This window comes from Emys orbicularis, chromosome 12, assembly GCF_028017835.1.
Source record: "Emys orbicularis isolate rEmyOrb1 chromosome 12, rEmyOrb1.hap1, whole genome shotgun sequence".
NCBI classification, from domain to species: domain Eukaryota; kingdom Metazoa; phylum Chordata; order Testudines; family Emydidae; genus Emys; species Emys orbicularis.
The window spans coordinates 3,634,374-3,704,840 of record NC_088694.1 but is presented as its reverse complement, the minus strand read 5'-3'; the positions used below and the strand labels follow the sequence as shown (position 1 = coordinate 3,704,840).

The window sequence follows — 70,467 nt, the reverse complement described above, 5'->3', positions numbered from 1 at the left end:
CATGGTGGTAATTCACAGGGGTGATGTCAAGGTACAAAAAACGTAGTGTAATTTTCCTTTTCCTTTTCTGTGATTACCAATAGCTGAGGTTAGTGCAATGTGAAGGACTGTAACAGTAGATCTATATTTTATTGGTGAACCTCTCCTTTTGGCATTTCATTCAGCACAAACAGTGCAACAGAACTGGTCAGTTCCACTCTCCGGTTCTAGTCTAGCCTTGCAAAATTCTGCTTGGGCTGAGCAGAATAAGCGTCTGACAGGAGTAAAACAGGGTCCTTGTCACAAACACCATGGTACAGGCAGGTGAGCAGACTTTGTGGCTGTGCAGGTCTCATACACTTTCATAACAATCTTGGGTGTTTGAGTCCCTTTCCAGTTCCCCTGCACTATCGCAGCATTTGCAGAACAGGGTGTCTTTGGTCTTGCTGATAGGTTCCTCTGTCATCTAAGGGTGTATACTCTCCGCTCCATACGCAGGACTTAGCCACGCTGCTTACTGTTACAGGGAGGATGGCAGCACATGCTTAAGTATCCACTCCAAGGGCTTGTCTACAAGCCAAAGTTGCACCGCTTTAATGACACCTCTCTAGTTAAATCAGCACAACCCCCTAGTGAGGATGCAGTTATATCGGTATAAAAGAGCTTACAGTGGTATAGCTTACTCTCGCGACGCTGCTGGTAGAGCAGTCTCTTCCGAGAGTAAGGATGGCTCAGAGATTAGGGTGCTGGCCTAGCACTTGGGAGACCTTGGTTCAAATACTGGCTCTGCCATAGACTCTGTGACCTTGGGCAGGTACCTTAGTGTCTTTGGCCCTCAATTTCCATCTGTACAAAGGGGACCATAGCCCTCCCTTACAATACAGGGGTGATGTGAGGCTCAATCTCCTGTGGAGCATGAGGTGCTCAGATATCCCAGTGAGGGGGGCTACATAAGTACCTAAGATAAAACAGGCTGTTTGGGAATAAAAGGCATGGATAAAACTATCCCATATTAGGGGCTGTACTGCTTTAACTATGGGGGTAAAAAACTCACACCCCTAACCAAAATAGGCCAGGCCAAAGACTTGCCTCAGCAAAGCACAGGTAACTATGTACTTAAGTCCCAGTGATTTCAATGAAATTTAATCAGGGGATGCTGTTCTTCCCCCCCCCTTCCAATGCATGCAGTAGGGTGGAATTCCTCTGGCCCATACAGAGGTGGCTGGCTCCCAGGAGTGACCTAGTCGTGAACAACAGCCTGTAAATAACTAGCACCACTCTATTTGCATAAGAGACCGATGAGGCTGACAGCATGACGTTGACTCACTCAAACACTTGATTACATTTCTTTGACAGCTGGGAAACACGCCAGGTTTCCTTTCTCCTGCTGAAGTCTTGCTGGCCTTGATTACAAACCAGGAGCAATCCCCAGCTACTACACTAGTCTACAAATAACAGGCCCCAGGGCCCATGGGCTGCCAGCTAAGATGTATGTTCAGTTTCCTAGCAGCTTGCAGCATATGCTGCCATCAGCAGGATGGTGTTGATGGGGGAGGAGGACTGCAAAGTCCCCCTCGCCCTCCCATCCTCCTCCTCCTCCAGCTTTGGCAGGTGGAACCTTGCCCTGGCAAGTCTGTTCTCCTTCGCTATTCAGTATTCAGCACTTAGGAGCTGCTGGGTTCTCTTTACTGTCTTGCAACATTGTGCTCTCGTATCAAACACAGAAACAGCCTGCGTAAGAGCTGAGGAAATGCTGCGTTCCTCATCCCTGGGTCTCCGCAAACAAAGTCCCTCCATCTGGGAGGGGTGGCAGGAAAAACTACATCAACACAGCTTCGGAGGCTGCCTGTTTTCTAGCTGCTCAGTGTGAGAAATGGAAACAGAAACTTAGAACTTCCTGGAGTGTTTCTTTTGCTTCGTGTTTCATAACAACCAAATTCTGACTCCCAGTGACTCAAGGTCTTTTTTCAGAATCTCTCTCCCCACCCCCTTCTTTATGAAATCACCCGTCAGGATGTAGCTACTCCCCTGCCTGTTCTCTGTTTTCAAGAACTGAACTGTTGAGCATCAAGCTAGGAACTGTGCAGCATTTCCGTATACCTTTGCAGCCATGGTGGAGTGGTCCTTTAGTGTTTTCTCTCTTGGTTCCTATGGCCACAGTCCTGTTGAGCACACAGCTGGCCAAACAGCAAGACACCTCAGCCATTCGCTTGCTTTCCCTTTGTGCCTCTCTGTTTGGGTTTCGGGCGGTGTTTATAGCCAGCTTTTGAAGCAAACATGAAGACAACGTTGTCAATGCCAAAGATTTGAAATAATGAGTCAAGCCTCCCCACCCCTGAGTTATGGGACTAGCTTTAAAAAACCATGTGATTTCTTAATAAATGCTGGGGGTAGGGTGACCAGACGTCCTGATTTTATAGGGACAGTCCTGATTTTGGGGGCTTTTTCTTATATAGGCACCTTTTTCCCCCCTATCCCCTGTCCTGATTGTTTACACTTGCTATCTGGTCACCCTAGGTGTGGGGGAAATTTTTCTTCTGTTTTCTTGGGCCTATACAGGTCACTTTTCCAAGCTTTTCTCCTGCACAAGGAGGCCTAGAAACTTTTGTTTTTTAAAGAAAGCTGAGATTCTTCCCTAATCCCATGACTCCAGGAGCTGGGGTTTTAAGAAAAAACACCCAAGATTGTGCGCTTCATGATAAAATCATGAGAGCTCTCAACACTGCTGAGGCCTTGCACGGTTTGCAGCCATAATCCCCCCAGGGGGAGCGCCACTGGAGGCAGCATGAATGGAAGCTATCGCATGTGCAGGACTGGGATGACGTTGCTGCTGGTGGAACTGCCCCAGCTACAACAAGCAGAACGCTGTCGGGGAATCTCATTTTGACATGGCTGGCTCCTGGACTGGTTCCATGGGGCAGGGGGTGCTGGCGGCTGGACTGTCTCCCCAGCCCAGGAAGGATGCATGCCGCACCCAGAGTCTGTTCGGGCCCTTTCTTTGTTCTTCAAACCCAAAGCAACAGCACAAGCTATTCCACTGACCCAAGCAGGCTGCAGGAACCTGGAGGCCTTTCCCCTTGCATCTCTCCCCACCTCCAGGACCTGCCATAGGAAACAACCTCCTTCCTGCAGCCTTTAAGGGAGCACTTCCAGCTCTTTATAGGACTCACCTGACCCCTTCCCATCTGGGATTAATAATCTTTTCTCCCAGCCCCAAACAGCTGTCCTTACATGGCCTCTGGCTGTGAACAACCAAGGGGCCGTCCACCCTGCTACAGGGGGCCTTAACACTGTTCCTGAATTAAGCACCATTCTGGACCATTTATAAGATCCTGTCCACAGGGGCCACCCTTGGTGGAAAGGGTTCCCATGACATAGCTCTGCTGGTTGGCTGGGCCTTATACATGAGAACTATGTCCCTCATTCTGGACTATTTTGTTTTTGAGTGGGACCACAGTTGGGCCTGAACGTCCCTGCATGATACATAATCACGTGTCTGTGACTGGCTAGTTACACAAACTCCTCAGCCATAGTTCAGCTGATAGTGGGGTGTGTATTTTGCACTTAGTTCGTTCTGATTATTCCCCTCCTCCAGGCAGTTACAGACAGGAAAGTTACTGCAAGGATGATACAGTGGGATTGTGTATTTGGACCAGACTCCAAAGAGAAACTGCTGAGCTCCAGTTCATTTGCAAATTTGACACCATCAGATCAGGATTAAACAAAGACTGTGAATGGCTATCCAACTACAGAAGCAGTTTCTCCTCCCTTGGTGTTCACACCTCAACTGCTAGCAGAGCACCTCACCCTCCCTGATTGAACTAACCTCATTATCTCCATACTGATTTATACCTGCCTCTGGAGATTTCCATTACTTGCATCTGAAGAAGTGAGGTTCTTACCCACGAAAGCTTATGCTCCCAATACTTCTGTTAGTCTTAAAGGTGCCACAGGACCCTCTGTTGCTTTTTACAGATTCAGACTAACACGGCTACCCCTCTGATACTTTGCTCACTTTATAAGTCCAGACAGGAATTTTCTGTGTGTCATTGCTTCTCATTCTCCAGGGACCAGAGAGCCCAGCCACCCTCTTTCTGCCTCTTGCATCATCTCTCTTAATGAAGTTGCACAATAGGAACTTCTCAGCTGTTTTTTGTTAATGATGTGCAGGGCAGGACAGAATCCAGCTCTCTCTGTCATAGCTGTGTTGGTGCTGCAGGGCTAACAGGAGTAAACAATTAAAGTGAGCAGCCAGGACCTGAAGGTGCACAGGAAGCAGCTATCATTGGGGTCACGGCAGTTGGCATTTTCTTCAGTAACTTTTCTGATCATTATGATTTGTATTGAGGTGGCAGCTAAAGGGTGCTCTGACCAGGTCCCCTTTGCACTAAATTCTGTACACAACACCCAGGTCCCAACACTGGGAAGGAGGAAAACATCAAACTCTAAAGGCACCCTGTGCCCAAACCTGCTAGGGACCGGGCACCACCTGAAGTGGGAATTGAGGATATTTAGCTCCTCTCAGGATCCGGCCCAAAATTGTTTTGTGATTAAAAGTTTTATAGATCCTGCTATGAACAGGCATGTTGACACTGAGGCTTGTGCTCAATTCAAAGAAATAACTTTGGCTTGGATTTGAACTTTCCTCTGCAACCTTGTGCAATAGTACTGGTGGCACTAAGAAATGGAAAACGAAACTGATTTATCCACAGAAGGGAAACTGATTGGACCTTGTCTACATGCAAAAACTACCACTTTACCTGCACTGGCATAATTAAACTGCTACAACCCACTTAGTGTGGATGCAATTACACCAGTAAAAGGTGCTTTGAATTGGGTCCCTGAAATTATCTTAGAAGGAGAACCAATTGTCTTGAAGAGAGGCTGTAGGACTAGACAGGAGGGTGTTAAACTAGTAACAAAAGGAGAGGGTGAAAAGAGGGAACAAAAAAGCATTCTTTACAACAAAATCAAGATGTTACAAACAAAATTAATTAAGACACCAAAATAGGTGAAGAGAAGAAATTCTTAAGTTGCCTATACACCAATGCTAGGCAGACAGAAATTCCGGGGGCCAGGGCCATCATCCCGGGGGGGGGGGGGGGCGTGGCCCAGGGCGGAAGTGACAAATCTGTCACTTCCGGCACCACCCATGCCAGCCCACGGGGCCCCCCAAAGCGCAGTTCCCAGAGCGGTGCCTGGAGAGGTTCCCAGAGCGGCCCTTTTAAATCACCTGGGCCCCTGGGCAATTGCCCCATTTAACCCCACTGTCGGCCGGCCTGATGCTAGGAGCCTGGGTAATAAACAAGAGGAATTGGAATTGCATATTTATGAGCATAAATTTGATCTAGTTGGTATTACTGAAACCTGCTAGGAAGGTTCATCTTCAAAAGGGGAGTGGGAGTGGCATTCTATGTCAAAATGGCATTAGCTTTTCTGAGTCACTTATAACTTGGAAGCAAATGATCTTGAATGCTTATGGATCAATGTCCCAATAGATAAACCACAAGATGGGGTATTAGTTGGCATCCACTACAGACCACCAAATCACATTAGAGAACAGGATGACTGGCTCCTTATGAGCCTATCTATAATGTGTAGGGGGGGGGAAGCTGCATTATTTTGGGGGGCTTCAATCTGAGTGACACATGCTACTGGTCTCATGCTGCCAGAACAAAACATCCTCGGATTTTCTCAATATTATAGATTTTATATATTAGATGTCTCTTGACAGATAAAAAGGAACTGATCATACAACTACATATTAATGGTAGCTTAGGTACACGTGAACATGACTTGATCACATGTGTTCTGTGCAAACAGAATAAAGTCCAAACCAGTAATATTTATACTTGGTGCTTCAAAAGGGTCAATTTAAAAAAGCTGAAAACAATTATGAGCCAAAGCAGTTGAGAAAAAGAATTTAAACTGAAAACTGTGATTGATAATTGGGAACCATTTCAGAACATTTTACTAGATGCTCAAAAAGCCACAACTGAGAAAGAAGAAAGCCATACTGGTTTAAAAAAAAAACACCTGACTTAGAAGGGCAGTGGAAGCAGATATATATATACACCTCTACCCCGATATAACGTGACCTGATATAACACGAATTCGAATATAACGCAGTAAAGCAGTGCTCCGGGGGGGCGGGGCTGCGCACTCCGGTGGATCAAAGCAAGTTCGATATAACGCGGTGTCACCTATAACATGGTAAGATTTTTTGGCTCCCGAGGACAGTGTTATATCGGGGTAGAGGTGTGGGTGTGTGTATGTGTATGTATGTATATGTATATGTATATATATATATATATATATGTATATATATATATATATGTATATATATAAAAACAACTGGAAGAAAGGGGAAGGTGAAAGCAATTAATTTAAATCAGAAGCTCTGAATTGTAAAAAATTGATAAGGGAAGCAAAAGGACAGAAGGAGAACTCAATCATCAGCAGAGTTACAGACAATACAAAAGTTTTTAAAGTATATTTGGAACAAAAGGAATCATAACAATGGTATTGGTCCACTATTAGATGGAAATGGTAGAATGTTCAGTACTAATGCAGAAAAAGCAGAAGTGATTAATAAATATTTCTGTTCTGTGCTTGGGAAAAAAGCTAGATGATGTAGTCATAATTGATGAAAATGAACTACTTTCCATTCCAACAGGAACTCAGGTGGATGTTAAACAGCAACTACTAGACATTTAAAATCAGCAGGTCTGGATAACTTACATCCAAGAAAGTTAAACGAGCTGGCTGAGGAGCTCTTTGGACCATGAATGTTAATTTTCAAGAAGTCTTGGAACACTGGGGAAGTTTCACAAGACTGGAAGAAAGGTATGTTGTGCCGGTATTTAAAAAGGGGTACAGGGGACAACTCAGGCAATTATAGGCCTGTTAGTCTGACATTGATCCCGGACAAAGTAATGGAACGGCTGATATGGGACTTGATTGATAAAAATTAATTATAAGTAATATAACTAATGCCATTCAACATGGCTTATGGAAAATAGACCTAGTCAGCTAACGTGATTTTTGTTATGAGATTACAAGGTAAGGTAATAGCGTTGATGTAATATATTTAGACTGCTGTAAGGCATTTGACTTGTTGTGTGTCACCATTTTGATTAAGAAATTAAAATGATACAAACTCAAATGACACCCAATGGCATACTAGGGTACAATCCAGACCAATGAGTAGTTGTGTCACCCCTGCCCTGTACCTGGGGTGCCCTTTGCAATGCCTTTGATGCTGTAGCCTCCAGCCCGGACTGCTCACAAACTGTCTCCAGCATGTAAATCACTCCCAGCTATGTCTGTGTGTACTGTAACCAGGCAGCCACACCCTGACTCCTACCAGCTGTAAAGATTACCACGGGGTGACCCCTCCTCTCTGTCCCTGTCTGTCTCTGGCATCTCACCCAAGTCAAAGAAAAACAGCCATTGGATTTGGTGAGGGGGAGAGCGTGGCCCTGACCTGAGAGTTTGGTCACTAAGCTGCTGGAGCATGTGGTGAGAAACTTTGCTTGAATCTAATACAGTTTGTTAAGTAAGGCCCTCGTAAATGTTTTATTGTTATTTTTCTTGTAACTATTTCTGACTTTCAATGCCTCAATACTTTTACTCTCTTAAAATCTCTTTGTTGTTAAACTTGTTTTATTGTTTTATATAATTCAGCGTGTTCAGGTTGAACTGTCTGGGTGACTCCATTTGGGGTAGCAAGTTGTGTGCATATTATTCCCTTACAGGAACAACGGACATAATATAGTCATACTATCCAGGAGAGGGCTGGGCAGAACAGGACATACATTTCAGGGGGGAAATCTGGGACTAACTGTGTGCTGGGGTCACACACATTAAATGAATTACACCTCAGCTAACTGATAGGTCTCAAATGTAACCATAAGCGGGGAATCAGCATCAGGCAGGTGTGTTTTCAATGGGGCCCTGAAGGGATCAGTTCTTGGCCCTATGCTATTTAACATTTTTATTAATGACCTGGAAGAAAACACAAAATCATCACTGATAAAGTTTGCAGATGAGACAAAGTTTGGGGGAATTGTAAATAATGAAGAGGACAGGTCTCTAATACAGAGTGACCCGGATTAATTGGTAAGCTGGGTGCAAGCAAACAATATGTGTTTTAATGCAGCCAAATGTAAAGTCAAACATCGAGGAACAAAGAATGTAAGCCATAGAATCATAGAACATTAAGGTTGGAAGAGACCTCAGGAAGTCATTTAGTCCAACCCTCTGTTCAAAGCAGGACCAACACCAACTAAATCATCCCAGCCAGGGCTTTGTCAAGCCGGGCCTTAAAAACCTCTAAGGATGGAGATTCCACCACCTCCCTAGGTAACCTAGGGTTACCATATGTCCTCTTTTTCCCGGACATGTCCGGCTTTTCGGCACTCAAACCCCCGTCCGGGGGGAATTGCCAAAAAGCCGAACATGTCCGGGAAAATGGCGGCTCTGCTCCTCCCCTGACTCTTCGGCTCTGTTTAAGAGCCGAGCTGCCCGAGCGCTATGGGCTTCAGGCAGCCCTCTTGCCTCTGGACCCCAGCCGCCGGGCGGGCACTTCCCCTCCCGGGCTCCGGCGGCGCAGGGTCCGGAGGCACGGGGGCTGCCTGAAGCCGGTAGCGCTCGGGCAGCCCGGCTCTTAAACAGAGCCGAAGAGTCAGCGGAGGAGCAGAGCCTCCGCGGCTCTGCTCCTCCCCTGACTCTTCGGCTCTGTTTAAGAGCCGGGCATGGGGGCTGCCCGAAGCCGGTACCGGCTTCGGGCAGCCCCCATGCCTCCGGACCCTGCGCCGCCGGAGCCCGGGAGGGGAAGTGCCCGGCTGGGGGCGCAGGGTCCGGAGGCAAGGGGGCTGCCCGAAGCCCAAGCGCTACCGGCTTCACGGTTTGCCGGGCAGCCTCCAGACCCTGCGCCCCCGGCTGGGCGCTTCCCCTCCCGGGCTCCAGCTGCGCTGGGCAAGCGCCAGCCGGGGGCGCAGGGTCTGGGGGCTGCCCGGCAAACCGTGAAGCCGGTAGCGCTCGGGCAGCCCTTTCCCCGTGGCTGGGAGTGGGAGGGAGGAGGGGGCGGAGTTAGGGTGGGGAAGGGGCGGAGTTGGGGCGGGGCTGGGGGGTGGGGAAATGGGCGGGGCCAGGGCCCGTGGAGGGTCCTCTGTTTTATTTAATAGATATGGTAACCCTAGGTAACCCATTCCAGTGCTTCACCACCCTCCTAGTGAAATGGTGTTTCCTATTATCCAATCTAGACCTCGCCCACTGCAACTTGAGACCAGTGCTCCTTGTTCTGTCATCTGCCGCCATTGAGAATAGCCGAGCTCCATCCTCTTTGGAACCCCCCTTCAGGTAGTTGAAGGCTGCTATCAAATTCACCCTCACTCTTCTCTTCTGCAGACTAAGTAAGCGCAGTTCCCTCAGCCTCTCCTCATAAGTCATGTGCTCCAGCCCCCTAATCATTTTCGTTGCCCTCCGCTGGACTCTCTCCAATTTGTTCACATCCCTTCTGTAGTGGGGGGCCCAAAACTGGACACAATACTCCAGGTGTGGCCTCACCAGTGCCGAATAGAGGGGAATAATCACTTCCCTCGATCTGCTGGCAATGCTCCTACTAATGCAGCCCAATATGCCATTGGCCTTCTTGGCAACAAGGGCACACTGTTGACTTCTATCCAGCTTCTCGTCCACTGAAATCCCCAGGTCCTTTTCTGCAGAACTGCTGCTTAGCCAGTCGGTCCCCAGCCTGTAGCGGTGCATGGGATTCTTCCGTCCTAAGTGCAGGACTCTGCACTTGTCCTTGTTGAACCTCATCAGATTTCTTTTGGCCCAATTCTGCAATTTGTCTAGGTCACTCTGGACCCTATCCCTACCCTCCAGCGTATCTACCTCTCCCCCTCACTTAGAGTTAGGATGACCAGACAGCAAATGTGAAAAATCGGGACCGGGGGCGGGGTGTAATAGGAGCCTACATAAGAAAAAGATGCAAAAATCGGGACTCTCCCTATAAAATCGGGACATCTGGTCACCCTACTTAGTCATCCCTGAACTTGCTGAGGGTGCAATCCATCCCATCATCCAGATCATTAATGAAGATGTTGAACAAAACCAGCCCCAGGACCAACCCCTGGGGCACTCCACTTGATACCAGATGCCAACTAGACATCGAGCCGTTGATCACTACCTGTTGAGCCCGACGATCTAGCTTTCTATCCACTTTATAGTCCATTCATCCAATCCATACTTCTTTAACTTGATGGCAAGAATATTGTGGGAGACCGTATCAAAAGCTTTGCTGAAGTCAAGGTATGTCACGTTTTAAGGAAAACTTGCCTTAAAGTGATAGACTGAAGGAGCTCAATCTATTTAGTTTAACAAAGACCGAAGATTAAGGGCTGGCTTAATCACAGTCCATAAGCACCTACATAGGGCACCAATATTTAACAGTGGGCTCTTCGCTCTAGTAGACAAAGGTTTGAACAAGATCCAATGGCTGGAAGTGGAAGCGAGACAAATTCAGACTGGAAAAAAGGTGCAACATTTGAACAGTGAGGGTAACTAACCACTGGACCAACTCACCACGGGTTGTGATGGGTTCTCTAGCACTGGCCATTGTTCGATCAAGATTGGATCTGCTTTAGGGCAACAGGAATTAGTTCAGGGAGGGTCTAATGCAGGTGGTCAAACTGAGCCCAGTGAGCCCTTCTGGCCTTGGAATCTATGGATCTAACCTCTCAAGTTCTGGACCCCAGGGACCATTTGTAACAAGCTGGCAGTGGCAGGGGTCCTGGATTCCATTCCCTGTAAGCCAGCCCAGGCATTATACCTGCTCGGTGCTTCAGTTCAGGGCGTGGGGGAGCTCTGTGGGGGGCAGTGCCTATGCAGGGACTGGTTTCAAAGTGGCTATGCAGGGACTGTGTGGGTGCAGCAAGTTGGGTGTTTTCTGCCCCCTTAGGGCCAGGTTATTTTTGATGGAAAGGCAAGGAGGGCAGTGGTAAAGAGGAGGGGGAGGGGAAGAAGCTGCCTGGAGCAATGGGTTGGATGCAGGAGGGAAGGAGGAACAGGAGGGCTGTGCATGCAGGAGACTGGGTGCTGCTGGCTCTGACTTGGCCTCACCCTAGGCTGGAAAGGAGATGGGGGTAGTCAGCATGGAGTGAAGTGGGCTGGTTGGTGCTGGAGACAGGTGGAGGGTGGCTTTGTCTCTTCCTCGGGCATGGAGAGGGGTCTGTGCATGCAGGGGACAGGGCTGGCTCTGCCCTCCGGGCTGGAGGGAGGCGGGTGGGTGGGTTTGCTGTGGTATGCAGGGGGCTGTGCTGGGGGGGCTGGCTGTGTATGGAGGGGGCAGTGCTGGAGGGGGATGGCTGTGCATTCAGGGTGTGTGGCTTGGGGGCGTGGCTATTAATTCAGGGGGCCGTGCTGGGGGGCAAGGCTGTGCATGCAGGGGTGCTGGGGGGGGTGGCTCTGCATGGAGGGGGCAGTGCAGGGGGGCGTGGCTGTGCATGCAGGGGGCGGGGCTAGGGGGGCCGGCTGTGCATGGAGAGGGCGGTGTATGCATGGGGCGGTGCTGGAGGGGGGTGGCTGTGCATGCAGGGGGCGGGGTTGGTTCTGCCCCCCCCGGGGCTGGAGGGGGCCGGCCGGGCTCCCACGGGGCTGCGGTGATGTAATTTCCGCGAGGCGCTGCCATAGGTTTGAATGCAGCGAGGGCCCAGAAACGAAACCGATCGCGGCGCAGCCCGGCTTATAGGGCGCCGGCCGGAGTCAGCCCCAGCCCCAGCCCCAGCTCAGCCGCAGTCGCAGCCCCAGCCCGCGGGCCAGGACCCGCCAGCGCCGGGTGGCAGGAGCCGGAGCGCAGCTGGGCAGAAGGACACAAAGTTTCCTTCCCTCCATGCGGCCGCCGGGGTAAGAAGCTGTCCCAGCTGGGGGGGGGGAGCCGAGCCGAGCCTCTCTCGCTTTCCCCCCGGCGCCCCCTGCCCGGGCCAGCCCGGCTGGGTCACCGCTGCCCCCCGCGGAATTCCCACCCGGGACCGGCTGACCCGCGTGGGCGTTCCCCGAGTGGGGCGGTGTTGGGGGCACGGGGAAGCGGCGCCCTTGTTTCTGGCCGACACCTCCTTCCCCAGCCCGTGGGGTCCCTTCTCCGGGGCGACGTGGGATGGGGAAGCGAGAAGTGACCGCGGGCGTTCATTGGAGCCCGGGCGGGGCTGTCCCCAGAGCCGGGCCAGCTGCGGGAACTTGGAGGAAGTTTGTGATCTGTTTCCCCAGCGGGCTGGTGCCTGAGGGGTCATGAGTTAGATGCAGCCCTGAAACCTTCCCGTGTGGCTTTAGGGAGAGAAGTCGGAGCGAGCGGGAGTGGGGGAGGTTGTTTGTTTTAGTCAGCAGAGAAGCCTGGACTCGGTGCAGGCGCCTGTCTGTGATATTGTCCAAGCGAAGTTCGTGCGCCAGGCAGCGTGCTGAGGGGAAGCGATGGTCGGCTTTGTCTAGGGTGGGCTGGGGTTGGATACTGCTGTAGGCAGGCGGGTACAAACCCCTAGTGTAGGCTGTCTGCACTGGTATGAAAAGTAGCTAGCGCTTGTATCTGTGCTAGGAATTTGCACCAATAGGATATGGTGCAATAAAACCCCAGTGTAGGAGGCTCTTAGAGATGTGTGACACTTTCTGTCTCAATTGGTTACCTGTAGTTTTGGGGTCCTGTCAGATCCAACTGACTTATTACAGTTAATATCTGGGTTTATTTTTCAGCCACCTCTTTTAAGTTCTTAGAGACAAAAGAGAAGTAATTTTTTGTTTGTTTGTTTGTTTTTCAACTACACAGACACTCTGCCCGGAAGTGAAAACCCTGACTGCTTGTATCAGGATTTCACGGGGAGCAGGCGTCTAGATGAGACTGTGGAGTTCCAGAAATGCACCTGTCAATGGGGTGTGTGGTAGAGGTGAGGTTTGCACCCAAAGATGGGGTGAGCTGCTACTACCAAAATTAGCGGTGGCACAAAGAGAAGGGGCTGTGTTCTGTGGGTATACCAGCTTTGCCTGAGTGCAGAGATGGGGAGGGCACATCTGGTATTATGACCCATGTAACTCACCCCTGATTAAGGGGGGTTAACGGCTCTCTTTGGAGTAACACATTAGAGAATCACTGGTAAATAATTAATCAAGGCAAAGCATAACTATAAAGACACTAGGCCAAATTCTTTTCTCAGTCGCTTTGGAATTATGGTTAAAGCCCTGTGCGGATACAAAATTTGTATCCGCATCCGATCTGCGAAAATGTCCTGTGGATACCCACATCCACGGATGCAGGTATCTGCGGCTATAAAGCGGATATCTGTGGATTTGCAGGGCTGTCATTATAGTTGGTTTGCCAGAGTGTGCTGAAGAGCAGAATTGGGTCCCTTAAATACAACTAATATGTTTCTCTACACGTGTGTGGGAGGCAGTGCCTTAAATTCAGGGATCTCTGTTTCCTAGGAAGTTATTTATTATTCATATTAACTTAGCACCTAGAGGCCTGAACCAGAATGGAGACTCGTGCTAGGTGCTGTACAGACATAATGTATACAGCCCTGACCCCAAGAGTGTGCTGGTTTTGGAGTTGTTTTTTAAAGCAGCGGATGAGGTAGAGGTGAGCAAGCTGAATATTGCACATTGGACTCCATGAGCTGCACGGGAAAAGGGCTGGGGCAGTGGCAAAGGGAGCAGTTCAGTGGAGCAGGGCTTCATGCAAGGAGGAAATATAACCTATGAGAAATAAGTCCAGCTTTTAATCCTAATGAGGCAGGAACGCTCTACACGTATGTGCTGGACTTTGGTAAGGGGTGTAATAAACCAGCCTCCTCTATGTCGGGATCTGTGACTTGAATCTAAACCTGAGATCAACAGTGAACCTGCTTAGAATATAGGGCCAGGCTTTCTAGTGTTCTCCCACAAAAGGGCGAGTGCATTTTTAGAGGCATTTGAAAACTCTCCACAATGTTGCTTGCAATGCTTGGGGGCCGATGGGTTAGTGAATGAATGTTCTTGGTGGTTGGGTTCTGATAGCACCCCTCGCTGCTTAGAACAGTCCGGATGGATGATAACCTAGACAATGGCTTGGCGAAAATACGTCCCAATGATGATCGCATATGACCACTCTTTACACTGCCCAGTGCCCTGGATCTCTCTGCAGCTGGGAGAGTTCCCTTCACAGCCCAAAGGGCCAGAAATGTCTTTTCAAAACAAAAGCTAATCTCTTGGGCCAAAATGTTCATGCTTGGGTGTTTAAAGTTAGACCTTCCCCCCAACTCTGTAGTGAGGGGCGGGTGGGGGGGAGGAGTGTAATGAGGCTGGTTCTGGTGGGACCCAACTGAGAGTGCCAATTCAGGACAAATTGCTTAAAGCAAGGCAGTTGCAGCCCTAGGCAAACCAAACCAGCCAAACAGAGAAGACTTTGGTTTTACCCCACTGGCTAACCACAAGTCACACAAGCAATTCCCTTAGACACTCCGGTTTCCCAGTACCACTCGTTATGGGGACGAATGGTTATGAAAACCAATACCCCAGTAAAAGAAAAAAAGGTTCTCTTGATCCCAAAGGACCAAGCCCCAGACCCAGGTCAATATACAAATCAGATCTTACCCACAAATCATGCTGTTGCCAATCCTTTAGAATCTAAAGGTTTATTCATAAAAGGAAAAAGATCTAGATGAGAGCTAGAATTGGTTAAATGGAATCAATTACATACAGTAATGGCAAAGTTCTTGGTTCAGGCTTGTAGCAGTGATGGAATAAACTGCAGGTTCAAATCAAGTCTCTGGAACATCCCCAGCTGGGATGGGTCCTCAGTCCTTTGTGTAGAGCTTCCGTTTGTAGCAAAGTCCCTCCAGAGGTAAGCAGGATTGAAGACAAGATGGAGGAGCTGCAGCAGTCTTTTATAGTCTGTTGTCATGAAGCCTCTTTCTTTGTTTCAAAGACAAGCATTTGGGCACATGGCAAGAAAAAACCGTAGAGTTCTGTCCATAGGCATGTTCCTGCATACCTTGCTGAGTCACAAGGTGTATCTGCCTTCTCTCAATGGTTTCAGAGTAGCAGCCGTGTTAGTCTGTATCCGCAAAAAGAACAGGAGTACTTGTGGCACCTTAGAGACTAACAAATTTATTAGAGCATAAGCTTTCGTGGGCTACAACCCACTTCTTCGGATGCATATAGAGTGAAACATATATTGAGGAGATATATATACACACACATACAGAGAGCATGAACAGGTGGGAGTTGTCTTACCAACTCTGAGAGGCCAATTAAGTAAGAGGAAAAAAACTTTTGAAGTGATAATCAAGATGGCTCAGTACAGACAGTTTGATAAGAAGCAAGTGTGAAAATACTTACAAGGGGCGATAGATTCAATGTTTGTAATGGCTCAGCCATTCCCAGTCTTTTTAAAGACTGGGAATGGCTGAGCCATTACAAACATTGAATCTATCGCCCCTTGTAAGTATTTTCACACTTGCTTCTTATCAAACTGTCTGTACTGAGCCATCTTGATTATCACTTCAAAAGTTTTTTTCCTCTTACTTAATTGGCCTCTCAGAGTTGGTAAGACAACTCCCACCTGTTCATGCTCTCTGTATGTGTGTGTATATATATCTCCTCAATATATGTTTCACTCTATATGCATCCGAAGAAGTGGGTTGTAGCCCACGAAAGCTTATGCTCTAATAAATTTGTTAGTCTCTAAGGTGCCACAAGTACTCTTGTTCTTTCTCTCAATGGGTCAGTTGTATAACTGATAGTCCTTAATGGGCCATCAAGCAGGCTAGGCAGAGCTGACACCAACTTGTCTGGGGTGTTACCCGGAAGCATAGCATAAGTTTGAAATACAGACCATAAATAAGTTAATGGAGCTATCCTATCTCCTAGAACTGGAAGGGATCTTGAAAGGTCATGGAGTCCAGCCCCCTGCCTTCACTAGCAGGACCAAGTACTGATTTTGCCCCAGATCCCTAAGAGGCTCCCTCAAGGAGTGAACTCACTACCTTGGGTTTAGCAGACCAATGCTCAAACCACTGAGCTATCCCTCCCAGTATAGAGCCAATACTTATAACTTTAAATACAAAAATGATACGTGCATACAGATAGCATAATCATAACCAGCAAACCATAACCTTGTCTTAGACACCTTACTTGACCCCTTTATACCAGATTTCGTGCCACTACAGGACCTTGGTTGCAACAGTGATCTATACGGTCCCAGATTATGTCAATAACATCACAAGGAGGTCTAACTTTTATAGCTTTGCAAAGGAGGCCAGTACCATTATCTCTATGGGGAAATTGAGGCTCAGGAAAGTGAAGGTCACCCAGCAGGCCAGTGGCATAGCTGGGACTAGAACCCAAATCTCTCAAGTCCCACTCTAGGGTCTTACCCACAAGACCAGACTGACTTTGAGGCAGTAGGTGCTGAAAACTTCACTCTCAGTGAGCTCCATGCAGTGGGGCGTTCGACACCCCTAGAAGAAATCTGGTCATTGTTATTTAAGGGCCTGTCTTTAGATAATTTTAAAGGCCCTGAAGGAAATACAAGATAAATTTTGGTAGCAGAGTGAACCTGAACCATGCATCCAGCTAGACATGCTGGAGAACATCGGGTCTGATTCAGCAAAGCACTCGAACATCTCCTTAATTCACACTGACTTCAATGGAACTTAAACACACGTTTCAGGTTTGAACGTGGACCTAGGTGCTTTGCTGAACTGTGGTCACTGTGAGCACACAGTATCCGAGGTCCAGGGACCTGTACGTTCTCCCTGTAACTGCTACTGGTTTTTGTTGTCGAAGAGACCAAACTTTAGTTTTAAAATTAATGAACACGTCCAGCCCTTCTGATTGGGGCAGAGCTGTCAGGATGGAAGCTGACCTGGTGTGGCCCTGATGCCTCAGTCAAACAATAGCAAATTCAGAGATGTGAACTATTCTCCAAGCACCCAGTTCAGCTCAACGCCAACCACCCCGATTAGCCCCTTTTGGAAATGCTAATTGTTGTGGGGAAAAAAAAAGTTAAAAGTTAGATGTAAGAACTGATTTATAGAATCTCAGGGTTGGAAGGGACCTCAGGAGGTATCTAGTCCAACCCCCTGCTCAAAGCAGGACCAATCCCCAGACAGATTTTTGCCCCTGATCCCTAAATGGCCCCCTCAAGGATTGAACTCCCAACCCTGGGTTTAGCAGGCCAGTGCTCAAACCTGTTGTGAAGTGGGGCAGTTGAACTCAATTGGCACTGAGAATGCTTCAGTACCACTATCTTTATGCCCAAACGCTCCCCTCCCATGCACTATGTAGGAGTCCTGTGTTCTCCCAAGAAGGACTTCCACAGGTTCGCTCTGGAATGTTCCCCCTGCAGCCAGGGGCGCTCCCTGGTAAGTCTTCAGCAAGGGCAACAGAAATTGGAGACCGCTTTAGCGAGTCTGCAGCTTTTGGCATTGTGTAGTCTGCATTAACAAGGAGCCCACTACGCGCTGCAGAATTCCAGAGGCATGGATTGCATTCTGCCCTTTCTGGCCCTGCGGATGGTACAGAATTGCCATGGCCTGAAATGCTCTGAAGACTCAGGCTGTGTCTACACTGGAAACGGTACAGTAGCGCAGCTGCACCACTACAGCACTGTCGTGTAGACACATGCCACAGCGACAGAAGGGGTTCTTCCATCCCTGTAGTAAATCCACCACTCTGAGCGGTGGTAGCTAGGTTGACGGAAGAATTCTTCTGTCCACCCAGATGTGTCTATGCTGGGGCTTAATTACAGCACACAGTTTTTCACAGCCCGGAGCGATATAGTTAGGCTGACATAACTCTGTAGTGTAGCCCAGCCCTCATGCCTCGAGCTGCCCTCTGGCAGCGGGGGTGTGTGGGTGGGGCATAACAATCTTTAAAAACAAAAACAGTAACCAAAACCCATTTTTCACTGTAGGTTATAACAGCAACACTTGCTCTAACCTGGTGCTTCTCATCCTTGGGTATGGAAACGCTGTACAAAGGTGTTATCTCTGACAGAGGGGACACAGGCACCAAGATGAGACATGGCTTACCCAAGGTCACTGAGTCAGTGGTAGAGCTGGGGATAGAACCCAGGTCTCCTGACTCCCAGCCCAGTGCTCTCTCAGGATACATCGTCAAAGGTGGGCAAGCACAGGGATTGTGACTGGTATGCCCAGAACCCCCCAGCCCTTTGCAGCTGGGTAGCGAGGCTGCTGGGGCTAGATCTGGTGAGGCACTGATCACCTCCTGCAAGGTAGGGAGCCCCCTCCTCTCCCATCTAGGCTATGTCTACCGTGCAAAGACTATGCCAGCGTAGCCCTTGGTGCAGACTCAGCCATGGTCCTAGTCTGTCTGTGCTGCAAATGGAAGCTCTGTTGCAGAGGAGTTCCCTGACTGTTGTATCTGTGATGTATGTGGGCCATTGGCATCTCGACAGGGCATGCAAAGGGCTTTCTGTTCAGTGCAGTAAAATCAGCTGTATACCATGAACCTAAGTATGATTGGTTAAAAGAATATAGTCTCCATGCACCATACAGTAAAAGGGGCTCTGTTAAAACAATGGAGCTACATAATTGAAACCTTTTTCTCTACCAGTCATGGCTCTCTAAATGCTGGATGCCTTGAGATGAGCAGACCTGCCAGTGGGAATGTGTTGCCTCCTTTGACTTCTAGCAAACCGGTGACTCCTGTCCGGAGGAACGTTACTGACTCCGGAGTTACTAACCCGAACCAGAGAGTCCTGCCCCCTGATACAAGGAGAGGTTTTCTTTCGTGCCAGGTTACTGATCCTTCCTCCCAGGGCACGTGTCACATTGTCTGGAGTGGCTCACGAGCGCGAGTGTCGCCTTCAGCCTTCAGGGCAGACTGTCAGAAGACAGGGCAGACACCCCAAGCTGGTGGGGTGTTCTATAATTCGATTTCACCTGCCCAGTAACAACTGTGAACTCCTGGATCACGGTAACTGTCTTTCCATGGAGTCACAGACGTCCCATTAGGCTCTCCTGTCTGTCTTGCCGACCAGGCAAGCTGGGCTTAGTGATAAATGGTCACTTAGACCAAAAATTACAAAATAGTGAGGTTGCTCCCAGTCCCAAGAGACCGGTCACTTACCCCAGATCAGTTGGTGCCCTAGATCAGCGTTTCTCAAATGTGGCCACCAGGGGCTTTTCTTGCAGTCCCAGTCTCCTGGGTGGTAATTGGGGTGGGGGTAAGGGGGAGAGCAGCGGCCCCTCCCCCATGGCCGCAGGCAGGGGTTGGGCCCTGCCCCTGCTGGAGCCAGCCAGTGAGAGTCCCTCTCCTTCCTGGGGGTAATGGGGTCAGGCTTCTGGCTTCAGCCCTGGGGTGGTGGGCGGCAGGCTCTGGCCGCGCGCTGGCAGGTGCCGGACGCGGGGCTTTGGCTGCGCAGTGGTGGGCTCTGTCCCCTAACTGCAGGGCTCCATCTCCCAGCTGCAGGGTCACTAACCCACTCGTCGACTGGCCCCTGCTACCTCCCTCCCCACCTCCCCATCCAAGCCTTAATTTGTCCCCCGACTTGCCAGGGTTGAGTAAATCTGTTGTGAAAAGTGATATTTGTATGTTTGTTAATATCACTTTTCACTGCCTCCCAGATAACTAACCAATCTGCATCTGTGAAAAGTGATATTAATAAACGTACAAATATCACTTTTCACAGACGCAGACTTACTAGCTAGCAAGTCTAAAAAGAAAATGCAACCAAAAAGGCAAAAGAAACAACAACAACAAAATACAAGAACATGCAAAGCGCCTTATTTGTGTTTCTATTCTGTTTAGATCCAGTAAAGAAATAGAGGCAACTATATATTATTTTTATTATTCAGTCTGTGAAAAACCCCAACATACATAAATTACTGTGATTTGGACATGTATATGTGCATATTTATTTTTTCCTAAAGTTAATTAAGTATTTTAGGAAAAATTGTCATAGCAGCCACCTGCAAGAGTTGATGGCCACACTTTGACGCCACCAAAAAAATTATTGTGAGAATCCCTGCCCTAGATCTTACACCAAAGACACCACCTGTAGCCAATCCTGTAATAAACTGTCTAAAGGGTTATTAACTAGGGAAAAGAAATGAGTTCTTTACAGGTGAAAGCAAGCGAACATCTACACACAAATGAGTTGCAATCCAGCTCCTAAGAGTGACCGAATTGTAGTGATCTTTCAATTTGACATGTCTTTTAGGGCAGACCCAGGGATAACACTGAGCGATCTCTTGTTTCAGTTTACAGCAGTTGTTTTCAGCCTGTTGTCCACAGATCCCTGGGGGTCCGCAGACTATTTCTTAAGATTTCCAAAGGGGTCCCCACCTCCATTTGAAATTTTGCAGGGGTCTGCACATGAAAAAAGATTGAAAACCCCTGAGCTAGTCTCTCTGGCCCTGTGAGAGTTCAAACAGCAAAGAGATTAAAAATCATCATGTGAGCTATTTTGATTTTCCTCTTCCAGCAATGAGGCCTTTTGCACAAGTGGATGGGGCAATTAACAAAGCTTTTGTCTTATGATGGCCCACTTAATTTTTCAGAGTCTTCCTGAACGGGTGAGGGAATGAGTCTCGTGCCTGGGTTCACAAGTTCAGAGCAAACATTTTCAAAGTTATAAAGTGAAACGTACATATTTCCTTATTTGCAGTGTTGTTGTTGCTGTGTCAGTCCCAGGATAAGAGCGAGACAAGGCGGGTGAGGTAATATCTTGTCTCTCTCGTATTTCCTTATAGCGTGGAATACAGACATCCCAAGTGAGATTAATGTGTGCAGCAGCTTAAAGCATTTCATAGAGTCTAATCACTAAATAATTCTAACAATACAGTCACACCTTTCACAGGTGAGCTGGTTTGTTTTCCAGCTATGGGTTCGTCAGTTCTTAGCTCACACCTAGAGCCTTGGGCAAGAGCTGGCACTTGGCTTACCAGCATGACAGCGTGACTCTGCAATTTGTTCAGTTAAATAATAATAGCAATAATATTACTTGGCACGTAACGTTTTAATTGCCGCCACAAACAATAAATAACTCTCCTAACAACAGGTTTCAGAGTAGCAGCCGTGTTAGTCTGTATCCGCAAAAAGAACAGGAGTACTTGTGGCACCTTAGAGACTAACAAATTTATTAGAGCATAAGCTTTCGTGGGCTACAGCCCACTTCTTCGGATGCATATAGAGTGAAACATATATTGAGGAGATATATATATATATATATACACACATACAGAGAGCATGAACAGGTGGGAGTTGTCTTACCAACCATCAGAGTTGGTAAGACAACTCCCACCTGTTCATGCTCTCTGTATGTGTGTATATATATCTCCTCAATATATGTTTCACTCTATATGCCACAAGTACTCCTGTTCTTTCTCCTAACAACGTGCTAGGAAGGGAAGTGGTGCTATTCTCACTTTATGTGCAGGGAAATTGAGACATGGGGGTCCGATCCATCCTTGGCATAAGTCAATTGAAAAGGTAGCATTCCATCTGGAAAGAATTTGGCCCATGGGAAGATTTGTGGCTTTACCTTTTCCAGCCCGCTGTGGTAATTGTGTTGGGCCTGATTTCCAGAGCACCCAGGAAGCCAGGTTGGGTGCAAGTCGCTGTGTGCCCCATTGCTGCATGCATACCAGATTTGCAGGAGACAATTAAGTGCGCCAATATGAAAATCAGGCCCGAAAGCCATATATTGCCTGATCTATGTACAAGGAACTTGCTGGGTCAGTGGGAGCATTGCGTGTGGCCGCAGGGCAGCAGATGATCTCTGGTTATGTCATAAGGCTCGCGGGTAACCCTGGTGGATGCTGTCAGAGATGGCAGGCCGAGGACTCAATGAGGCTGGGAAGGTGCCTTGCTTGTGTGTAGGATTACTCGGGACTAGGATCAAGCACTTTTTTCCTTAGGAATGACCTTAGAGCTGATGCAGATGAGATATATAAAGTGCAGCAGCAGGTTGACGCAGCAAACTGATGGCTCAGTGAGCCTGGTTGTTGGGGAAAAGCTGTGAATTCCCAGGCCTTATTTCTCTAACATTGGCTAATCAATAGGCAGAAGACCTTGAGCATCCTCCTGTCACAGTGAGCTGCCTTGGGTTCAGGGACTCCAGATCTGTGTCACTATTGCATTGTCTTTGCTTTGCTATTAGCCTATCAGCAGGTTATCTGGTTATCCAGAGGCCCCAGAAGAGCCCAGGCAAAGCCTTGCAGCTGCTCCTCTGAGGCAGGATAGTCTCTGGAGCTGCAGATACGTTTGTCCAACACAGATATGGATTCTCTTGTTTGTTTGTTTTTTATTTTCCAGAATTTTTTTTAGCCAGAAATGCTGGTCCCACACCAGTCAAGGATTGACCTAGGACCAAGTGAACTTTGCTGAGGTCCCAAAGGAGCTGGACTTGCCGATACATTGCAGCATTTAATCCCGAATTTCTAGCATAGAGTTTTATCTGATATTTAGACTTGAGTAAATTTTAGGTTTTTAACTACATGTCCGCCCTAGATAGATGTCCCTAGAGCTTGGAGCCAAGTGAAACAATGCAGAACTGCCTTGATCTTCTCTCCAAACGCACTTTGTCCTGATGGACTCCATTGCTGGGAGCTTTCTTGGTGAAATTTTAACAAAATTGGTAACAAAAATAAAAAGCGGCGGTGCAGTGGTGGGGGGAGGGGAACGTCCTCAATGAGATACTGACGAGCGGGGGGGGGGGGGGGAAGAGACTGCAGGCTGTTGGAGAGTTACTGTAAGGACCCATACGTGGTGTTTGTGTTTCAAGATGAACGTCCTTCCTGGTCAGGGGGGTTTTGTTCTCTGGTAACTGGAGAGATCGATGTTGTGCTGCTGCCCGAGCTATACCATCCTGATCTCCCATCAGCTCGCTTCCCGGTCATGTGGCTCCAGTTCCCTATCAGACCATTCCACACATACCCCACCACGGAGCTCTGCACTCACGATGTTAATCCTCTCCTCCCACGTGGTCCAGCCCCGCAGCTTCTGCATGCTCTCTGTGCACATGGTACTGCGTTGTGATGGATGGTCCATCGCTGGCACTTTTAAATTAAGATTGCATAGGCTGTGGCGCCAAGGGGGCCACCTGGGCCATGGCCCAGCCACTTCTTGGTCCCAACTTGGAGCAGGAGATCTGGCAGTTCTGGGGCAGGATGGGGGTGGGGTGTCACAGAAGGACGGTGGCGGGAGCAGTGACAGGAGCTGCTGTGGGGTGAGTGCAGGGTGTACTCCAGTTTCTGCCAGAGGCAGGACCTCTGACACACACACACACACACACACTTTTTAAATGGTGCTCTGCAGCCCCTGCAAGAAGGCAGGATTTTCTAAAAGATCTGCTCTGCTTCAAACGGGAATTATTGCAGGGAAGTCCAGAGGCCGGTGGTGTACAAGAGGCTCAGAATTGTCCCTTCTGGCTTTCTAATCGAACTCCCTGAAATCTCCAGTCCACATGGCACGTCCCCCATCAGCCTGTCCCGGTACTGTTGTTTAACACTTGTACCTGGCTAACCAGGTCAGCGCCTCCTAGGGGCCGGGGCCGGTACACACACAGTAAATGACAGTCCCGCCCCAACGCATGCACATGCTCCTAATCCCTCCTTGGCTTTTCCCACGCTGAGCCGCCACTCTCCTGTGCCCCTGAGGAATTTCTCCTTGCTGCGCGTGGACGGGGAGCTTGGTTACACTCCCAGCGCCGTTACTTGTCCTGGCCTTGGGGAGCTCAGGAAACGGACTAGTCTAGTAGTTCGCTGTTACCGCTGGCAGACTAAGCAATCGTTCTAGCACTGCTAGAGCGAATTTCTGAGAAACCCGTGGAGGTCAGCCCGTCTGCTGCTTTAATCCTGGTATGAGTATGACTGCAGGGTAGGAAAGCAGCATCTGAAGGGGATTTCACCCAGCTGGGGAAGCCAGGAATGCCTGGGCACTAATCTCCGCTCTAATCCCAAAACCTGTCCGCATTGGTGTCCCTGGAGCACAGGTGAGGAGGATCATACCTACTCACCTTACAGGGGTGGTGTGAGGGTTGATCGGTGACAGGACCACAGTGCGAAGGGTGCTGAGAATTAGAGCTATTCTGAATTATTATTTCTATCCCAGTAACGTCCCCACCAAGCGCTCTCTGTGCTACATGCTGCATATACAGCTGGGAAGAGACAGTCCCTGCCGCAAAGAGCTTGCAATGTACAGTATACTCCTCATCTTCCAAAGCCCTATTATCCAAACCTCCGCCCTGTCCGTTCTGGGGGGGACAAGGGAGGGATTCGGGTCATATGGAGGTTTGGATAAGAGAGCAGAGTCCCCGGGCTGGGGGCGGGGGGTCTCCCAGCAGCTGAATGGCTCCTGTGACAGTGCATGGAGCCCTCTGCAGCCCTGCTGTCATGGGAGGGCTCCTGCCCTCTCCGTTACCTGAACTCCTGATTATCTGAATAAAATCCGTGTCCCCGCTGCTGTTCGGATAGTCGGGAGCATTCTGCATCTAGATGGGCAAAGGGTGGGAAAAGCGAAGTCTTGTTATCCCCATTGTACTGATGGGTGGATAGATGCGGAGAAGTGAAATCACGCGCCCATGGTCACCCAGGGAATCTGTGCCAGAGCAGGGATTGAACCAGATCTCCTAAACCCCAAGAGCATCTTTCTTCTGATCAGTATGGTCCGAGAAACGGCCTTTTGAGTGTTCTCTTGTGCTCCTTGCAACCCACCATCCACACCAGCTTGGAAAACAACGTCTCTTCTTTTACATCTGTGTTGCTGCAGTGTCCAGCGGCTCCTCCAGGAAACAAAGCTGAGTTGTGCTTGGTGCCGAACAGTCATATGATTATTTATTATGTAGCCTAATCGGTAAATGGGCATTGATTCTACTTAACATGCGGTGGCCTGAGAGGCTGCTGCCTCCAGATCAGGTACAGGAGTGAAATTGTGATTAAATTGAGGAGCATGCGAGAAACAATCCAATCCATGTTCTCTGACTAGCAATGGTATACATTTTATATCCGCGAAACTGACAACATCGTGAACTCTGTAATATAGCAAAGGAGACGGATCCAATACAGAATGTCCAGCACCTGCATTACTCACATCCTCCTGGTGAAGAACCCCAAACTAGGCCAGGTGATCTGTGCGTAGTCATCAGGCTAGTGCATTTCAATGTATCCCACCGCCCATAGGAAGGGATACACCAGTCCCTGCTCATATTCAACGTTGGTTTCAGCCTCTTTTCCTTAGACATACTTCCACGTCGCAATAATATTGGGGTTCCTAATTCCCATAGGTTAATTAACCAATGGCATCCTAATCACTAGCATTTATGTCTGTCAGTTGCTATGGTATTTCTGCAGTTAGTATATGTACGTTTTGGTTAAACTCATCAGCCGTTAAAACTTTTCCTTAGAACGCACTGCAAAAAGGGAAGTTTATCAGTTAGTTCCTCCTTTTAACTGAAAGCTTTAGGCCTTGGTTTAGTCGTGCTAAGCTAGCTGTCCTACAGGCCTGAGGCCTGTAGGTCCTTGCTTTACGGCCTTACTCCGTATTTACACTTCTCTGCGGTATCTAGGTGTGTTTTTCACAGTGATTTGTTTTGCCATCACACCTAGGAGTCCTGGTTGTGGCCCAGGACCCCTTGCGCTAGGCGCGGTACAACTGCAGATGAGAAACACGGTCCCTGCTTCAAAGAGTTGACAATCGACATCTAAGGAGACAACAGATGGCTACAGGGATAAATATACAAAGCCTGTACAGTAAGAGACAGGGTGCCATCCCTGCTAAATAAAGGCATGCAGCTTGTAGGTACAGCCTTCCAGTGTGAGATTTGATAGTTTAATTCTGTTTGTTGTCTGCAAAGGTTTTGAAACACACACACAGAGATGAGTCAGGGGTGATTTATTTCTAGACACAGCGTAGGTGACTGAATCTGAACGAAGAAATTCTAATGATGCACCGACTTTCTGCTGGGTAGTTTAGCGACTACTTTCTGCTTCAGTAAGTGATCTCGCATCGGGCTGTGATTTCGCTGCCTCTTAGAAGTTAAAGAGGATTGGGCCTGATGAGTGTGTGATAGGAAAACCTTGGAGTGCTGCAGGATATCTGGGGTTTCTGTAGGTCACCGCCTGTCTTCTGAGTCAATGCTGAACTGACGCCAGGGTGCTAGAGAGGCATTTGGATAGGGGTAAGATGAAGGTCTTGATCAAAAATACTGGGGCGCTTTCAACATCTGTAAGGGGGGGGCTGGCCATTGTATCCTGGGGAAATTCCAACATGAGTAGGTTCTGTTACCTGAATCCCTCTGCAATTTCAGTTGGATGGTGGGCTACGTCTCATCCCAAACTTTTGCCTAGTTCTTCTGTGCGCTGTTAAACAGCTGCTGTGTTCCACCCCAGAGGTGGGTGAAAGGAGCCTTGCTTGTGAAAATGCTTTGCAATGAGAAGCTTCTCTATCAAACGAATGCAAGATCTTGCATTCGGCTTCATTCTTTGCACTAGCTTCAGCCCTTGCTCTGGAGATTCCAGCCCTTGCGGTGCTAACAAGAGGCCGGAGGGGCCATTGATGTGGGTTTTCGCCATAGAACTCAGGTTTTGTCTGGCCTGGGGTGCCAGAAGGATTGATTTATTTAAGAGACAGGCACATGCCTGGCCCTGCACCAGCTGTTTACCCCAGGTGCTTTGTCTTGTGGTCAAGGTGGGCAGGGGATGGGCCTTCCCCTTGTGAGCAGTGCCCCATAATACTGTCAGCAGTGCAGCTCCACAACCCCCATCATTCTCCAATTTCCTCCTGAGCGCTGAAGTATCGCTTATGGGACGCTCCCAGCCACTGGTTACCCAGGCAACAGCCCGCACAAGGCTTCCAACCCGTTACCCGTGGGGCTGTGCACCGAGCAGTGAGTCACCTCTCCCACAGCTGGACTCTGAGCGCTCAGCAGCCCGGCAGGGTGTTTGCTCAGTTGGCTGTCTAGAGCTTGCTCGTTTCTGCTGGTGCGCCCATCACCTTCTTAGCTAGGTCTTGGATGCAGCAGTTCAGGATCATTGCTGTGATCGTCAAGCTCGCGTTCGGTGGAAGCAATAGGATGGTGGGGTGGGGTGGGTTGATGGGACCAAGAGGCAGCAGGACCCCGAGGCAGTTAGCACAGAAAGGAAACCTTTGAGCACTTAGGCCCCCCCTCAATCAAGGCACTGAGGGCAGGTAGGCTGCAGCTAAGCACAGAGGTGCCGGTGGAATGAAGGGACAGCAGTGAAGGCTGCAGTGGGATATACCTGTCTCCCGTGGTGGTCCATTGGGGCAGTGTTTCCCAAACGGAGGAGGAGCGGGCAGGCGGATTTCAGGGGTTGCAGACAGAGGAGAGGGTCACTGTGGGTGGGGAAAGTTGCAGGACCCCAGAGCTTCCCCATTCCCCTTCCATCCCCATCCCAAGTTGGTGCTGTTGCCTCCCATGTGACCTCTAAGGCTACAGTGCTGCAGGCTGCCAGCCCAGGCTTCCTCAATCTGCCCTTGGGGCACCAATCACTGCTCTGCCGCCCCCAGCAGCATGCAGGCTTCCGGTGTGGAGCCTGGGGGAATGGGGAGGGCAGGGACAAAAGGCGGGGGAGGAAGTCAGCAAAACATATGGAAAAGGGAGAGAGAAAGGAGGACGTGCCCCAAGCAGGACGGGACAGCGAGGCTGCAGAGATGGCAGCAAGTTGGTCACGGGGAGGGCCCCACACGGCCATCCAGCAAGGGAGGCTGGGAGCCATGCCTTGAATGTCTGTAACTTGTGGGTTCACCGATGGGCTGGAGGCAGCAGTCACTGAATGAAGGGGCCCTTCTGTCTGTTTTGTAGGACTGTGGTACATGTCCCCCCCCCCCCGCCCCAGTGGGGCAGCAGTCTGGCAGAGTTAATGCCCTAACAGCAAGACATCTGGTTTCACAAGAATCTGACCAAGTGCTGAGTGGGTGGTTTTGTTTGGTTTTGCTGTGGCCAAGATGATGCATTTTTCCTTGCTCACTTCAGGAAATCGAGGAGCTGGGATGGGTTTGTTTAATACCTCAAAGTGCACGCAGCAGAGAGAGAGGCTAATCTCCCTTATACCTCACTTGTTGTTTGTTTCTCTCTAGGTTTTTAAACTTGCGTGGATGGCCAGGAAGGGTGCACTGAGCTAGGACCCTGCCTGCTCCTTGGAGCCTTCCTGAGCATCTGATCTGCTTTTAGAGATTTGTAGCTGTTTTTACTTGGCCGCTGGGGAAAATGCCTGCCGTTAACGGCCTCGTCCCCCTGACGCTGGACGGCCTGCAGAAGCGGCTGGAGCTGTGTCTGGTGTGCTCCAAGTGCAGTGTGAGGGAGAACGAGAGCACCTACGGGCGGAGAGAGGTGGAGCATCGCTGCATGCATGAGATCCTCCTGGCCCAGTGCAGAAGCAAGAGGAGCCAGCTATGGAAGAAGGTGGGCAGGAGGCCGGGCTTCCCAAACCCAGCACGTTACGAGGTCTGCAGATACTACTCCCCCGGCTCAGGGTGCCACAGGCACAGGAACCAGTGCACCTTTGCCACCAGCAAGGAGGAGGCGATGGTGTGGAACTTCGAGAGAGAGCACGAACTGGAGCGGCGTGTGCTGAAAGCCATGGTGCTCCAGGCACAGACGGCAGGCAGTACAAAAGGCCTCCCAAGCCAGGAAGCGCCCAGCGCCGCAGGGGAAATCCGGAGCGAGTTTGGGGGGCAGTTCCAGGAGATCTGCAAACTCTGCTTTTACCAAAGTCCCCAGAGAATATCCTCCGGGGGGCTGGCTGGGCTCTGTGAGGAGCACGGTGCTGGGAAAGCTCTCCTGGTCCATGTGGTTACCGACGGAAGGAGGAAGCAGTACACTGCAATCAGGCCGTGGCCGGAGTTCATGTCGCAGCTCAGCTACTGCATGTTCGTCTCCAGAGGCAACCCGTGCAAGCACGGGGCCCAGCGGTGTAACTACGCGCACAGCGAGGTGGAGATGGCAGTGTGGGAGGCTGAGCAGAAGCGCGGCCTGGTGCGCTCAGACCTGCTGCCGACCGTGGCGACGGGCAGCGAGAACGGCGACAAGCCAGCGCAGCCCCAAGTCCAGTTCTACTGCCGGGCCTGCTTGGTGACCTTCAGCTCCCAGGAGAGCTTCGAGAACCACTGCTCCCTGGTGGAGCACGCGCAGATGGTCTCGGCCGACACCATGATCCAGTGGGCTCACCGCACGCCTCCCTATGGGCTGATCACATTCACACTGTGCAACAGGTAAGGGGGCAGCCTTGCGCAGCCAGCCTTGCCTAGCAGGCGATGAGCAAACTGCATGGGTCCCTGCAGAGGGGGCACAGCGGGCTGATGACTTGATTCTAGATCATCTGTCTAGAGAAACAACCCAGCTGGCCTAATGTTTGGTGTCCCTTTGGGGTGTGACAGTTCTCGTGTGTACAGAACCTGCCCTGTATTTGGAGGAGAAAGGGTTAAAAATCTCTCCCTGAACCAAGCAGGGACTTTGGGTGTATGGTCTCCTAGCAGGGTAAAATGAAGCAGGATCCAGCTTGGGGTGGTTCCTTATTAGGACAGGGAGGATACAAGGGGGTAAGTTTGGGGGAAGTTAATTTTCAAGTGCCTCCTTGGCCTGGGCTCTTGTTGACCTCAAGAGAAGAGGGTGAAGAACCTGCCTGGGGCATCTCTGGGTAGTCGGGACCTATAACTCTGCACTGGTGCAGCACCAGCTGGGCTGGCAATGGGGGAAGCGATCGTGCACGCAGGGTGCAGGTGGTGTTACTGCCACGTCGCCTAACTCTGGCCAGAGCAAGTTGAGATGACGACAGAAGACAAAATGCTTGACTGGTTACTACCAGTGGGGCACTGCTGGTCCCAGTTCTGCCAGCACTGTGGCCTGCTAGGAATCCCCAGTTAATCCTTGTGCAGGAGGCGGGGGGTGCCTCATTCCCCATGCAGTCTCAGGCTGTTCAGAGTATCCTGTGTGCTTTGTTTTGCATGTGGAATTTGTTCCCCCACAGAGGGGACATCTGCGAATATGGTGAACGGTGCACCAAGGCCCATTCCGTAGAGGAGCTGCAGGAGTGGATCCAGAGAGCGAAGGCTGTCGAGAGGAACAAGAAATCTGCCAAGAGAGACGGGCTCCTCTCCTACCAGGACCGTCTCATTGCTGAGTACAAGGAGTGCCGCAACGAGGTGTTCATTGTACGTCACCATCTGCTGGCTGGACGCTGGCTGTGGGGCACTTGAATGATCCGGCTGATTGGAAGGGTTTTGAGTTTGCTTAAAGCTGAATCCTGATAAAGGGCCTTGCGAAAACCTGGCGGCAGCATTAACACATGCAAAATCCCTGCATTTGCACTGGCTGGCTGCGTGCAGGAGTTCCTGGCTGCCCCGTGTGCACTTGCACGTTCGAAGGGGGTGTTTTCAGAGGCTCTTGGAAAAGTGCATCCCAATATCTCTCCACCTGCATCAGCAGTATGGGCCGATCACCCCCGCGGCCTGATCTTACATAATGCTTCCCTTGTAGGGTGTGCACCCTGGGGGCTAATGCATGTGAGCCTGGAAGCGAAGTGGACTAGAAATGAAAGTGAATATAACGAGTTCAGACCATTTTCATTGTAGACCATGAGAGAGGCAGAAAGCAAACGAAGGGGATAAATGGTGAAATGTAAATTAGATCTTAAAAATGTATTTGAGACTTAATCTTGAATGTGTGTGCTGCCCCTGCCCTCCAGCCCCCAGCGCGCCCCGCGCTGCCCTTTTCCCAGGCTCCTCTGAGGCAGGAGTAGGCCTGCTAAAGAACACACCCTGTGCATCAAGCTGTCCTGCTCTGCCGTGTGTCCTTCCACCTTTCCAAGCGCTCGCTGGCTACGCTGGCGAGAGGCACGGGGGCTCGAATCCCTCGCCCTGCCCTTTCGGCTGCCCTGCTGCAGCTGACCGTGCTGGGGCTTGCTGGCAGGCGCTGCGAGGGGGCGATCGCAAGGTGAAACACGGGGCTCTTCTTGTCTCCTTTCCGTCAGCTTTCTGAGCAGGTTGATGGCGTCGTGGTTACCTGCGAGCAGCCCATGCGGGTGCATTCAGAGGACAGGAAGATGCGATACTGGTGGAAGTTCAAAGTTCACTCCCAGGTAAGTCGGATTCTCCGTAAAGAAAGTCCAGAGGTTTGAAACCAGCTCTGTCCCCCCACAGAGTCCGCTCTTCCCGCCGGTAGAGAATTGCCTGCTCTTCCGCCCCCAGGGGCTGCTGGAGAGAGTCTCTGCACAGTTAAGGAGTGGGAGGAGGTTGGGGCATGCAGATGAGGCTCTGTTCCTGGGGCCTGCTGAGCAGAGTGGGAGAGAGCTCCTGTCCAGAGGTGTTACAGTTGTGACCTGGGTTGTGTTGGGCCGGGGCTCTGAAACACAAGGCTGGGGACGGGCCGAGCATTTATCAGGCAGGTGGGTCTGGCTGTGCTGACCGAGCCCCGTTACTGCCTGCTGTGGTGCTCAGGACAAAATAAAACGTTCTTCCGCCTGCACAGGCTTTGTGGGGAGGGAATGTGGCCAGGGAGGGATCTTGTCTTGCTTGTTCCATCTCTGCTCCTTTTGCTTGCTCTTTGCTAGGTCCCAGGACTGACCCTTTATGGACAATTCCTTAAGAGGTTAATAGGGATGAAACCCCACAGAGGTCCTTCGGAATCACTCTAAACCCCTCTAGAACTGAAGAGGGAATGGGGCCATTTTGTAGATTCCAGTAGGAATTCTCTCCCTGCTATGGAATTCCATAGGGTGATTGGGGGGGAAAACCTCATTCCCTGTTTAGTTTTATTGGGCTTTCACAGAGGGGGTGGCCAGACGGCAGGTCTCATGCAGGGAGATTCTCTTCACCGGGTATTCTGTTCCCTTCTAACTGGCAGATGCCTCTGAGGCACGTGGCGTTACTGAAGAGAGATCCCGGAGCCACCTTCTTCCTAGCAGGGGACGGGTTCCCGCGGGGCCTCACCTACATCCGGGGGGAGCGGTTAAAGGCTCTGCCGTCACCGCAGCTCTCGTGCCTGGTGGAGGTCTGCATGGAGTGCTGCACGTTCGGAGTCTATGAGCAGTGGGTTGTCTTTGACTTCGGCAGCCGCCCTGTCCTGGTGCGGAAAATCCAGGCCAAGATCGGCAAGCGGGAGCTCCCCCGGCACGTCCCGGCTGGCACGGAGGGCAGCCGCTTTGTGAACTTTCAGCGCTGGCACAGCGGCAACCGGGTGATCGTTCCCAGCGTGGAGATGACCAGTGACGAGGTGGACCTGCTAGCCAAGTACAAAGCGCCAGCGCTCTCCCTGGAATTCCGGCCCGGCAGCGCTGCGAACACGCCCATCACCCACCTCAACTACAGGGAGAGGATGCACGACTTCCTGTTCCGAGAGGAGGAAGCGGAGCAGACCCTGATTGACAAGTAAGTGTCCCGGCAGTAGTGGCAGATCCGTAAGGGTGAAGGACTCCTCCTCTTCAGGGGCCTGCCTTCCTTCTATCTGCAGTGGTCCCAGTGCCAATTCTGTCCCTTAGTCCCTGGTGCTATTTCAAGTCTAGTCCCCATATTCCCCCCCCCCATGCCAATTGTGCAGGAATTGTCCCAAGGGACGGCTGCAGTTCAGACCTGTCACAGAGAAGTGGGGTGCTGTCATGGAAGGTGACGTGTGGAACAGGAAAGAGAATGATAATATAGGGCTAGATTCTGCTCTGTGGGGTGTAAACAGGGCAAGGGGCAGAGGTAGGGAGCCTCCACTCTCCACAACTATTATGTATTTGTTCTTTGTATTACTGTAGCATCTCGGAGCCCAGGAATGGACTGGGACCCATTGTGCTAGGGGCTGTACAAACACAGAACAAAGACGGTCCCGGCCCCACAGAGCTTGCAATTGAAGCACAAGACTGGAGATCACAGATGGTGGGGGAGCACTAGGAAACAGTGAGACGCTATTGGTCGACGTGACAGGCAGTGGTCTCCGCGCACCAGCAGCGTAACCACTGACAGGCTTTTGGCAGGTGCACAGAAAGGAGAGTTTGAAGGGGGGATTTGAAGGTGGATAAGGAGGTGGCTTTGCCGCTGTTTATGGGGAGCACTGGAGAAAGCACAAAGGCGCTTGCATGAAAATTTAACAAGTGCGTGTTTGGAGGCTGGCGTCATGGGCTGATCGCAGGTGGGAGCAACATCAGGATAGTGAGTGAGCGGATGGGGCGGGGGTAGGCTGTGAAAGGCCTAGAAAGCGAAGGCAAGCAGCTTATGTTTGCTGTGATACAGAAGTGGGGAGTCGGTGGAGGGACGTAAAGAGAGAGGGGACATCGGCAAGGCAAGAAGAATGATCTTTGCCGCAGCTTTCTGAATGGATATGAGGGGGGCCAGGCCGCATTTGTCAAGGCCAGAGAGAAGGTCATTGCAGTGTGAGAGGATGAGAGTTTTAGCCATGTGGATGGATAGCAAGGGCTGTATCTTAGAGATTTTCTGCAGCAAGAGTCTGTAAGATTTAGACATACCCTGGATGTGGACCTAGAGAGAGGTCTGAATGAAAGCTGGTACCCAGGTGGTGATGTTGCCCACACAGATCGGAAAAGGAAGTAGCAAGCAGGTCAGGGGGAAGATGAAGAGTTCTGCTTTAGCCCTGTTGAGCGTGAGCTGATGACTGGACATCCAGAAGGAGAAGTCGGAGAGACTGGTGGCGACTTTAGTATGGACAGAATCAGATAGGTCCAGAGGACAGAGGTAGATCTGTGGGTTGGTAGAGATGGCAGTTGAATTTGGGTTTGCAGATGAGATTACCCAGAGATGGGGTGTAGAGTCCTCTGAAGGAAACAGTGGACGAATGATTGGAGAGATAGGAGGAGAACCAGGAGAGGAAAAGTCCTGGAAGCCAAGGGAGGACAGGCTTTTAAGAAGAGCATGGCTGACTGTGTTGAAGGAGGCTGACAGGATAAGGAGGATGAGGATGGAGAGCTGGCTCTGAGATTTGGCTAGGAAGAGGTCAGTAGAGACTTTGTCAAGAGCAGTTTGCATGGAGTGCATGGGGCGGAAGCCAGCTTGCAGAGAGTCTAGGCTGGAACCTGAGGAGAGGAACGCCAGCCAGCAGTTGTAGACAGTGTGTCCAATGAGCTTGAGACGAAAGGGAGATGGGGCAGGAGTTGGAGAGAGAAGTGGGGTCGAGGGAGGGCTTTTTAAGAGGGGAGAGACTAGAGCATGTTTGTATTGTGAGGGGAAGGAGCCGGAGGAGAGGGGATGAGAGTGGGCCCAGGGGAGGTCAGGAGATGGTCACTGGGGTAAGTAGAGGGGTTAGAGGAGAAGAAATGTCTGTGACGGGGAGAAGGCAAAGCGAGCTGTGGGAGGGAAATGGCCTCTTCCAGGGCCTGCCTTCATCTGGAGTGCAATGGTTGGTCACTCTCCCCTGTCCCATTTCAAACAGCAAGGCAAAATTCTCCTGCCCTGAGTCTCCAGAGAGCACCAGCTGGTATGGCTGGCTAACGCTCTGCTGTGCATTCCACGTCTTGGCTACCGCCTGGGCTCTGGTTTGTGCCGAGCCAGCCGTGGGTGGAGGTTTTCAGTGCTGCTACTTGGGGAGAAACAAAGGGAGCTGTGCTGTGCACCCCACCAGACCCACCACGAGGAGCCCACCCTGAAGGAAGTGGATGCACCTGGGACGTCTATGCTCCTTGTTGCACCAGCTCGATGTAGGGTAGATGGGCGCCTAGGGCATCGCTCTCCTTACCAGCAACCTGCAGGAGTTACATACGCAGGCAGCTCTCTAAGCCTATTTTTGAAGATGTCCCATAGGAGTTTAGTGCTGTTGAGTTTCTTGGGGATTGACAACCTGTTTGCCAAACTGCCGTTCTTTAAGTGTAACTTTTCAGTAAGTGACGTGACCAAGTCTCCAAAGCAGCTGCTCCCGCAGGCGCCGCAAGTCTGCATGCTGTCATTTTAAACAAGTGTCATTTAATTTAAAAACGCTGCTCAGCGTGATCTCTGGTTGATCTAGGGGAGCACAGAGAGAGTCTTGTCACCAGGGGACAGAGGGCCGGTGCCCTGGTCCTTTGGGGGGAGAGCGTGGGGTGAAGAGGTGGGGAATCGGGAGGGGATCCTCGTGATGCAGGCAGTCCCTCCCGCGTAGGGGGGGATATTGCTGATGAATTGACGTGTGCAGTCAGCACTGTTAGCTGTGGTGCCTTCTTCGTCTCAGGCTCAACCTCCAGGTCACCGTCTCCCTGACCCCAATGCTGCAGACCCTGTCCATGGGGATGAAGTTCGCCCTCCCTGGTGAGCTCTTTGCTGAAGTGCCGACCCCTTGTGCCCTAACGCCGGACACCAACGAGGGGTACCTGCTGAGCCGGTCTGTGAGCACCGCTTTCCTGGCACCTGACCCGCCCACGGACAACCGGGTGTACGAGGTCAAGGTGGAAAGCAAGGCCATCACGGAGAAGAGCATCTGGCTCCTCGTCCCCAAGAGATGCTGCTCTGAGCTTGGCTTCCAGCAGGGCACCTCCTGCAAGGTGGAGATCCAGTTCCAGATCGACCGGCTGCAGTTCCGGCTGTGGCACTACGCGGTGGACCAGCTGCTGGACGAGCGGCTGATCCTGCCCGACGTTGCAGCCTGTTCCATCCCTCACTCCCCTACGCTACCGCTGAGCGGGAACAAGAAGCAGATGCAGGCCATCTCCTTCATCACCAGCCAGGCCACCAGCACCAGGCAGGTCCCTCCTCTTCTGATCTATGGGCCTTTCGGCACAGGGAAGACCTTCACCTTGGCCATGGCCACCAGGGAAATCATCAAGCAGCCCAACACGCGAGTGCTGATCTGCACTCACACCAACAGGTAACTTGCTAGCTTTGCCGTGGCTCTTCTCCAAGGGAAGACGCTGGGAGGCCATAGACTGAAGGCTGGGTGCTCAGCTGTGCCAGATTCACACGTGATGGGGATGTGAGGGTTTTCCTAAGGAAACTAAATTGTGTTTCGATGCCAAGAGTTTTGCAAACAGTCCAAACGTTTGGTCCGCTTTTGAAATACGACAACATTATTTCTTAAAGAAAAGCATTCCCTTGTTCTTGGTAGAAATCTGAGCTTAGATGGGGGGCAGGAAGATGTGGATGGAAGGAGACCAGGATACATTCCTGATGGGGACCTTGATTCTAAGCTAGAGAGAGATGTGTTTTATGGTGTGCTACAGTCATTCCCTTCTGGGTCCTCTTCCCCCACCTCCCCCACAACACCGTGGGTAACAGTTACACACCAGGTGAAATGGAAACCCCTTCGCTTCTGCACCTTAATCTCCGCTCTTGGCCTTGCCCAGGTGACTTCATTCTTGTATTTGCCCTCCGATGTTGACTCTTTCCAAAAGCTGTTGTGCTGCTGTGTATATGTCAATATTGATTCTGCAGGTCCCATAAAGAGGAGAGTTAGGGGGAGGGAAAGTCGAGATGCACGCAAACGTGGTAGGCTCTGAACTGACCTTTGTTATTCCGAGATTTTAAAATGAAAGCGACGATGTGTGAAAGAATGCACAGTGGAGGGTCCGTTTCCTTTCCTATGGGGACCATTATTTCCTTAATATTTTTTTGAAAGGTATAATAAAAAGAGATGACTTTCAATCTTAGCCTGTGTCCTGCCCTCTGGCTGCACTGGGACTTGTTCTACTCTCTGAGATGTTTGCACATACTCCACCAGCACAGGATTCTAGGAAGGTTGGTTATGGGACGAAGAATGCTTGGGGCCATATTTTCATACCTGGGACCCGATACATCCTTGTGCCCACGTGATCCCTGGGCATGTGGCGTTGTGACTGATGGCCCAAGTGTATGTATTCAGAAGTCCCTTGGTAAGTGAGGCTCTAGGCACTGCGCAGCCACTGATTAGACCTTAAATCGCACTCCTGAAAACGTGCGCACGGGCTCATTGTGTGCGCAATGCGGATAACTGAGTGTGTATCCCATACGCTAGTTTCTGCACGTACGTGAGTATCGCCTGCAGGTTGTAAATCAGGGGCCAGAGCTCTGGAAACTGTGACTGAGTATGTTCCTTGTCCAAAGGGTCCGTTCCCAAATGAATAAACAAAGGGACAGACTACCCCAGTGCGTCTGGGATGAAGGGCTTGTCTGAGACTCCCACTCACATTCCCTTGCCATGCTGCCTGGACCGTGAGTGCCTACCTCAGGGCAGACACCCCAAACTGGTGGGGTGTTCTTTAATTAGACTTCACCAAGCCAGTAACAAGTGTGAACTCCTGGATCACTATAACAGTCTTGCCATGGAGTCCCAGACTGTCTCCCATCGATCTTTCCACCCAGGCAAGCTGGACTTAGTGATAAATGGTCACTTACACCAAAAATCACAAATATTCAGGGTACTCCCAGTCCCAAGAGACCAGTCACTTACCCCAGGTCAATTGGTGCCCTAGATCTTACACCAAAGACAACTCCTGTATCCAATCCTGTAATCATCTAAAGTGTTATTAACTAGGAAAAGCAAACGAGTTATTTACAGGTGAAAGCAAGCAAACATCTACACACAAATGAGTTAGAATCCAGCTCCTAAGAGTGACAGATTTGTAGTGATCTGTCTATTCACAATGTCTTTCAGGGCAGACCCTGGGATAACCCTGAGAGATCTCTTGCTTCAGTTTAGTCTCTGGCCCTGTGAGAGTTCAAACAGCAAAGAGATGAAAAATCGTCATGTCAGCTATTTTTATTTCCCTCTTCCAGCGTTCAGATGTCTGGGATGAGGCCTTCTGCACCTACTTCTCCGTGGGTGGATGGGGAAATTAACAAATCTTATGATGGCCCACTTAATTTTTGAGAGCCCTCCTGGATGGGCGGGGGGACAATTCCCATGCCTGGGTTCACAAGCTCAGAGCAAACATTTTCAAAGTAATATTTCCTTATAGCATGGAATACAGACATTACCAATGAGATTAATGCATGGAGGAACTTACAAGCATTTCATAGTCTGAACACTAAATACGTTCTTAGAGGACCATTACCTATTTTGAATAACACTAACATACGGGTGAGCTGGTTTGCTTTCCAGCTATGAGTTTGTCAGCTCTTAGCTCACACCTATGGCCTTGGCCAGAGCTGGCACTTGGTTTACCAGCATCACACTCCTGTTTTTTCTCACTTCCAGTGCAGCTGACATCTACATCCGTGAGTACTTCCACGAGTATGTCACAAACGGGCACCCCAGGGCAGTCCCGCTGAGGATCAAATACACAGACCGTTCCATCAGCATGACTGACCCCGTCACTCAGCTGTACTGCTCCCTTTCTCCAGACCAGAGGACCTTCAGGCAACCCACTCAAGCAGAGATCGATAGGCACCGCATTATCATCACCACATCCATGCTGTCCAAGAACCTGAGGGTGCCCCCTGGATATTTCACCCACATCTTGATAGATGAGGCGGCTCAGATGCTGGAATGCGAAGCTCTGATCCCGCTCTCGTATGCTACTTTTGAGACTCGAGTCGTCCTAGCTGGGGACCACATGCAAGTGACCCCTAAGTTGTTCTGCCTGGGAGGTGAGCAGTCGGCCGACCACACCCTGCTGAACCGCCTCTTCCAGTACTACCAGAAGGAGAAACACGAAGTAGCCCTGAAAAGCAGGATCATCTTCAACGAGAACTACCGCTCCACTGCGGGCATCATCGAGTTTGTCTCCAAGCATTTCTACGTCAGCAAAGGCAACACCATCCATGCCAGCGGCAACGTCCCGCCCCACCCTGAGCTCCACCCGCTCATGTTTTGCCACGTGCCGGGCTCCACCGAGCGGGATATGGCCATGACGTCCTGGTACAACGTCGCCGAGATCATGCAGGTGATCGAGAAAGTGCAAGAGATGCACCAGAAGTGGCCAGATGAATGGGGAGCCCGGGACCTGAAGAGAATCTGCGTGGTCTCCCACGGCATGCAGGTAGGCAGGACGGCTCCAGGGCGAGCCGATGTGGTGTTGATCCATCGTTCTGCTCTGGAGCTGCATGGGACGCATTGTTGTCTGTAAATGCCAAACGTTGGACTCGGTTTGTTTGCTGTAAACACCCTTCTCTATTGTTGCTGGCAAACCCTGGCTGCCGGAAGCGTGAATTTACTTTTGTCCAGTGCATTTTGCTAAGGGGGTGTTCACAGCGTATGGGAGTGGAAGGGACGGGTGGAGCAGGGGTGCCTGATAAGGGGACAGTTTTAGGTAGGGCAGAGAGTCCGTAGCACAGCAAATCTGCTGAAGTCCTTTTCAGCCCAACTGGCAATCCAGAATTTTCCTGCCCTTCTCCTTGATGTCATTCCTCCCCTGAGCCTCGGGGGTCCATTTTGTTCTTGAAGTCTCTCGAATGTGATTCCCACTGCCCACCCGCAGCTGCAGGTTACCCCGGTGAGTCTGTGTGTGTCCTGGGTAGAGCTCGCAGAGCTGAGGGGCAGGGTCTTAGCAGGATGCACCAGGGTTGGCTTGCCCGGCCTTCCCGGATGGCTGGTGAGCCTTGGATTGTTAAACAAGATGCTCTTGCATTGCGTGTTGATAGGGCGCCCCTTCGCTAGTGATGGTGGAAATAAAACAAGCCTGAGCCCATCAAATCTTCTCACCTAGTGGCCGTGTGATACCTGCTCTCTGGAGATCGGGGGCTGGGTGCAGGTTGGGGGGAGCTGGGGAGCTGCTCCCTGGGTTGTAACTTTGTGCCTCCCTTTCCCACCAGGTCAATGCAATAAGGCAGGAGCTGAGGAAGAAGCACCTGGGAGAGGTGGCAGTGGAAAACTTTGAAAACTTACCAGGTTTGTATCTTGCTGAGTGGCTGTTTTTGCTTTGGCAGGAATGGAATCCATTCTCAGTGGCAGGAAAAAGGAGCCATTCTACTCCAGGCTCTCCCTCTAGGCTAGTGAGAACTCGCGTGGTCACACCAGTGAAAAGCTGGGAGAATATTCCCACACTGGTGGGCGCTGCAGACGGGTAAAGGGGCAACCTGGACTGAATGCTGGACGACTAGCAGAGGCGCCTCTGGCACCTTCAGAATCCTCCTCTGTAAACCGCAGAGGGGAGAGCAGCTGCAGCAGATGTGTCCATATGGATATGGGGCAGCCGCACGGGCATACGGTGCCATTCTGTTCCGTCTAGGTTCTTATCCTGTGCCCACCATACAACTGCTGGCTGAGCCTTCTAGTTGTGGTGTGTATGTGTGTGTGATGTTGGGTGCCCCGCTTCAGATACCTTTTGAAGGGATCCTGCTGAGCACCATACTCTGAGAACTGGGCCCCTTTAAGGTACCTAAATTGGGTACCCAGAATCACTCGTCACTTTAACATTTTTATACAGGATACGATAAGTGCATGCACACTCCCACCCCCCCGCGCAAGAAATCGGTGAGTCACTTTTAGCCCCTTTCCGTGTTGCTGCTGGTCTAGAAAGCTCTGCCTTTCTTTTCAGTCCTTGCCAGCAGTGCTGGAGATCTCCTCCTGTCCCCCACATTACCCACCTCCCCATCACTACCTTGTCATGCCCAGGCATCAGCAGCATGCAGTGGTGGCTACAGGAGTTAGGGGCCCAGAACTGATCTGGCTAGTTTTTTATACGTGAATAGGGTTTTAAACTGAAAACTGGGCTCCTGAAGTATGTCTGTATCCTCGTCTCAGCCCATGAAATTAGTTGGGTATCTCTTTATTTCCTGAGATGCATGAAAAACCTGGACATAGGCGCTGATCCCTTTTATAATCCCGGCCTGCAACCATACAAGCAGAGATGCCCGTACATGCCAGAGCCCCGGAGACTGGGTATCGTGGTGTGATTCATGTCTATATTCAAAATTCCCAGGATTCAAAGGGAGAGTCTGGTAATGATGTAAAGGAAGGTGATACATTGTAACCAACAGGGCATCCATGTGAAAAGGCCTCTGGGTACTGACACAGTATAACTGACACATGACTTCCCAGTGAGGCTGCTTGCTGAAATGTGACTCTGCCACGGGAGCTGAAGGAAGAGGGTTTTGGTTTGTTTTTCTTCCTCTCAAGCCAGAGAAGATTGATCTAGTTCTTTATTGGTTTTTTGGTTTTATGGCGCAGCGGAGACCTCTTGTGGTGGAATTAATGAATGCCTGGTGTGCGTTTTCCATCTCCACATCCCTCCTCCTTGACAAACCATTTTCAGCCTCTGGCTGGTTTATGAACTCATTGATTGGCTGTTTGTTATCCCTAGTGTTCATGGTTACCGGAGCCAGACGGCATTGTTTCTACTCTCGGACTGGATGATCAAAACCTTTTTTTTTTAAACAGGTGAATGGTGAATACTTCCCTTCCTGCACGAAACCTCTGGTTCCCGTTGGGGTTTTTGGAAAGAAAAGCCCGTTCCCAAATGTCCCTGTGAACAAACCCCATTCCCACGTGTGTTCACGAGGAGCGGATAACAAGGGGCAGAACACTGTCAACTCGAAGAGTGGCTTGAAATCCGAATGTTAATCCATGAACACTGCTCTTGTATTAGTCACCTTGCTCTGCCTCTTGCTTTATCTCAGACTCCTCATGTGGTGCCTGGGTGTTGGTCTGTGTGTGAGGCCCCTGCAATACCAAGGAATCTGTTTCATTGGGCTAAATCTCAAGTCACTCTTATAACTTAGGAAAATGATCACGTGGGTGTTTTTAGCCTGTCACTCCTGGGGGTCCACATGCAGCGCTGTGTAGGCACGGACACCTCCCAAAGACGCATGCTCCACCCAGCGAGTCCTTCTCACTCAGTTCCCGTAGGTAACCTTTTTCCTCTCTCTCCTCTTGTTCCATGCAGGGAGGGAGTTTCGGGTCATCATCATCAGCACAGTTCACACCAAGGAAAGCCTGCTCAGCTCCGCCTCCCCCAACATGGAGTTCTTCAACGAAGCGAGGGTGCTAAACACCATCATGACGAGGGCCCAGTCGCAGGTCATCGTGGTGGGAGATGCTGTGGCCTTGTGCTCCTATGGCCAGTGCAGCAAGGTCTGGAAGCGCTTCCTCCAGGAGTGCATTGAGAAGGGCAGCGTGACTCCGGAAACGCTGACGCTGGAGCAGATTAAGCAGGCAGTGTCCGACAAGCAGAGCTGGATCCGGGGAAGCACGGAGCAGCAGCAGCTGCTTGAGGAGGACGACAGCGACACGGATTCCTGGACCTCCGAATTGGATAACACAAATCCCGATGATCCCATTCTCCAGGAGCTCCTGGATGAGAGCAAGAACGTCCAGGTGACTGTTTCCGAAGAAGGGTTGCTGAACGTGAGCTCCGAGGCGTCGGCCCAGCAGAACGGCCGGCTGGAATATGTCAACTTCTCCTCTCCCACAATGCAGGAGTATCTTCGCATGCACCCCAAAATGTACAAGAGGTGTGAGCTGGTCAAAGAGGGGTTTGACAGAGCATCTGCCTTCGCCTTCGATGACTCGCCTCCTCTCAACATTCAGATCAAAGGCAGAGTTCGCTGTGGCATGGCTTTCACTGGCGACCAAGTGCTAGTGGAGCTCCTGCAGACCAGCGCCCCTGAGGGCGGCACCCTCCGTCCCCAAGGGAGAGTGGTGGGGGTGCTGACGCAGGCCGAGCGACAGCGGGCCTTCGTCTGCATGATGGACGAGTATGACCCCCGCGTGATGATCCCCATCGACCACACCATCACCAAAATATTCGTCCCAGGGCTGAAAGAAAAACCCAATGTCGTCCCCATCCGCAAACTGGTAAAGGGGAAGTACCAGGTGGTCAGGTGTGAGAAGATAAGCCAGGAGATGAAAAGAAGTCAGCTCTTCTATGTCCAAATTATCTCCTGGCGGGAAGGTTTTTACTACCCTCTGGGCATAGTAACAGACATCCTGCCCATGGCTTTGACTCTGGAAGAAGGCTTGAAGATACTTGATTTGGAGTACGGTCTGGCAAAAAAGTACCCAAGCGAGGTGACCACGGAGCTGGCCAAAATTACCTCCAGCAAATCCAACCCTCCCAAGGAGAATCGGAGGGACTGCCGGGGCTACCTGACCTTCACTGTCGACCCCCCAGGCTCTAGAGATTTGGATGATGCCATAAGTGTCCGAGATGAGGGCAATTGTTACGAGATTGGTATCCACATCGCAGACGTGGCTGGCTTTGTTCCCAAAGACAGTGCTTTGGATACGGAGGCGAAGAAACGAGGCACTACTTACTATGCCCCTGGTAAGGAGCCGCTGTGCATGTTCCCACCCCGGATCAGCCAAGACCTCTGCAGCCTCCTGCCACAAAAGGATCGCCACGTGATCTCCCTGTTTGTTACTGTAGAAAAGACCACAGACAGGGTGATGAAAGGGAACTTCACTGTGTCCACAATCCACTCGGACCGGCAGCTGTCCTACGAGGAGGCAGAGAGCATCATTAAGAACCATTACAGTGGGGAAGCGAAGACCCTTCGCTTTGACACCCTTGAGGACTGTATAGCTGTGGCTTATCACTTCTCAAGGGTCCACCGACAGTTCAGGCTGCAGGAAGACTGTTACTACGACCGGCTGGATGAGGAAAGTACCCCAGGCAACAGGGGATCCCACCAGATGATAGAGGAGTTCATGATCATGTTCAACAGCTTCGTGGCCGAGTTTCTAACCAACAAAGACCACACCAAGAACGTCACTCCTCTCCGGTGTCAAATGGAGCCCAACCCCCAGCAGGTGGCTCAGATGAAGAACAAATACAGCCACATCATCCCTTTGTCTATCCACCTCTCGCACCACCTGGGAGCTCTGCCTGCTGGCCCAGCCCCTGCTGGGCGGGGTGAGTTCAGACTCCTGACCCCACTGTGGGAGCACCTCCAGTCAGCTGTAGATGCTCGTGATGTCCACAAGATGCTCGACCTCATTGCTACCGATGACATTCACCCGAAGCTCGCCCCCATCGTCCTGGAGTTCAGGAGGCTCCTGAGCCGCTCCTATTTCAGTCGCTCCAACTCGACTGCTCAGTCTAAGGCGGGACATTACTCCTTGCACGTCGACTCTTACACCTGGGCCTCCTCCCCCATCCGCCGATACCTGGACGTCGTGGTCCAGCGGCACCTTCGTTCCGTGCTCTGCAAGAAGCCAGTGCTGTACTCCTTGGAGGACATCGAATTTCTCTGCCATGACTTCAACAGGAAGAACTTACGGGCAGTAACCTACGAGAAGAGGGCCCATTCCCTACAGATGGCCACCCGGCTGAGGTGCCAAGTCCTGCAGAAGATCGCGTTCGTTGTGAGTGTTGAGGGAATTGATAGGTTCTTTAAAGCCTTGTTCCCGCTGAACAAGGAGACCCTTCCGGATCCCCAAGTGATCAACTACCGGGCTCTGCAGTTAGTGGAACAGCCCTCGTTTAGCCAAGAGCGGAACAGCATGAGGCTGACGTGGAGGCGGCGAATGTACTCCGTGGCGAGCTCAAAGGAGCACGCCCCACGGTCCTCGCCGCTTCGGGACCGCCACATCACCCTCTTCAGCGCTCAGGTGTGGGAAGACGTGCTGGCGGCCGTCAGAAAGGAAGAGTTCGAGAGCGTGATTGCTCTCCTCTGGCAGGGCCGGGCTACGCGCCAGAGGCAGGTGGGGAGAATGGAGAGAAGCAACTGCTCGCACTACGTGGGGCTGTCTCTAGAACTGAGCGCCGGGGACGCTGTGCAGCTACAGCTCACCACGGGTGTCCATCGGGGATTTCTGGTGCCGTTTGTGCAGCTGTGGAGCGTGACGCCGGATTTTGACGTCTGTTTGGAGCACACGGAAAAGCCCATCAACTGCTTCTCGAAGTATGCCACGCACGCGTCCAAGGACAAGTACAAGACTCCATTGGACTATCGCAGGGTGTGGCAGCCACTCAGTGCTATGGAATCTGCTTCGTGCGCTGTGGCAGAAAACGACTCCGTTGTCCTGCAGGATGTCAAAATAACCTGGGACAAGCAAAGAAACAGCAAAGAGCAGCTGCAGGGGACTTTCTCCTTAACCAAAAGCTTCCTAGAGGAGTGCGCCATTGATGTAGACTTCAACCACTGTTACTTGTGCATCCGGCTAGAGGGCCTGACGCTCTGTGCACGCCGTAATGACGAGGCGTGTCTTAGCCACAGCCTCCAGAAACTCAGCTTGTCCAACGAGAGCACGGCAGGTGGCAGCTTTGTGGTTGATCCGGCTACATACACTTGGGTAGCCCATGGGCTGTCCGAAGAGTGTAGTGACAATGAGAAGCTGGACAGAAGTGGACTGAAGACTGTGAATTTTTACATCCATTTTATGTCCATGGAGACGGTTCCTGCGGAGATCTCCCAGGACTCAGCCAGGTTTACGGTGGAGATCATTCCAAAGATGCTTCCGGATGTGTAAGTGTGGGTGCGATATTCAATGTGTAGCTGGGGATTTCAGTCATTTCCAAACCAAAGCCGATACGGGGCTAGCTTTCCCCATGCCGCCTTCCCAAACAGAATGGAGCCCTTCTGAGGAGTGTACCTGGTCCACTGAAAATCCTCCTGTCCCTACACAAATCAGCCAGGCCCTTGGGCTTCTGGCAGGGTGCTCTGTGTTTTGGGTTGTCACTTTTTCAGCCATTCCCAAAACACCCCGCTCCCTGCAGTCCTAGCTGTCTTAAAGAGCAAAGGATTGAGGGGCTAGGAAAAGAGGCAGCCCTTGGGTGACAGCTCCGACTTCTGTTACTGTAGCAATTCACCTCACTCTTGCTACAGCATCTGTCACAAACCACTCAGCTTGAAAGGCTGTTCATGGTTTCTTTAGTAGCCCCGTGCCCCCTGATTTCTTCTTCTCCTTTATGCTGGTTCCTTTGCAACTGTGCCTTGTTGAGACAGCCACTCTTCGGGTAGATCCATGGCCTGCCTTTCAAATCGGCCTCATTAACGGGCTGGGCGGCCAATCTCACTCGAGGTCGCTCTAGCAGAAGAAGAGGAGCTCTGTGTGGCTCAAAAGCTTGTCTCTCTCACCAACAGTTGGTCCAATAAGATACCGCCTCACCCACCTCATCTTGCTAATATCCTGGGATCGACCCAGCTACAACTACATGTAGTTCTGGAGTGACATCTCCCTTGGTGCCTTGAGGCTCAGGAACAGTTGGGGGCTAATCACCCTGTTTCACTTATAAAAACAGCTGGGATGTGATCTATGCTCCCTGCTGCTCTGTGAAATCTAATCCTCTGCCCCCCAAATCCTGCCTGGCTCGGTTCTTCATGCAGGCGGGAAATGGGTCAGCGGTGCAAAGTAACACTAATCCAATATGACTTCTTCACAACTTGCTTTTAGTGCTCTGCTAAATGTTGACATTTGTTATAAATTCATGCATGTCACATTTTTCACCATGTGGGGCTATGTTTCAGTAACTCTCTGTTTTCCCTTCTATCAGCCGGAAGGAGAATGCAATCTGGAAACTGCAACATGCCTCAAAGCTCGCCAAGAGCATAGCGCTGGGCCGGGAGCCTCCTCAGACAGGTAGGTGCAAACGTTCATAGGGTGCAGCAGGCTTCTCTTGCTCAGTTCCCAAAGGAAATGGGCAACGTTTAAGACCATACTTGGTGATGATAATAAAATGATCTAGCTCTTACTTGACTTCTCATGCTTTGAGAACTATGTATCATTCTTCCCATGGAGAAACTGAGGCACAGGGCAGGGAACTGACTTTCCTAAGATCACCCAACAGGCCAATGGCAGAGCCAGGAACTGAACCTAGGTCTTCTGAGTTCCAGTTCAGTATCCTATCCACTAGGCCACACTGCCACTTCCATTGTGCTTATACCACTCTTGTTGGAGCCCTTGGGAGCCATTAACTAATGCCCCGTGAGGCAGCTGAATAAGAGTTATTCGTACTCTGTGAATGGGGAAACCGAGGCAGAAAAAGTAAAAAATCTCCCTCAGTTCCTGCATGGGTCTCTTAGCTGATGTGAGTGTTGAGATCTTACAGGTCCCGGATATATGCACAGTCCTGGTTCTAGGTTCGACAGAGGTTACCTTTGTTAATGGGTAGCCAATAAGCAGGTCGTTCGTGACAGGGCTGCGTCAGCTCCCTTGTATTATGGCTACCTGCTTCTACCTAGGTACGTCCCTGGGAGTCCCAGCTGTCTGCCCAGGTCCTTATGATAGAGAAGCGAGTGTGCTCCCAGATAGAGCTCTGTTGTTCTCAGCATCTGCCTCTTCTCTGTTCCCTGGCTAGGGATTCCTCTTTCCAAAAGGGAATGGAGTCACAGGACCTAGCCGCCACATTAGAGCAGCTAAAATTTAACCCTCTGGATCTTTACAAGTGATTCAGTGGCAGAGGGAGTTGGTGTCAAAGTAGGATTAAATTTGGGAGTTCTTGGCTTGGACCATGCCATGCTCAGTGACACTGCAACGTGTGCTGCTTGTTTGGTGTCCTCTGTAATCTCAGTTTAAAGTTGTTGTGTGTTCTTGTGTTTATTTTTTTAATTGTAGCAGAGAAAAAATCCAAACTCCAGACACAAAAAACCTTTGATATCCCTGGGAGCCTAAGGAAGCTCAACCAAAGTCAAAACAAGGCAATCCTAGATGCTCTGAGAAAACCCTTCACTCTCATCCAGGGACCACCAGGTGAGACAAGAGGGGGTGCCTGCATGCGTTTGTATGGGTGATAGCACTTTTTATGGAAGCCGCTTGAGGCCTGGCCTGCCGTTCCTCCAGAGTCCTCTGCTCGTGACATTCGTGCCAAGGCCTTGAGGTGACGTGTTCTTTGTGGGACCACACGCAAGCGAGACAGAAGTGGGGTGGGGCAATGGCACTCAGGGCTGTGAAAATCCATTCAGTTCTAAATTCTCAAACACGCCAGCCTGGAAGTCTCTCTGCTCCACTCGCCAACGACGGGGTGTCGGAACGTTCTCAGCAGACCTTGTTTCACCCAGGCACGGGGAAGACGGTGGTTGGCGTCCATATTGTCTACTGGTTCAACAAGCTGAATGAGGAGAGGCTGGAGAAGGAACCATCTCTGGATGATGCGGAAAACGCAAGAAAATGCATCTTGTACTGTGGCCCATCCAACAAGTCTGTCGACGTTGTTGCAGGTAACTTGGCATCCTGACTGCTGGGGGTCACATGATACAGGCTTTTTATTTACCCCTTTTTTGGGGGAACTGGGAGTGAAGAGGGGGAGAGATCCTAGCGTACGTCTTGGGCTGAAATTCTTAAATGCAAACAAGGCAGTGGCAGATCAGAAGTTGCAGAGGGGGTGGGAATAATACATCTGGCAAAGCGAGATAATGCATGTTCTTAAATAGCAGATGGTCTCTATGCTCAGGGTGCCCGGTGCAGCTTGCATTGAAGTCTGGGATTGCTCCAGCATCCCTTTGTTCTATAAAAGACCCCTCACTGACCTGCTCTCAAAAGAGCTTGGAGATCTGTGCCTTTTGAGTGCAAGGCTGTATATTGGGACCCTGAAGCTAAAAGGGCTTGTTGCCGGGGGGCATCTTAGAAGAGCAGGAGTCCTGGTGTCACTCAGTGGAGTCTATTCCACTCCCTCCCCAGAGATGCTGTTGAAGATGAAGGGGAACCTGAAGCCTCTGAGGGTTTATGGCGAGGCACTGGAGTCGATGGAATTCCCCTACCCCGGGAGCAGCCGGCACTTCTCCCGGAAAGCCCTGCGGGATGCAAAACCTAAGCCGGAGCTCAGGTAGGACAACGCAACCCCAAGCAGATTAAAGCGAGAGTGTATCCTGAGTTCAGCCCACCCTGGAGCTGAGGAAGCTATCCTATAGTCTGCTCAGGAGAGGGCAAATACATCATATTGCCGTATACGGGGGATTGCAGGTTGGGAGTGGGAACTGTGGGCAGGAGGGTCTCTGGACTAGAATCTGAATCCTTCCAGCAACATCAGATGCCACTTAGATCATGAACAAGGCTCCACCATCTCTCCCTATGCCAGACCACTCTCTGTGTGTCCTCTCTGTTAAGTCCCCTACGTTTTCCCTCTCTGAGTATGTTCAGTGGAGGGTTTTCTGTCGATTGGCCCCTTTTGTGTGTCCCTCCAGCTGCCCACCAGCCCTGGCAGATGCTTGGACATAGCTGGGACATGTATTTAGAAGGAAGCCGTCTTCTTTTCTGGATAACTTCAGAAATAAGAGGTTACTGAGCTCTCTGACAAATGTTGACATTTGTTATAAATTCATTCAGTTTGCTAACTGGAATAGAAAGAAGAAAATCTTTTGGCCCATCTAGGGAGAAATAAGCATAGGGCCTGAGAAAATGTAAAAGCGGGGACGTATTTCCTTAGAGATGCTGCTGGCGTATAACCAAGCTGGTACACTCCATTGTAGTGGGACATCTCCCAATGTGCGTGGATGTGGGTGTGTATAATGTTTATATTGAAAAATCCTTTTTTTTTTTTTTTTTAATTTCAGTGAAATAATTTTGCATCACCGAATCCGGCAGCCGTCCAATCCTTTCTGGCGAAAAATCCGTGACTTTGATGCAAAAGTGAAAAGAGAAGAGCAGATATCAGAAGAGGAGGTTAAGAAGTGAGTGAAGAGACCCACGTGAGAGGTCTGGCTATCGTTGGCTGTAGTGGAGCTGTATTCGTATGAAATAGCCAGTACCTGTATGCACCACAGTGCAGTGACTCAAATCCCCATCAGGGAGAGGTTTCGGATGCAGTTGCTGGGCCAGAACCTCAGCTGTTGTAAATCAGCATAGCTGCATGGAAGTCAATGGAGTTTTGCTGATTTACACCAGCTAAGAATCTGGCCCTCCTGGCTGTTGCCGAGATTGGAAATTGAAACTAAAGAACAAACCACATCATGTTCCTGAGGTTGCTTTTGTGGGGGGAAATACAACCAAATCCCGTTGAAACTGTAGCACAGAATAGGCTGTGTAGACAGTAACTCTCTGAATCCTCCGAGAGAATATGCATCAGATGAAGCAGTTTCTATTGTGAACTGAGCATAAAGGGATACTTCCTCAGGGTAACACTGCAAGCTGTGAGTGCTTCTAGAGTTATGTCTGCTAAGAGGGCTCCTCTTGTGTGGTTCATGAGAAGCTGGGCTGTTGAACTGAAAAATGAAGCTACCAGGACTAGGGATGTAGAAGAATTTTGGACTATGTTTGTTCCCTGAAGCTATAGGTTCCACGGATTTCAGACTGCAGGGTGTCTCCAATGGGGCCTGTCAGAAACCCTTTATGGAGCGGTCCGTGCTGGGGTGGGGTATAACCCTTTGGGAAGGTGTATCCCGTTTCTGGAGTAGGAACTGAGCCGAGGTGAAAGTTTCACAAGTGCTGCCACTAGTGCAGAGTCTGACGTCCTTCACCTTAACCTACAGGTACAAAAGCCTGTTGTCAGACGCCCGTGCGCATGAGCTGCAACTCCACAATGTCATCCTGTGCACGTGCTCCGCTGCCTCTGCCAACAGCCTTGTGGACAACCTGAATGTCAAGCAGATCCTCATTGATGAGTGCGCCATGTCCACTGAGCCAGAGACCCTCATACCCCTGGTCAGCTACGGGAAGGCAGAAAAGGTGAGTCCCTCCCAGTGGTAAGTCATTAGGGCGCTGTCAGTTGCCCCTGGAATTACTCCCTGCTCAGAGGATCTCTCCATTGTCTCTGCACTCGCTCTAGATCAGTGGTTCTCAAACTAGGGCCGCCACTTGTTCAGGGAAAGCCCCTGGCGGGCCGGGCCGGTTTATTTACCTGCCGCATCCACAGGTTCGGCCTATCACAGCTCCCACTGGCCGCGGTTCGCCGCTCTAGGCCAATGGGGGCTGCAGGAAGTGGCGGCCAGCATGTCCCTCGGCCCGCGCTGCTTCCTGCAGTCCTCGTTGGCTGAGAACGGCAAACCGCGTTCACTGGGAGTTGTGATCGGCCGAACCTGCGGATGCGGCAGGTAAACAAACCGGCCCGGCCCGCCAGGGGCTTTCCCTGAACAAGCGGTGGCCCTAGTTTGAGAACCACTGCTCTAGACCGTACCTCGCTACTCATTGAAGTTTGCAGTCGTATTTCAGGGCTGTCCCTGATGGCCCCTGTGGTGATGCATGCACTCTTCTGGTGTCTCCTCCTTGTGTTCGGCAGCGTGGAGCACCAAGCAGAAGCCCTGGGATGCTGGGCGTTATGCCCCACTATGAATCACCCTTTTAACTTGCAAGTGAGGCTCAACTCCAGTCAAACTGTGTGATGCATCCCAGGCTCAGAGGTGTACATTGTACCTCTGCGTTCACACCCCTCTGCATAAACACACATACCCAAATACATCATGCGCACACACGTCAATATATTGTATAAACACCCACACTTTATGAGGGTCTATTATGATGGTGACAACTGCAGTATAAAACTGGTTCCTATGCTCTCTAGCTAATTACTTGACCTAAGTATCTCCTCTCAGCCCCACAAGTGCAATCTTTTAAACATGCTAAATCCATATTTTGGCTTGACTCTCCTAAAAGCACATTTGGAACTGGAGAGAAAAGTAGATGGAAGATGTGGGTGCTATTTTGCCGTTCTCTGGAAGAGGCATTTGTCACTGCAACCAGAAAACGTGCTGGCCCGGATAGACAATCTCAATGTGATGAGATGTGCTGTGGTTGTCATATTGACCCCCCTGGCCCTGAAGTTCGAGAAGATAATGGAGATTCTGGCAGGCTTTCGCTCGGCAAAGTGTCTTCAATAACAAATGACACCTAGACTGTAAGCTAGGGACTGTGTTCTTTGGTGGGACCCTGATCCTGGATTGGGGTTCGTAGGTGCTGCCCGAATAGAAATAAATAGTAATAATGTATGTACCTTCACACACATTCCTCCAACAAGTTAACTGGAAGGAGTGGGGTGGGAGAGGCAGAGAACCGGAGCCTATGTGTTCACGCCATGTTTTCCAGGTTGTTTTGCTTGGGGACCATAAGCAGTTGCGGCCTGTGGTCCACAACGATTTCTGCAAGAGCCTTGGCATGGAGACGTCCCTCTTTGAACGTTACCGGGACCAAGCCCAGATGCTGGACACGCAGTACCGCATGGTAGGAGTCCCGTGGTGGTCTTTCTCCCGCCCCTCGCCATAGGAAATGCTGTTGGCTTGCTCCAGCCCGTTGGGATGCGGATATTCTGCTGTAACATCTCCTCTGCCCGGGATGCTCCTCTGCTAATCCAGAGTCTGCCCTGAGTATTTACCTTTCGGGGAGCCTTCCTAGATATTGTTTTAGTCAGGACAGGCTACTCTCCACTGCAGAAGAGCTTTCTGAACATGGTTTTCTCAGCTCCCCTAGTACGTTGGCCAACTCTTCACTAGTTCTTCTCGCCTCTTAGATCGCCAGCTAACAATGGGCAGGTGCAGGGTCACAGGGGGGTTGCTGATCTGTTTAGTTTAACCCTTTAGTCAATCTGACTGGCATATTGTTAGCCAGTAAATACACATTCCTATCACTGATACCCTCCTCCATACTCCTATTTGTTACCTACACCCACAGGTTGTCTTGTCATAAATTAGACTGTAATTTCTTGCATCTGAAGAAGTGAGGTTTTTTATCCACAAAAGCTTATGCCCAAATAAATCTGTTAGTCTTTAAGGTGCCACCGGACTCCTTGTTGTTCTTATGGAAAGACAGTCCCTGTCTCAATGTGCCTAGTACAATTGGGCCCTGATCCTGACTCAGGCCTTCGGGTGCTGTCACAATACAAATAATTCATAGGTCCTAATGCTGGAAAGGACCACTGTGATAATCGAATCCGACCTCCTGGATAATGCAGGCTCTGAGATGGCTCTGAATTAATTAATTAGCAATAGCCACCTTCAATGGGTTCAATACTGGAGGAATTGCTGCCTTATAGAATGCACAAGTGTTGATCTAGCTGACCCAGGCAAAACGGCAGTCACTGCGCCGCTTGAGTGGGCGCTGCCTTCTGGGTTAACTGTCAGAAGAGCTTTTCTGTAAAGCATTGGGCATATTCTAAATAGCAGATGGGCAAAATGTTGGTTGGCCTCTGATTTTGCCCATGCAATTGATTGATATGGGAATACACAACTCAAGGGGCTGGGTACCCAGTTGTCACGACTGGCTGTTGGCACATGCAGAATGCGTGTCTACACACCTGCTCTCTTGTCCATATCTATCTGTATACAGGTGACACTGAATTGCTTGCCCTTTCCATAGGGGGCAGCATTTTGGAGGCTATTAAGAATAGCTATGTGGCCGGTTGTATGAAGAGCTATGGCTTGAGAAATTGGTGGTAGACAGCCTGCTTAAAGAGGTACTGTGGGACCTGGAGCTGTCACTTTTGTTACTCACCCAAGGTTCTCTCCTTTTGATCTGTCAGCAAAAGGACATCTGCAGGTTCCCATCCCAGGAATTTTACAGGAGCAAGCTGACGACCTGCCCTGAGCTTAAACGCCCTACCAGCGCACTCGAACACAGATACAAAAGCGGCTGTCCAATCATCTTCGGGCACATAGAGGGGAAGGAGCAGAGTCTGATGGTCTCCACCGAGGAGGGAAACGAGAATTCCAGGGCTAACCTGGAAGAAGTGGAACAGGTGGTGAGTAGCCAGCAGGGCATTTTTTGCTGGCAGATGGTGAGGGTGGAGTAAGGCAGCACTTGGACTTACGGACATATTGTTTGGCATCTGGTATTGTTTGCTTGCTGGGTGGGTCCCATTTAATAGTTATCCAGCCTGAAATGCTCTTCAGCCAATCAGCTGCAAACATTGACGGTGTTCAGTCTATGCAACCCAGCTGCCATTTTGTCATTGAAAGGAGTTGCTAAGAGACGCATAAGATCTAAACATGAATAAGGTCAATGCATCCATCGAAACAGCCCGGCCCTCTCTCGGCCCACTTAACGAGCTGCAACGACACGGTTCTCGCACCATCTCTCAGGCCGGTGCTGATGGGGACTTACTTTTTGTCTTGGACCCACGATCAGTCTGCGTTTATAAAATTCTGCCAGGGAGTCTCATGCTTCCTGCCAGCCACCCCTGTTTTCCGCACCGCGAACAAGCTCCGGTCCCACCTTCCTGTGTGCTAGAGACAGTCTTGGTATCAATCAGCCATTCGTGAAATACCACAAGGTGTCCCGGTGAGCTGCAGGAGCAGGTTTCTGTGCATGGAGCGTATCCTGCTAGGGAAGGACGGACTTGAGTGGTAATGGGAGAGTGAGGGTTAGGACTCAGCTGGGGGGAAGGATAGGGCTGGTCCTGTCTCCCCGTCCCTCAGGCTGCTCCCCTATTCCCTCTGTCAAGTCCCTGATACAGCCAGACTACCACTACCTCTTAGCCATGCTCTCTTCCCTGGTGGCTGGCAGCAGCAGAGGGAGCACTGAGAGTAGATGAGTCTTCCCTGCCCTCAGTGACCGGTTGGTGTCCATGGGGCCCTGGTGGAGGTACTGGAGCTGACAGGAGCTCGTGGGGAATCTCATGGACTGTCCCAGGCAGCCCCTGGCATTCACTTATTTTCACACATCCAGTGAGAGGCCCAGGCCCAGGCTTGGTCTGGCCAGTGGGGCTGGGCCACGTTGTTCGGGAAAGCCCGGCTTACAGCACTATTTGGTGAGCACGAGCCAGTGCACACGCTGGTCATTAGTGGTGTTAACAACTGCTGCCTTTAAATGCTGCTGTAGCCAGCACAGCTCTGGTCTGCCTTGGACGGGGCAGCATTGGTCAGGGCTTGCTGAAATATCCAGCACTAGTTCAAAGATGTATGGTCCTGTTGATGTCGCAGCTAGCAAAGGCTCTCTGCAGTGTGTCAGTGTGAAGCCCTCGCTCACCCTTACTTAGTTAATGTGGCGACCAGCACAAAACCAAGATGTGATCGTCCTGCATCTATTTTTTTTCTTTTTTTCTTTTTAATTGTCTTGTTCCTGGGTTGACACAGTGATGTCAGCAAGGAGTTGTGCTATGCTTCACTGAGCCCTCGGAGAGCCATGGGTAGGGCTGGGAAAGCCAGGCTGAGTTTCCTTGCTTTAACGTCAAAATTTCTGGCTTTGCTGCCCAAGACTAGCTCGACACCAGTCTCTTCCTCCACCCCCTTGGTCTCTGCGCCTTGTGGACGGCGATCGGGGAGAGGCTGGGATGAGCGGTGCAACCACATACCAGAACAGTGTTGGTGAAAGGGGCCATGTGGACAAGAAGCCAGAGTGCATCACTGAGTGGGGTATCAACGGGATGGCATAAAGCTGGAGGGAACCTCGTGTCTTCTCTTCCTCCTTTCTTCCCAATCTGAAGCCGGAGGGACCTGTTCTCTGTCCCTCCACAGTGATTCCACCTATGTGTGGAATGAAGGAAAAGGCTGTTCCCCCCCCCCCCCCCCCAACGAGCAAGAGCTCACGTTGTGTCCCCCCCTCAGGTGAGGATAGCAAAGCAGCTGACCCTGGATGGCACCATCAAGCCAGTGAGTGTTGCCATCCTGAGCCCGTACAACGCCCAGGTGTCGGAGATCAACAAACGTCTCACCCAGGAGGGTGTCCGCGGGATGACGGTTTGCACCATCATGAAAAGTCAAGGTAAGGTCCGTAGGGAACGGCAGAGTTCTCTATTTCAGCTGGTGTGAAGTAAGGTCATTACCCTTCTCCACCCTCCTGTGGGGTACAGCACCTTGTCACACAGAATCCCCAAATCTCATGGGTCACGGCTTGCTTCAGCCGCCGGGAGAGACCCCACGGAGCTGGCTTTCTGGGTGATGCTTGGTCGCAATCAGCAGCGAGGGGAGCCCTTGAAATACCTATTTAAAGAAATCCCCCAAATCTTTGTGTCTCAGAAAACCAGCCACGTGGATGGAGCGCAATTGTTGAACATAAGTGAAGAAGTTAAATGTGAATGACGCTTGGAGGGGAGGTCGGGGTTGCTAAAGTGAGCATTCTTCATAGAGCCAGGGTCTGCAGTAAGGCAGCTGCTCTCGTAAAAATGACGATGGGATACAGTAATGGCTCCAAATGCTGTAGGAACACAGCTGTAAGCTGCGATAGTCTAGACTTTTGCTGTAGAGGAATGGATGTTATTCCAGTAGGGAAGCATAACTGGACACTTTCTGGCTAAATGCCTTTAACTTCACCGTCAATAAAACTGGTGCAATTCCTTCTCTCTAGGGAGTGAATGGAAGTACGTGATCCTGACCACTGTACGCTCCTGCTCTCGATCGGATATTGATCGGAAACCCACCAAAAGCTGGCAGAAGAAGTATCTGGGATTTGTTATTGACCCAAACCAGGTCAATGTAGCCATCACTCGGGCTCAAGAGGGGCTCTGCATTATAGGTGAGTCTCCTGGGAAGGTGCATGAAGCTAGGGTGGGAGAAGAAACACTGTAGAAGGAAGTGGGGATCCGAACTTAAAGGCAAAAGAAGATGGTCTGTCTTCGTTTTTCTATCCTTTACAATGTCAATGATTTTGAAGTTCGAGTGGCTGGGAACCAACCCATGTATTGGAACTACCCCTCAGAGTGGAGAGCAGTGATCATATGCGTCTCTCGGATGTTGTTAACATACATTCAGAGTGTATTGCCTTATTTCTCTGTTTTTTTTATCATCTTCTTTCTTTGCTTGCATGCTAGATCTCTAGTCCAGCAGAATTTGACCTGTTGGTATTTCTCTGTTGGTCACGTGGACAGGATGTGTTTACAGTGATGTGGCAATGGTTGGGCCCTGGCTGGGGACTTTGGGGCTGAAGGAAATGTCCCCCGGGTTATCCAGCACAGTTTGGCTTTTTTCTCTAGGCCCAGAGGTTACAGACAGGTCCGCCAAGTGTTCTGTGGAAACAGATTAGCCTTTTCTGCTCACTGTTGTTTTTCCCTTCTACCAACAGGAAACCGTTATCTTCTAGAATCCAACCCTTTGTGGAGAAGACTGCTGGAGCATTACAAACGGATGGGATGCAGCACTTTGGCTCACGACATTCGGGTCAGGAAGAAGTCAGCCCTTCACTGATGGGAATGGATCACAACTGGATAAACCAGTCCCTGCCTGAAATGTTTGATGGGTACATTGGGGAACAATGCTGTGTTCAGGCCTCTTTTCTACCCGTCAGGCATTAACCAGTGAACAAAAGGCACCAGGGATTGGCAAGCTGCACTTTCCTTGCATGTTGACCACTTACCTTAAGCTTTTTTTAATGAAAAGGCAACCTTGGATCAAGACTTTCAGCATTTGCAAACCAAAAAGCTTTGGAAGTTGAGGGTGCAGGAGGAGATTGTGCTATTTTGTGGAAGCCAAGAGATCCTCAGTGGAATTCCCAACCTGCCTTTTTGTGACAGCAGCTATTCTTTGGGGACCAAATAGATATTTCCACTTCATCAGGAGGTGAAGGATGGTGTGTGACAGACCTACAGCTGAGCTGTAGGATCAAGGCTGCCGAGTGCTACCACTAATTCTGAAACCAAGGCCAGGAAACTACTAAGGCGATCTCATTTCTCAAAGCAGAAAAAACAATCTGTTTTATTTTAAATGAAGGAAGAAACCGGGAGAAAACCAAAAAAACAAAACAAAACCCAAAATATTCTTGGCCTTTAAGAATTGGTAAATCTCACTTAGCCAAGGCCAAGTATTTTTATAAATAGACATATTGACTCTTCGTGCAAAGGAGGTTGTGGTGACCAGTATAAAGCGAATGAAGACTGTGGGGGACAACCTCTACCAGCAGATTTTGAGATTGTAAAGATATTTTTAAGCTGCCCACCTAGTTTTACTTGAAAATGTTTCCTCATGTAAAGAATGTTTCCTCCTTTTTTTTTTTTTCTTTTTTTCTTTTTTAAAAAGCTGCTTCTAACTTATTGACTTTTAACTCAGTGAACTTTGCTTTGCAATCAAAGGCCCATACTTCTGGCCATGTGATATGTATGTGTATATATTTTTAAAATAGCCAAATTGCTGTGAACGGGGAGGTGTAAATCACTAGAGAACAGTAGACTGACAGGAACAGGAATTATTTTTCCCAATAATTCAGTTCTGATCATGCCTGTGTAGTGGTGAAACGGTGCTCGGCACTGAGCCTTGTTAAGCTGGAGTAGGCATGGTATTTCTGGGGGACAGCACCTTTATCTCATTATTCCAGTTCTGACTATACATGTGCCTGCCTCAGCGCTCCCTGAGACCAAACACATGGACACCTGTAGATGTCCATGTAAGACTGATCCAAGCTGCCATTGCAACATATATATATATTTTTTTTAATCAAATGAAAACAAGGTGGGCCAAGTGCCGTCCCTGGTGTAACTACTGACCTTTGTGACTTCAACAAGAGTTATAGCCGGGATGAATGAGTGCTGTGTTTGCAGGGCTCCTTTCCCAATGTGAAGGAATGTGCAATAAGAAAACCTGAACACCCAGCATGTAATGTCCTACTCCATTTCCGTGGTCCTTCCTGTTTGGTTTGAGTCCTGTGCAGCCATGGAAAGGACAGAACCTGTGCAGAAGGTTCTCATTCCTCTACTTCTTGTTTTGAAACTGCTTGCTTGCTCTCCTGCCATGTAATAGACCTGGTTTCTGGTGAAAGAACACACACATCTGCTAGTACTGCAGCATATGGGTCCAAGTCCCATGTCTGAGGAAAGAATGTAGACGGCTTCCTCATTATTTCTAAGGGGCACTGGATAAAGGCTGGTCATAGAATCTGAGGCCGGAAGGGATCACCAGCTCATCCAGACTGACCTCTTGTGTATCACAGGCCACTGCACACTAAGCCCAACCACCAAAGTTTTACAGCCCTCAAGAGACTAAACTATTATGTGCCACAGGCAGAGAACGGGTGAGTTCTTAGGCCTGACAGTTGTCCCACATTGAAGCCTCTTATCTCAAGGATTCCAGATGGGCCTTGTTTTTGCAAACTAATTGTTTTTACGACTCCAGAATAAACTCTGGACAGGGATCACTTTGTGGACTAGTGAAACGAATGGTGAAAGCCCGTATTGGAATCCTTAAGTTAAACACTTCAGTATGGTGCACATATCCCAGCAGAGAGAACATTGTATAGCTAACACACTCATCGTGGTCCCTTTAAGCCCAGTGGGCCTTATTCTCCTCCCTCTAGTATAAATCCAGTTTCTCCGTGGAAAGAATGCAGGTTACACCAGCGTACAACAGGTATAAATGAGAGGAGAATCAGATGCACTGTAGGGGCTTAGTTTGATACTGCTGAGCATTATTTAGCCGTGTTACCTTGGCGTGTACCATTTTCCACTTGTTTGTATTTAAAAAAAACAAAAACAAAATACCCCCCCACCCCACCAAACTACTACACCTTGTGAGGCAAAGTCTAGAGTGAAGTACTTTGTTCAGTCACTGTTATCTTACAAGGCAACAGATCAGCATCCTCTCCGGAAACTTATTCTGAAAGAGATCGGTCTCATAACTTGTGTTCGAAAATGCTGCCCTGTTGCCTACCAACTACAGTGAGATCGCAGCTCAGACTGCTGGGTTGCATTGATGTTGTAAATAGGTAGTTGCATAATGGATCATGTAGCCTCAGTAGCCAGGGGTTAGTAGGAAGGGCAATGAATGTAACATTTTGTAGAGACTATTGCTGATAACTGAATACTGCGTTATGGATATTGTGCTTCTGGATATACAGAATCAGAGAAGTTAATATGGAAAAGACTCATTAAATGTAGTCCAGCTTCTGATGCATAGAGAGATTTGAATCAGTTATTTATGATGGAAGGATTTTTACATAAAACTATTGACATAAAGACAAACCTTTTTTATTAGGGGTGGGGGGAAAAGCCCCCACTATAATTCCAATGGCACGTGTCTGGAACGATGGTGTGCAGTTTGTCGGCCACATCACAAGCGCCACATCTTGGAGTTTGATTAAAAACAAGGCTTGTAAATGGTAAAATAGGAGATCAGAATGGTTTCCTAGGGAGATGCTATGAGTGGGAAATATCCTGTCATCATAAACATCAGGAGTTAAACTCCAGCTGGTGATGACCATAGGTGCATGCCCAAAGAACAGCACAATGGCTGCAGTTTGGGCAGAAAGGTGTCCATCCCAGTCCTGAAACCCCTGAAAAGTCATGCACAGCCCACTATGCCATGCGTCTGACAGCAGTCGTGGCGGGGTGGGTATGGGCTGTAGCTAAGAGGTTGGAGTACAATCTAAGCACAGCACCCTCACCACCCCCACTCCATACAGCTTGTTCTTTCTGCAGGATTGGGGTGAGGGGCTGTCTTTGGGTTCTCAGCCAGAAGACAAGCACGTGTTAAAATTGCCTTTGTGGTACATGTCCATTCATACTGGAGGGTAGCATCGCTTTCCCCACCACTGCCTAGACTTTGACCCTATGTGAGTTCACAAAAGGTGATCTGCATGTAGAGTAAACAGTGTCTCGGGCTTCAATCTGCCTGATCGTTGTGATTTTAACACTCTCCCGTGGGTCTGCTCCTGCTCGCAGTAAAACCAATAGAAAAATCCTCTGTGGCTTCAGTAGGAATAGACGTGGGCCCGTGGTGCTGTTCCTGAGGAGCCGTTCAGCTGTGTAGAATATGATCCACTGCAATAAATCAGTTTTTAAATGGAAATAAAATGTTACGTGTTGTGAAATGCAAATTAAGGAACCTTAAATGGGACAGGTTTTTTATCTTGTGTGTGTCTGTAACATGTGACTTGTAACAGATTTGGAGCAACGTTTTGGATACAAATATTTTTATCTGCGGCTAATGTTTTTAAATAAGAACCTCAACATTCTTGTTTCATATTTAAGCCATAATTGTAAAGATGATTGAATTTATTAAATGACAAATGTTTATTTATGGGAATGAAGTCTCTCAGTGTGTGTGTCCATGCGTGAATAGAATCTGTGCTATATTTAATTGAAAGGATTCTACAGAACTGAATCTGGACAGAAACAGATGGGAAAAGAGGAAGTTAGCATTAACCCCAATATTCAACAGAAGAAACTGTTTTACAGAGGTTGATCCCTGGAGATTTTGCCCTCTCCTGTTTTAAGTCAAAAAAGGATATTTTCATGCACTATAGAGTATTACCATGGGACGGGAAATGAGAGGGCAACTACATGGCAGAGGCTGGTGGAAGGAACCTGGGGATGGAGACTGGGCAGTGGTGAGCGATCATGTGGATTGGGATTCAGGTGAGTATGTGCGCGTAAAGAGAGCACTGTTGCTGTGACAAGGGGCAATGAGGAAAGGACACAAGGAGTCGGGGGGAGGGGGAAGGGCAATGAAAAGTGAGGACATTGTGTGGGAAGAAGGCACTGGGTCGGCTGTTGATTTGTAGGAAGGCACTGGACAGTGGATAAACTTTCCCTAAATTGTTTTGTGTCAGACACAATGTGGTCATCTTTTACCCACTGCTATAGTCTGCTTAGCCTACTCACTACAAGGGGTAGCTGGCCTTCATTGGCAACGGATGGCACAAAGGGTGGGTGGAGGCACAAGGGGTGGTGGTGACTGTTAAACTGTGTTGTTTTCATCCCATAAAGATGTATATGAGGCACTTTGTAAAATTACAATTAAGACAGAACAAGCTCAATTTTTATGCAAAAACCTTTAAAAATACATGTTAAATTTTACTTATTCAACTTCTTTGAATTGATAAAATTAGAAAATTCTCTTCTGCTGCTTCATCCGTCAGGGTTCGCACATGGTGCTCTCCATGTCTTCATCAGGGTAAGGTTTTGTCTTCAATGTGATGGTATCACGCCACTGTTCATAGACGAGTGTGTAAGCCTCTGCCCTTTTAACTGTGAATCTGTATGATCTGTCAGACAGCAGGTTCCGGATTTCACACATGTTGGACGTGACCGGCATTATTCCACACTGGATCCTCTCTTGCTGGGATCGGGGCTCCAGTAGCTTAAACCTGAGTTCATACTGTTCAGGCTGTGACTGTTGACTTGTGATAAACCACTTGAGGCTCACCCAGTCCTCATGTGCCACTGATTCCTTTCGATCAAACATCACTGGCATCTTGGTACTCAGAACAAGCCTAATGTGTGGGATTTTGGTAGCCCCAACATCCGACACCAGACGATGCTTGACATACAGCCTTCCAGGCACTAGCATGGCAAGGAAATTATCCATCAGCTCAGACAGATTTGACAGCTTTTGCTTGACCAAGTCCCACCTGGCGAGGAATGTTACCATGTCATAGGTCTCCAGGAAGTGGACCAGCTCCTCCCGCCCCTGTTCCAATTGTTCTAACAGGTCAGTTAAGAGCAACAGCTGGATTTTGGTTTGGACTGTTCCCACCTTCTTCATCCTTTGGAATCTCCAGGGGTCAATCAGCTGGAACATAGTGGTGGGCAGCATGAGGTGGTTCTGGTCTCCCAGTGCCAAATGTTTGGGCAGAATTTCAATGTAATAAGAGCACTTTTTCAGAAGCTCAATTCGCTTATGGTGGCGTTTCAGCAGGTGGAGACTCAAGTCAGAGTGCAGGAACTCGAGTACAATGTTCTTCCTCTCCATGTACATCTTCCAGGTTTCATTCTCCTGGTCCTCCTCTTCGTTGTACAAAATACTCTGCAGATTGTTTTCTATCTCATTCAAATACACATCCATGGTTCCAAAACTCATAGTTGCTGTGCAGGAAAGCAACAATAACATCATTTAAGAACCAAAGGAAAAGCAGTCAATATGGAGCATACCATGATGGTGACTGCTGTTTCCTTATACTTCTTTAACATTAATTATAAATTATCTTAGAAATTAGAGATGGGATAAGAACTGTTAGACTCAATCAGGCTCCCTGCCAATGCAAGAACATTTCTTTCTAACATTATGATTTTGAGTGCTTTGTCTACTCTAGTCCTAAATATCCCAATCAACTGGGCTCCTGCTATTTCCCTTGAGAGACTGTATCTTCGTTTAATAGATCAGAACGGCCATACTGGGTCAGACCAATGGTCCATTTAGCCCAATATCCTGTCTTCTGACAGTGGCCAATGCCAGATGCTTCAGAGAGAATGAACAGGACAATTAGCGAGTGATCCATCCCCTGTTGTCCACACCTAGCTTCTAGCAATCGGGGTCTAGGGACTCTCTCAGAGCATGGAGTTGCATCCCTGACCATCTTGGCTAATAGCCATTGATGGACCTCTCCTCCATGAACTCATCTAATTGTTTGGGGTTTTTTTAACCCCACCATAGCTTTGGCCTTCACAACATCCTCTGGCAAAGAGTTCTATAGGTTGACTGTGTGTTGTGTGAAGAAATACTTCCTTTTGTTTGTTTTAAACCTGCTGCCTATTAATGTCATTAGGTGACCCCTGGTTCTTGTGTTATGTGAAGGGGTAAATAACTGATCCTGATACTCTCACATTTTTCCCTTATCTCATTAGTTCTAATGAGACCCCTTTATACCACCCTAAGTTATCTCTTTCTCCATTCTTGCTGGTCATTCACATCTCTCATATCTGCGGATGTCTACATCCCTCCCTTAGTTTGCTTAGCCAAGCTATACACACATTCAGGTCTTAGGCTTTCCTTTAGGCAGCTGCAGGATATTGGCTTCAAATCAGCTTGGCTACTGATCTTTAAAAGACCTCCAATCTATCAGTATCTTTCTGGGAGTGCAGTGGCCTGAACTGAATGTGATGGTCCCAGTGCTACCTCACCAGAGTTGTAAGGAGAGGAACTATCATGTGTCCTTTCTGTTTGACAGTGCAACCCATTACTAAACGTAAACATTTTGAATGACCAATTCTTCTCCCCACCTTTTGTTTACTTTACATTATAATGGTTCAGAATGAATTATATTCATTTGCATGTGGATGAAACGTGTAATTCCATAAGCGTTTCACCGTAAAACATGACACACAACACGTGAAGAACAATGGTGAACGTCAGAAAAGAGACAATGGAAATGGCCCTTTATAACTCCACATCTGCTCTGTCTCCTTCGTTGTATCTGTTTCCTACAATAACCAAGGCCAGGGTACTGTTTGATACCACTGCTGAGCCAATGTAGCCATGGAAGACCTACCTGTATTATCTTTTAGTTGGGGTATCTATGGCTTAGGTATCAAAAACAGAATTGTCAGCTAAATTCCGGTTCTTGAATCTTTACTGACCGTGATAATGACTGAACCAGAATGCAGCTTGTTTTGGATGCCAGTTTGAAGCTCATATTTAGACTTGAAAACTGAACATAGTTGATATGGAAGACAAAGAAAATGTGCATTGTCAAGCTGTCGCTTCAATACCACGAAGAGGGTGCTAGTGACACACACGGAGAATAGTTCTCAAGTAGCTACCTGACATCCATGGCATTAGCGGCTTTTTTTTAGAGAGTTGTTTTTTATAAAGCGTTTACAGTGCATAATTCTGAAATTTTACTCTTCCTCCTCACATGTTTTCTGACAAGACCGGGTTTCCTAGTTGGTAGAACAGCACCAATCTGTGCCCCATTATCCCCATTTATATAATGTGGTTGGTAATACTTATCTTCATGGGGCATTATATTATGAGGTATAATTAAATTTGTGACGTGCTTTCAGTCTTTGGATTATAGAAGTGCAAAAGTGTCACTTATTTCTCATGGTGAGTGAGGGAATATCTTTTATTGAACCAGCTTCTATTGGTAAGAGACAAGTTTTTGAGCTTTCAGCATGTACCTTTCCCAGACCTGAAGAAGAGCTTTGTGTAGATGGAAAGCTTCTCTTTCTCACCTACAGAAGTTGGTCCAATAAAAGATATTCCCTCATCCACCTTGTGTCTCTGATATCCTGGGACCAACACTCCATGTACTTATTTAAATGATAATCCCTTCATTCCCAGGGATACTTTTTCAAGGATATTGTCAATTCAAACATGTCCTGAATTTTTTAAACTTTATTCTTTCCACCAGAACAATGCAGGAAAACAAGGTAAAGCCAAAAATTTGACACAGATCAGCCCCAATGCACCACAGTATAAAATGTAATATAGAGCTAGCAGTTTATTGGGTTATTTGGCCCAAAACTTTAGATGATGTAAAAATGAGCTCTTACAAAGCTAAATCCAATAGAAATGTTTCTATAATTATTTCTGCATTCCATTGGACAGAGATGCTTTTAAAACACCTGCGTGGCTTTATGGAGGAGTGAGGATCTAGCTCAGGGGTAGGCAACCTATGGCACACATGCCGAAGGCAGCACGCGAGCTGATTTTCAGTGGCACTTACACTGCCCGGGTCTTGGCCACTGGTCCGAGGGGCTCTGCATTTTAATTTAATTTTAAATGAAGCGTCTTAAACGTTGAAAAAATGTTATTTACTTTACATACAACAATAGTTTAGTTCTGTATTATAGACTTATAGAAGGAGACCTTCTAAAAACATTAAAATGTATGACTGGCAAGCGAAACCTTTAATTAGAGTGAATAAATGAAGACTCAGCACACCACTTCTGAAAGGTTGCCGACCCCTGATCTAGCTGCATGCAACAATTGCAGGAATTAGGGCCTAAAAAAAATGAAAGCAGGGAAGATGCTGAAAGTGAAACTGACTAGAACTGACAGTGAAATTGGCTTATGCCTTGCAGTTTGTTCAGAGAAAGACAAAAGAGGCAGCGGGATGAGGGAGAAGTGAATTTAGATTTTAACAATGGGTTCAGCGTTAGTAACTGAGGCTGATGTAAATTGTTGGGAGTGAGGTGCCTAATTCACTGAGGAACCTTGGACAATCCCAGCCAGCAGGCCTAAGTGGCAGTCTAGGGAGAGCCTGGTGCTGCCAGTATGATACACAGGGTCTGGTAGTGCTGAACTGTAGCTGCTTTTGTGTTTTCTGTTGTACCCTAGAAAGAAGTAATTGTTCCTCCTCCTTATGGGCATGACAGCGCAGGGCCCAGTCTGACCCTGATGCAACACCCTCACTCTGGGGGCAGCTGACGCTCCAGCCGAGGGGAAGGCGAGGGGCTGGAAGGGAGGCAGCTGGGGTGCCCTGCTAATGGCAGTGAGGGGATCTGGGGCTTGCCCCCTGCCGGTGGGGGAGTGCCAGGCCTCCTTGGCTTTCACCCTTTGTGCCCAGAGCAGGGAGGCACAGAGAAGGGACTTCCCCCCCCCACTGCCTTGGGGGGCTCCCCCGAGCCTCTGTGCTGGCTCCTGGGAGGGGGTGTCCACCCACTCCTCTCTGCCTGCCATCCACCCCGGGAGTCCTTCCCTCTCCATGCCCCGCCCTGGGAATTCCCCCCTTTCTGCACCCTTCCTCCCTTCAGGGGTCCCCCCTTCCTGCCCCTCCCCCTGGGAATTCCCCCCTTTCTGCACCCTCCTCCCCTTCCTGCACCCTCCCTTCAGGGGTCCCCCCTCCATGCCCCTCCCCCCTTTTCCTGCACCATCCTCTCAGGTGTCCCTCCTCCATGCCCCTCCCCCTGAGGCCCCCCTCCCTGCCCCCCTTTCTGCCCCCGGGTCCCCTTTGGCTGGTTGCCCGCGGGGGGCCGGAGGGGGGCGGAGCTCCTGACCTGTGGCCGAGCCGGGCGGCGTGTCCCGGGGCAGCTCCCCGCCGCCCCCTCTCCTGGGCCGGGCTGCCCTGGCTCCGGCCAGCCCCAGGCAGCTGCCATGGGAACCCATTGTTCGTGCAGCCCCCCTCCCCCCCCCGGGTTCTGGGGCCCGCCCCGTCTGCCCCCCGCGGGCAGGGCAGGGCTGGGGGGGGGTTCGAGTGAGGGGGGCCTGGACAGTGTATGTGGGGGGGTTAAATGGGTGAGGGGCGGGGAGAGGCACAGGGAAGTCAGGGGGTGGGGGGCTGGGGGAAGCACAGGCAGGGCTGGGGGGGGGGGGCTGGGAGAGGCAGAGAAGGGGGCTGGGCAGGGTTGTGGGGGTGGGGGCAGGGAGAGGCACGGAGGTCAGGGTGTGGGGAGCGGGGAGAGGCACAGGCAGGGCTGGGAGAGACAGAGGAGGGGGCCGGGGGAGGTGGGAGAGGCAGAGAAGGGGGGGCAGTGAGAGGCACAGGGAGGTCAGGGAGTGGGGAGAGGAACAGGTAGGGCTGGGGGTAGGGGGCTGGGAGAGGCAGAGGAGGGGGCTGGGGAGGTCTGTGGGGGGCTGGGAGAAGCAGGGAAGGGGGGCTGTGGGGATGGGGGCTGGGGAGAGGCACAGGGAGTTCAGGGTGGGGGGGCTGGGGAGAGGCACGGGAGGTCAGGGGGTGGGGGGCTGGGGGAGGCACAGGCAGAGCTGGGGGTAGGGGGCTGGGAGAGGCAGAGGAGGGGCTGGGGAGGTGGGAGAGGCACAGGCAGGGCTGGGGGGGCTGGGAGAGGCAGAGAAGGGGGACTGGGCAGGGCTGTGAGGGTGGGGAGCTGGGAGAGGCACAGGTAGGGCTGGCGGTAGGGGGCTGGGAGAGGCAGAGAAGGGGGGCTGAGCAGGGTTGTGGGGGTGGGGGCAGGGAGAGGGGAGGTCAGGGTGTGGGGAGCGGGGAGAGGCACAGGCAGGGCTGGGAGAGACAGAGGAGGGGGCCGGGGGAGGTGGGAGAGGCAGAGAAGGGGGGGCAGTGAGAGGCACAGGGAGGTCAGGGGGTGGGGAGTGGGGGAGGCAGAGAAGGGGGGCTGGGCAGGGCTGTGAGGGTGGGGAGCTGGGAGAGGAACAGGTAGGGCTGGCGGTAGGGGGCTGGGAGAGGCAGAGGAGGGGCTGGGGAGGTCTGTGGGGGGCTGGGAGAAGCAGAGAAGGGGGGCTGTGGGGGTGGGGGCCGGGGAGAGGCACAGGGAGTTCAGGGTGTGGGGGGCTGGGGAGAGGCACGGGAGTTCAGGGGGTGGAGGGCTGGGGGAGGCACAGGCAGAGCTGGGGGTAGGGGGCTGGGAGAGGCAGAGGAGGGGGCTGGGGAGGTGGGAGAGGCACAGGTGAGTGTCTGGATGAGTGGGGAACGGGGGTGGGTGAGTGAGGGGCAGCTGGGTTGGTTCTGCGGCGCTGGGCAGGATGGGGAGGTCTGAGCTGGGTCGGTGGCAGAGGACTGCTCGGGGGAAGGGGGTGGGTCTGTGCCTGGTGCTGGGGAGGACACCTGGAAACAGCAGCATAGAAGCTCTCTTAAGGGCTAAGACCAGCCCTGATTTTTTATTTGCAGTTTGTTTCTTTTGCGCTCCTGCCTGCCTGGTTTTGGATCCTATGATTTCACTGTCTCAGCCGGCAGGGAGAATACGGCTGGCCCATACCCCATCCTGGGCTTGCATGTGCCCAGGTACTTACTGTTATAGATTTCATTCCTACCTGCTTCCGCGTGGGGTTTGGGGCACTGAGAACTATGCTTAGGACCTAATAAATACATTTGCTGCACAAAACTAACCGGTTCAGTTACATGGCCCTGAGCCCATTTTCAATTAGTTTTCTTTAAGGGGTTTACACAACTTCCTGCCTTAGGGCCAGATCCCAGATACTGTGTAGTACCTGATTCCTGGAGCTGGCTGATTGGTGTATTCATGGCGGAAGGGGTGTGAGTAAGGGGATCCCAATGTGGCCCTTAACATTTAAGTTCTATGTGTGAAGACTGGAAGAATATAGAGAAGTGGACAGAGAACTACCCCAACGGGGGAATCAAAGGACCTGCTAGGCAGCCGGAAGGGACAAGCTGCAAAGGCCTTCTGCTGAGACTGCTCTGCATCCACTCTTGGGAATGTCACCGGTTGGAACAGACAGGAAAGTCCCGGTCGATCTCAAGTGCACTCATGGGCTAGAAGGTGAGTGCTGGACTCTTAATGTCCATGGGGTTTGATTTACAGGAATTAACCTTGTGGGGAAAACAAGCTTTTAGTGAGTGCTTAGGAGAGGGATTCTGCTCTACTCCCCCTCGGACCCCATTGCTAGGTCAGAACTTAAGGATGAAAGATAATTTTCTATATCCTTTCTCCACAAGAGGGCAGCAAAATTGTCGTCGCCCCCCGCCCCCCCGCCCAGTGGAAAACACTGAAAGATTTTCACTGTTTTAAACTTTGCCTCGTTGCAGTGGGAGCGTGCTATTGAATAGTGACTAGGCAGGGGAAGAAATACGGGTGAGGTGTTTTTAGCTGCCCAACACGAAGCATCCAAGTCACCTACCCAAAACAACCCCCTCTACACACTTTCCCAGAGTAGAAGAAGAAAAACTAGACGGGTTTGGGAGGGTCCACTGCAGAGTCATCACTCTGTAGCCTCTAGACCCACCTCCCTCACCTTTCACCCACTGCACACACTTCCCCCCTCCCTGCATTTTTCTCTGCTGCCACCCACCCTGCACTTTTCATGCACAGCACTCGGTTTAAACCTTCTGTATCCATGACCTTCACCTGCCACCCACTACACCTCCTCTTCTTGCACACAATTTATTATACCTTGATCCATGCTCCTTCCTCCTCTTGATGGACAGTGACTCCCTATGTGAACGTGATATTTAGCACTGCTCTCGCACGGTACATCTCCAGAATGCTGTCAAACATCAGCCAAGCCTGATAGCGCCCAGTGAGGCAGGCAGCTCTGTTTTACAGAAGAGAATCCCAAGGCACAGCAGTTAATGGCCTGCTTTTCAGAGGTGTCGAGTACCTGCAGCTCTCACTGAAGTCAATGGGAACCTCACTGATCAGTGCCTAGGAATGCTGGCCCATAATTGCTTGCCGTAGGTGTGACAAAGCGGGAATTTTCTGTATATTTTTATGAACCCTGCTTGCCTCAGTTTCCCTCTGTACTTTGCATTGCTACGCAGTGGGTGCAAAAGGGTTAACACGGCTCCTGGAACAGCTCAGGACATAAGATGTGGGTGTCATCTTGCTGGCTGGGTCGCAATGAATAGGTCTTTAAGGAACTGATTGAAACCCACCCAGATCACCAAGGGGTTCAGAGGGAGAATGCAATCTCCAGTGACTGAACAATCAACACTCAACAGTGGGAAACTTGGGTGGGTGGAGTTGTGAACTCAGTGTGGCCCTGCCTGGAGACAAAGGACTGGGAAGTGACCAGCTGGGGACAATGAGTGGGCTTCTGGGAGAAGCTGGCTGCTTACACCGGGATCTGCCCAAGGAATCTGGGAGAGACAGAACCTGAAATGGAATCCATTACAGCTTGGCTGATTGATTGCTCTGGCTTGGCCAGACGGGCCTATCTTTTAACCTTCATTTTTCCATGCTAACCTGTTCTGAAAATGCTGCTTGGTGTCACTGAAGATCCTTGCTGAGGGGCATTGGTCCCTGGAGAGGGCACAAGTCTCAGTGTGGACTTGCAGGGCAGAGCTCATGGTGTGAAGTAGGAGTGCTTGAGTCCAGAGGCTCCTTCTCGGAGGTGTTGAGGCCATGAGGCCTACCATGAAGGAAGGGTGAGTTCTTGGGGGGCTGGCTCGCTGAAGGGGTTCCTCCAAGACACTGTTTAAAAGCTGGGGCATAGCACCGACCCTGTGATGGGCAGGGCCAAGATTAGAATTGAGAAATTCCTGGCTCCCAGCCCTGTGCTCCATCCGCTGGCAAGCACAGGCTCTCACTGTTGCATAGCAAAGTAACTGTACAATGCTTTGGTTAAAACTTTGGTTCTGCAATGGACTCATCTGGCAGTTTATGCAGTTTATGGTTACCTCATAACTTATATCCACCAGGAGCACTGTGCTAAATTTCTGCTGAGACTGAGACCAAAGGTTAGTTCTTCCCCAGTGTCTATCTCTAAGACCTCTCCTAGTGGTAGAAATTGCTTCTCGGCTCTCTATGAGCTGAGGGGTGAAAACATTATCTACTATCTGTTCTTATCAGTTTAATATCTGGGCCCCTCTCCTGGGTTTTGATGTAGCTGCAGAATAAATGA

General features: G+C 50.2%; 2 protein-coding genes across 2 annotated transcripts; one reads left to right on the top strand and one right to left on the bottom strand.

Moving 5' to 3' along the window:
* Nucleotides 1-28,918: 28,918 nt before the first annotated feature.
* HELZ2 (helicase with zinc finger 2) lies at nt 28,919-57,283 on the top strand. Its single transcript, XM_065414373.1, has 19 exons — nt 28,919-29,205; nt 29,961-30,144; nt 30,963-31,070; nt 31,835-32,358; nt 35,129-35,761; nt 38,066-38,849; nt 39,622-39,697; nt 41,694-45,216; nt 46,245-46,330; nt 47,306-47,440; nt 47,749-47,907; nt 48,368-48,512; nt 49,240-49,356; nt 50,155-50,350; nt 51,704-51,838; nt 53,133-53,351; nt 55,156-55,312; nt 55,895-56,062; nt 56,609-57,283. Exons 1-19 carry the CDS (start codon nt 28,934-28,936, stop codon nt 56,728-56,730), a joined length of 7,743 nt encoding a protein of 2,580 aa, XP_065270445.1. The 5' UTR covers nt 28,919-28,933; the 3' UTR covers nt 56,731-57,283.
* A 4,103-nt stretch (nt 57,284-61,386) lies between these two features.
* On the bottom strand, nt 61,387-66,300 carry FNDC11 (fibronectin type III domain containing 11). The gene is made up of 2 exons (XM_065414244.1): nt 66,192-66,300; nt 61,387-62,336 (listed from the first exon to the last, which is right to left on the bottom strand). The coding sequence occupies exons 1-2, from the start codon at nt 66,298-66,300 to the stop codon at nt 61,387-61,389; spliced, it is 1,059 nt and encodes a 352-aa protein (XP_065270316.1).
* Nucleotides 66,301-70,467: the final 4,167 nt, after the last annotated feature.

Excerpts from the sequence above, each read along its gene's own strand:
- HELZ2 (XM_065414373.1), top strand. The coding sequence starts at position 28,934 with ATGGCAGTGTGGGAGGCTGAGCAGAAGCGCGGCCTGGTGCGCTCAGAC. Across the intron at positions 31,071-31,834 it reads AGTTCAAAGTTCACTCCCAG|ATGCCTCTGAGGCACGTGGC; the intron begins GTAAGTCGGATT and ends TCTAACTGGCAG. Across the intron at positions 49,357-50,154 it reads TCAGAAGAGGAGGTTAAGAA|GTACAAAAGCCTGTTGTCAG; the intron begins GTGAGTGAAGAG and ends CTTAACCTACAG.
- FNDC11 (XM_065414244.1), bottom strand. The coding sequence starts at position 66,300 with ATGGGTTCCCATGGCAGCTGCCTGGGGCTGGCCGGAGCCAGGGCAGCC. Across the intron at positions 62,337-66,191 it reads GCCGCCCGGCTCGGCCACAG|CAACTATGAGTTTTGGAACC; the intron begins GTCAGGAGCTCC and ends TTTCCTGCACAG.